General features: G+C 33.5%; 1 protein-coding gene and 1 long non-coding RNA gene across 2 annotated transcripts; one reads left to right on the top strand and one right to left on the bottom strand.

Moving 5' to 3' along the window:
- Window positions 1–22,797: 22,797 nt before the first annotated feature.
- On the top strand, window positions 22,798–33,074 carry LOC127871257 (uncharacterized). Its single transcript, XM_052414009.1, has 4 exons — window positions 22,798–22,938; window positions 28,214–28,370; window positions 32,359–32,513; window positions 32,643–33,074. The coding sequence occupies exons 1-4, from the start codon at window positions 22,887–22,889 to the stop codon at window positions 32,837–32,839; spliced, it is 561 nt and encodes a 186-aa protein (XP_052269969.1). The 5' UTR covers window positions 22,798–22,886; the 3' UTR covers window positions 32,840–33,074.
- Window positions 33,075–48,732: 15,658 nt separating this feature from the next.
- On the bottom strand, window positions 48,733–60,912 carry LOC127872042 (uncharacterized). Its single transcript, XR_008045708.1, has 3 exons — window positions 60,831–60,912; window positions 49,609–49,675; window positions 48,733–48,791 (listed from the first exon to the last, which is right to left on the bottom strand). It is a non-coding gene; the product is annotated as an uncharacterized LOC127872042 (long non-coding RNA).
- Between the last annotated feature and the right edge of the window lie 11,177 nt (window positions 60,913–72,089).

The following is a 72,089-nucleotide window of genomic DNA, read 5'->3' as shown; positions in this document are numbered from 1 at the left end:
GCCACGGTTCCTTGCCTTGAAGTCACATTGTTTGCCCAATCTTCATGAAACTTGCTCAGACTGTTTGTTTCCGTGATGTTTTCAATTGAGTTTGCAAATGGTTCTGGTCTTTTTGAAAAAATATGGCTGCCAAAGGTTGTATTTCTTTAGCTTGTTATTTTAGGTAAATTACAACCTTTTATCACCAAAGGTTAAGGTCACTCACAGGTTCTTGAATCATGCTTACCTTTCCATTCACTTTCAACACTTAAGCCTGATATCATATAAATGTGTGTGCTTTCAAATCTTTAGGAAAAGACTTGGGATGGGACATGTTGTCAGGTTAATAGACGGTAACTATTATAGGTTAAAGCTAATATTGTTATCTTATTTCTGCATGCAAGTTTAAATTCCGTCCGACCAGATTTACATATTTCGCCCAATTTTCCGCTCGTAGTACGCCCGAAATTTGCATCTCGTTTTAAATTTATTTATAACCACAGTATCATGTGAAGTTTAAATAAGACATCAATCTTTGAATGAACAGCGATTGAACAGCGATTGTTCAATAATACATTCCATGCAGTTTTATCTCTATATATTTGCATCATTTAAATATAATACTACAAAGTAGCTATTAAATTTGAATTATTAACACCTGAAAAATGTAGTCTGTTACATACGTGCATGTAAATACTTAAATAATAAACCCAAACTGATAACAAATAACATCACTGTTGATAAAAATGTTATGGAAAAGGGTTTTTATACACAAATTAGAGACATAATTTGACAAAAATAATATATGTACATAGAACAAACAGTTTTTTATATTTACATCAAATACAAAAATGAAGTCCATTTCAAAGTGTGATTTCTTATTCCAAATCCACACAATACAGCGTGTATAGTAATTATACTCCTACACATAATGATTCTTGGTTTGAGGTCACAATACAATGTCAAATATTTTGCTGCCAATGTGTGTCCATTGCTTGAAGACGTATCGAAGCCCTTTGAATAAAATGCAAAAATAATTCTCAAAAACACCATTACTGACACTAACATAAATACTGTAATTATTATCTAAATGCGTAGGCTTAACGCATAGAACAGCACAACTGACTGTGGTAGAAGAGAATTCTCCATCTTCTTAGAAAGTGGCCACTTCATTACTTGATCCCTTCCTAAAGGATTTTGTTAATAAAACTACCTACCATGCTTTTCACATTGTCCACTGAAGTATTTGACAGCATCGTCGGATACCTACGAGTAATTCATTCCGTTACTCTCCAGCATTAGATAAAAGGGGAGTATCAGAATGGGTCGAACGTATGTATCCGACGATGGTTTGACAGTAAAAATATGCATCTATATATGCAGACTTTTCCTTGCAGATTGTATAATATAAAGAAGTGAAACTCCGGCTGCTGGAGAAGTATTGCATTCTTATTATAAATAATTAGTTGGTCCTTTATTTCAGGCAAGTGACCAAATGCCAAAACAGTACGGCACAGCACAAAACGAAATAAATAAATACACAAATAGAAGAATAATGCTGGGGCTACTTGGGACGGTCAATACAAATCATTGGGGGTTAAAACCGGTTTAAGAGCGCTTAACCTCACACATGGCCGAGCAATATGCAGGATTATTATAATCATAAATTATACAAGAGTGCACGTTCAAAGGCGCTTTACATAATAACATTTGACGTATCACAGATACGAATACATTTTTGCAACACTGTGTCAAAAAAATTCGATCAACACTACTCAATTATACTATAAAACTACACTTTTATACTTATACTATAAGTACTAAGAAAAACATGCACAGTAGCCATAGATTAGAAAGATCAGCATGACAAAACAGACAGGATACCTATTTAAGTGTAAATAAAATTTAACTTTACAGCATTGCAACTCAATTGAAACAGTAATAAAAGTGAATAAAACGCATTTAATTTAATTACCATTTAATTACTCAACTGCAGAAAGCGGGCCAAAGCAACAGAAAACAACTATTTGAGTAACGATGAAATGAAATTACGAACAAGTGTCAACTAAATCCCTTCTTTATAGAAAAAGATTTTTAAAAGAATATAGCATCATATAGTTAATATGTCAGATTATCATCGTACGAATCAGGAAAAAGCAGTGATTATGGGTGTAGAGGATCCACATTTCATAGCTTGGTTGTGTATGTGACTTGTTACAAAAATAATTGAACAAGAAACGCCCGTCAGAGAGAAAGCATTAATTCAGTTTAACAATATGAACCCGATGACCTATGCATGTAGCCCAAAACAGTTAAAGTGTGTCGGATGACGTAATTAAGAAGCGATGACATGATGACGTCATTTTTATCTATGCACATCTGTGTTTACTCAATAATACTTATCCACATCACAATTTCCAGCAACGGTAGACTCAGATCTCGAACACGTCTCTATTTTGATAATACTCTTTCAACAAACAAATCTTAACAACCCAAAATCAATTGATACATTAATATCACAGTTTATTTCTTTTAAAAAGATCCCAGAAAAAAACACACTTAATCTTAGTCAAGCAATAAGGAATTTCGAACTTAACACAAACTAAGTTAACATTCAAAGGGCGTTAAGTTGTATAATAGCAGTAAACAGATTTAATATTTATAATGCAAAGGTACTGTTTGATCATATGAGTATTGATTACTTTAAACTTAGCCAAAGAATATGTGTACATTAAAACTTTAAACCAGATTGTCACACATGAAAAATGTTCTTTGCAGCTCAAATAAATGAAATGTTAAATTATTAACTTTATGTAAATATAATGCAAGCTTCTTTTTCCTCAACCAGTATTTCAAACTGATATTTTATGCGTTTTATACTTAAGTATTATTGCCATGATTGACTTTTGTGCATGTATAATGCCCCTCCACCCTTGTAGCCAAGTCGCCAATATATGACACTGATGAAGCGACTTAAACATTGCAGTCACTTAGGTCGTAATCACTAATGACCGCCCCGAATGTGAACAATTAATATCAACTGCCTTGTAATAATTTATATTCTCCATAATTTACATAACATAGGCAAAGAAAGTTTTCAAGATCAGCCTCGTCATGAAATTCGACGCGGGAATGACATAACAAGGTGGTGTATACCCTATATTGATGCTGCATATCAAGCTTTATCTAACTCGGATCTTTCGTGTCGGTGATCTCTTGCGGAAACAAAAATGTACATGTTTTAATTATCAAAAATCAATGACCCCTTATAAATCCCTTAATCGGGAAGAGTGACGAATTGAAAGACGAAAAGTTGATCACCGAGTTGAACAGAAACAATTATCTTTGCAATTCGTTTCAGACTCAAGCGGTGAATATACGTTTCACTCTTTCGAGAAAATGGTAATGTTTCAGTCAATTCTAACGTTTATTTATGGCATAAACACATTGACTACGAAACAAATGTCTTGTGACTGATGGAAATATTTAATGTTACACTTTTTGGGTTTCGGACAAAAGGTAATGATTTGAAGAATTGCATACAAAATTGGTGTCTTGAAACATTAAGATGCTACAATTGCTCATCTGAATATTGGTACGCTCCATGTAATTAGACAAAACGAGGAACAGTTATTATTTCAGAAAGCAGCTCAGTACCCCATTCGTTAACCAAGATTTGATTCATTCATCGGGTTAGAGTTATTCGGATTACAAAGTGTAACCGTCCTTTACCTTTTGTCTATGTCATACTTATCAAATTGATCCCTGATCTTTTGGCGACATCCACTTTTCTTCGCGAATTTATTAACAAGAGCAAGGGCTGATGAATAATTACAAGAAACGCCAGCTTCGTCAGTTACATATTTATTATAATGTTTAATGTGTTATTTTACGTAAACACATTTTATATTCTATATTTGAACACTAGAAAACATATGAGAAGAACAATACAAAAATATAAATGGAATTAAATGGCCAAATGGCGGAATATAATTTACACCAGACTAGCACTAGAGTAAATAAACCTCAGCTATAGACTATCACTATAACTGAGCCATGTTGAGGAGGCGACCGGAAGTACTGCCCTAAAGATAGCCACAACCCCAGTTGCACTATTGCTTTAGCTTCTCGTGTATGCAATAATCGCCAACAGACAATCCACACTATTTTATGCTATTTCGCAAATGAATGCAATTCCTATTTCAACAAACACGTTGCTGGTTTGGAAGTAGATATTGTACAAGCGCAATCGCTAAGGCCACCACAACCGCCAAATAAATTCTCGGTACGCCGTACCGTGCAACATTGTATACATGCGCAATCGCTAAGGCCACCGCAACCGGCCAAATAAATTCTCGGTACGCCGTACCGTGCAACATAACATACATGCGCAATCGCTAAGGCCACCGCAACCGGCCAAATAAATCCTCGGTACGCCGTACCGTAGGTTTTAAAGCCAAAAAGAGCTATTCCAGGTACGCCTAAGCACGCCGTGCCATCGAGCGAGTACTAGAACACCCATACTATCCCGAAAATAATTTTGAAAGCATTCCTGCCATCCTCACACATACGAGCACTACGTGATAGGTGACAACAAAATGCTATGTTTACCTCCCCCGGACGTATGTACATCATTATATAGTTACCTTTTTATAATTTGTATGGTTCCGATCACCTCCAAGACATAGAATTTCCGCCTAAATGACATATTTGAATGAAGTATCAAACAAATAAAATAAATTAATAATGGCATATAAGCTGTTGTGTCAGATTTTCCTAGATCTTAATTATTAACTGTCGTAACAAAAACAATATCTCACACAATTTTGCAGCAACAAAATTACCTAATAATACGCATTCATTTAATTTCAAGAAGACAAACGTCACAGAACTTTTACATGACACGTTTAGTAGCCGAAACACTCCAACACATTGGGTGACACTGTGTTTCACATAATGGCTTCACACAACTAAGCTCAAAACATAACTCGTTTTGCATTGGGCAAGACTTGCGATCAGTTATGTGGCAACATACATCTACGAATATTACATTTTCGTAATATATCACAATCAAGTATAAGCGTATAATAACATGACAATACAACTTTGATATATAAATTTATAACACAATACAACTATGACTTGTATACATCAATTCTATTCTTTTTCCTTAAATTTTGTATTCAGGGCCAGATTAAAAACCAGAGATAAAACTTCAACAGAAATCATCAGATGCTCAATGTAAAATAACTCTGGAAAACAGTACCCGAAAACAACCAATATTAACATGTACGTGTGTAACACACACATAACGGGTCATATTAACCAACTTATTAATGCGATTCGAGTCAAAAAAGTTAAAGTTTTCTGATCGAAGTATAGCGTAGAGCTGACCAAACAATGAAAACCCCGTGCACATTACCGCCTATATCCGCCTGAGTGACCATCACTCACGCGACAACCATACGCATGAACGAACCGCACATATACCTGCTTTGGGCTGTGCGTTATGTTTAGACCTGCGTTCTGTGCCATACTTCGTTACGCACAGAACTGAAAATTCCATTCGCTGATGTCGCGTCTCAGCGACATCCTGGATATTGACCTAGTTCTGGACGATAGCTATGTATCATCCCAATGGCCGCTATCTACGGTATGATGCCCGACGATTAAACCGACGTTTTACCGACGAGTCGTGTGCAACTGGTAAATGTAACATGAACATTTTCCGTGGTCGCCCGCAACAGATTAACAGCCCTTCTATGAATACACATTCATTTCGTTGCAAGAAGGCACACGTCACAGCACTTTTACGCGGCAGGTTAAGTAGCAGAACCACTCGAACACTTTGGTTGACACTTTGTTTCCGGTAATCTCCATTCACTGTTGTCGCGTCTCAGCAATATACTGGATATGGACCTAATTCTGGACGATAGCGATGTATCCAGGTCATGGCGCCGCCGCTATCCACGGTTTGAGGCCCGACGATTAAACCGACGAGTCGTGTACAGTTGGTGAATACCCGAACGTTTTCCGTGGTCTCCCGCAACAGATTGACAGCCATTCTGAAATAAATAGCTTGGCAGTACATTTGAACATTACAAAAAGGTTGAACATAATTATTAACAATCTCTTTGGGCGGGTGGGTGGGGTTTCTCAGTCAAAGCTATTTCGCAAAAGGCACGAGATACGTGAAACTCGAGCATTTATACCGATTTAGTAACTACTGAAATCGATTTCACGCATGGTTTATTGTCGTCTGCTTGTATCTAATGATTTATACGAGATTTAAACCTTTATGTATCGGAGGCATGTATTCGCTACTTCAAATAAAAGAAATTAATTTTTAAAGAAATTAATTTTTATTAAATAAAAAATAATAAATGATTGATATTTACAAAATCTACTAAAAGCAGACGTGTTACCAGAAAATCAACCTTTCGCTAGTGCAGCAGAGAAAAAAGAATAGAAGGTGCATTTTGGGAAAACACCCACTATCATGTGTGTTTTTTTTTCATACGACACAGAAACACAATTGTATCAATATTTATATTTAAAACACAACATAGATATAAGCGGTTATTTCAACACAGATTTATAAGGAATTATATTCTATGAAACTTGTCGTTAACTAGAATCTCGAAAGGTTCATGAATGCGAATTTTGCAAAATCGGGGTGTTTTGGTTTTTCTAAATCAAGACCTGATTTCAGCTTTTTCACTACGCTTTTGAAACCTTCGTTGCCTGATTGATATTGAACACGTTTCGGCATTCTCATTTTAGAAGTTGTACAAGTTCGACGCTTAATGTTTATTCGGGACAGTTTCGGGATGGTCGACATACTTTCGGCAGACGTTTGGATATTCTGAAAACGATCGACATTAACTCGGCATCTTCGGAAAGCAGACTTTTTATGTTTTACCCGCCTGGATGCGGAATGAAAGCAGACAACTCTATAAAGATGATTGGAATAGTTATATGTCAGGTTTAAATTAGGAAGTTATACCAATCGTGTAATAAAATATGCATAACCTTTGAAGATTGTCAACTGAAGTAACACCGAACAAGAGTTGAAATTCTTATGTTTATCAATATTGACAGCGGAATCTACTCAATCTGTCAAATCATAGTGTAATTTCGACTGATTTACGATATATTATTCATCGCCATTTTTATATTAATAACATATTGTACCATGAGAAAGGCTAGAAAGGCTAGACAAACACATTACTCAGAACATGATAAAAAAAACGTGGACAATACACGACACAAACACTCGAATTTGGATCAGTTTTAACTCTTAACAATACAAGGTAATTTTTTTTATTTGATAACAAGTTATTCAGTGGAAAAATGTTAATGTTTTTTGACAGTTAATTGACGTCTCGTCCGGACTTAATCACGTGGCTTAGCTGTTAGAACACCCAGAAAAGCTACCACTAAAGTTGCTCGCTCATAGTTATGAGTTAATTTATTATATTGATTCTCAAAATACTATTAGATTCTCATCACCATTATCAACCATATTATCATCATCCAATCAACATCATTATCATTAAAGTCCCCATCATTCTAAGCATCGATAAAGCATACTTGTTATCCTCGTAAATCTTGTCAAATGTTTTCCATACAAATATTAACCAAAAGACAAAAAAGGAGTTGTTGTTTTGTATTTGACGGAACTTTCGACATATGAATGCAAAAAATAAATTCTTCTGACGACCGTTTGTATTCTCTGTGCAACGCAGATCGACATCAATGGCACCGCTCAGTTGATGAGTTTCGAGACCCCCGTAAAAGGTGCAAACATCCTTGTTCAGACGTCTAAAGAACTGAAACAATACTAATTTAACTGTGTAGGACATATATATATATATATATATATATATATATATATATATATATATATATATATATATATATATATATATATATATATATATATATATATATATATATATATATATATATATTTAAACATTCACATGTGTGGCATGTGAATAGTGCAAATTTATTCATATTAATGAGGCGGTAAGTTCAAACCTAAAATCAAGAGTTAAGGTTTGAATAACCTTATCCCCGCCGATGCCCAAAGGACACACAGGACGTCCCAATTCCCATCCATCACGTTAAGTTGCTTAAAACTCGTATAAATCTACAAATGTGAAGCATTATGTTTGTTTAAAGAAACTGGGATTATTTGCAAGATTACTCCACTTCCACCAATCAAGAGAAGTGTACATGACTTTACGTACACCCCATACATTCAACGGTCGTAATGCACGATTCACCTCCCGAAACCTCTAAAGTTAGAGAAATCTACAAATAAGCAGCTATTACTGTCATGTTACATTAAGTGTTCTTTAGCAAAACAGGTAAACAACACATACTCAATCTCATTGCCCAAATTATCATAACAAACAAACATCAAAAACATTCCGTACGCATCCCGGACATCAAGAAGAACCCAACTAATGACTCAAACAATACCATCCATAAACTAATAGTAAAAACGTGAAAAGAGTGTCGATATATCATAGCATTCGAGTATTATATATATGCATGTGACGAAATTTTGCAACAGCTATATTAAACCAAAATCCACATCTAACCAGTCACACCAAAAGGAAAAGATAAAGTAATCGTATTTAAATAGAGAAAATACAATACCTTGTCAAATTAAACGTTCATTACGTAACAAGACAAACAAGAGCACCGCCTTGCGGGTGCAGACCGCTCATCTATTTTTCTTTTTAAAGGTGAAGGGACCTATCTCAATACTTCAATTAAAAAGATGGAAGGGTGGGGTGGAGAGGGGTGTATAGTGTGGGTGTGTGGTCATTTATTACATTATCTTCCAAACGTAAGAAATAAAAATGCCAAAAAAATAAATGGGGGGGGGATTCTTGGGTGGGATAGTTGGTAAGTCTTTAAAAAAAGAAAATGATAAAAAGTAATATTTTTGTTTTTTAACCATGTTTACAAAAAAAAATTGGGGGGGGTCGAGGGGGGGGGGTTCAGGGGGGGGGGGGGTAAAGTGTGAGGGTGTGGTCATTTAAAAGATGATCTTTAAAAAAACAAAACTTGAAAAAATATTGAGGGGGGCGGGGGGATAAAGTGGGTAAAGTGTGAGGGTGTGGTCATTTAAAAGATGATTTGAAAAACAAATTGAGGGGGGAGTTCGGGGGGTGTAAAGTGTGAGGTTGTGGTCATTTAAAAGATGATCTTTCAAATAAAATGACGGGGGGGGGGTCGGGGTGGGCGGGCATCAGGGATGGTTTGGGTGGAGTCTATTGTAGTATGTCAGGTAAAAGTTGTTTTGTCAAAGTGTCAATAAAATATGATAATAAATAACGAGGTCATAGCAATTTTAAATAAATTGAATTATTTGACCTTGAGAGTCAAGGTCATTCAAAGGTCAAGGTTAAATTCAACTTGCCAGGTACAGTACCCTCATGATAATATAAAAGTATTCGAAGTTTGAAAGCAATAGCCTTGATACTAAAGAAGTAAAGTAGATGTTAACACAAATTTAACCTTATATTTAAAGTTACTAAGTCAAAAAAAAAGGGCCATAATTCCGTCAAAATATCAACAAGCGTTATGCAACTTGTCCTGTACAGTCCCTTAATAGTTTGCGAGTGTTCCAAGTCTGAAAACAATAGCTATGATTCTTTAGGAGTAAAGTGGACTAAAAAAACAAAACTTAACGAAATTTTCAAATTTTTTAGTATAAAGGGGCCATAATTCTGTCAAAATCCCAGTCAGAGTTACATTACTTTGCCAGCACAGTCCCCTTATGATAGTTAGTAAGTGTCGCAAGGTATGAAATCAATAGCTTGATACTGTAGGAATAAAGTGGACCTTAACACAAAACTTAACCAAATTTTCAATTTTCTAAGTATAAACAGGGCACATAATTATGTCAAAATGCACGCCAGAGTTATCCAACTTTGCCTGCCCTGTCCCCTCATGACAGTTAGTGTACCAAGTTTGAATGCAATAGCTTTGATACTTAAGTAATAAAATGGACCTAAACACAAAACTTAAACAAATTTTCAATTTTTTAAGTATAAAAAGGGCACATAATTCTGTCAAAATGCATGCCAGAGTTATCTAACCTTGCCTGCCCAGTCCCCTCATGATAGTAAGTAAGTGTACCAACTTTGAATGCAATAGCTTTGATACTTAAGGAATAAAATGGACCTAAACACAAAACTTAACCAAATTTTCAATTTTTAAGTATAAAAAGGGCCCATAATTCTGTCAAAATGCACGCCAGAGTTATCAAACTTGGCCTGCCCAGTCCCCTCATGATAGTAAGTAAGTGTACCAAGTTTGAATGCAATAGCTTTGATACTCTATGAGAAAAGTGGACCTAAACATAAAACTTAACCGGACGCCGACGCCGACGCCGACGCCAAGGTGATGACAATAGCTCATAATTTTTTTTTCAAAAAATAGATGAGCTAAAAACGATAACACTGACATTTAAGGGGTGTTGTGGAATTTTATATAACCGAGTATATATTTATAGCAACACCGATGATACTATAATCACAACTCAATATTTTTGTTATTAAAATCATCAGAAATGACCGAGTTGGTTCATAATACAATTGCAAGTGGTTCGATCCCAGATGGCGTTAACTTTTCAATTATTTTTCTTTCTTTCTGTAATTTCATTCTTGTTTTATACTGGAGCTTTTAAGTCCAGTTGTTAACATTTATCAATTTAAAGCATTTAATCACAAAAATTAAAAACATGCCGAAATCTGTGAACAAGTACATGTATGTTATTAATGATTAAGGTCAAGTTTGATACTGTATGGTATTATGTTTGTGATTAAATATTGTTTTTTATTAATGTCTTTTGGTAAGCTGTTGTGATCCCAGTTAAGATTGTAAACAATTTCTGATGTTTATGCATATTTCTAACAATCTATGTACCGATACTTGGGTTTTGCCTAATTGCTGTATTTTATGAAATTTGACGTAGACGGTAGGGATAGTTAAAACAAACAATCTCTATTAAAAGTGCGGTGACCCCCTTTTTTAGTTGTGCGTTATGATGATAATATGTAGATGAACATATTTGAGCAGTTTCGCAGGATTCTATTCGACAGAAAAAAAAATTCCATTTATGTGGTTATAATCGTGAAAAATGACGTTTTTTGGGGTGATATAAAAAATATAAAAAATAAATTCTTAAAATTAAACTTGTGTACTCCATTTTATTGGTAGTGTGTGGTTTAATTGAATGTTATATGATGTATCTTCGCTTAAAACATATCTACATGTTGCACATTTCATAGGTTATTAATTATTTTTACGCAATTAGAGATTTTTCAGTTTTATCGAAAAATAACATGTTATATAATCATGGTGAATAAAATAAAAACAAGGCCGGTTACCGTTTTTATTTCATTTTTCGTATTGTATTTGTATATATATCTTAACTTTATTTTTCATATTGTATTTGTATATATATCTTAAATATAAATTTTGGACAAAATCTATTAGATGGAACAAAATCAGCAAAACTGCAGCAACACCATTTAAACATACTTAGATCTCAATAAATATGCCGGAAGAAATATCTCCAGGAAGTGAGAGTCTTAAATATGATACACATAACTTAGAATTAAAATTCACATTCAAACACAATATGAAGTAACAGATGAAACAAAATAATCAAGAAAACTTAGCTGCTTCAGACTTAAACGAATACACCCATTGACTTTCACGGTAAAGGCATCGGTTCGTGTTAAGATCCCAGCTCACATGAACTTATAAACCGAACTGAATATTAATTTAATATCTACTTTATCATTGCAACATTACAACGTAGAAGTAATGTAACCAATTATTTAAACAAAACATGTTAATTAAGGGTGGGAGGATGTATCACCCTTTCGTTCTGATTGTCCATACCTTATGCCTGTCAAATACACACCTCGAATAGCGACTCAATAGGTTTGCAGATCATATAAACCCAAAACGAGAACCCCGTGCGTTTTCGCGCTAAATCCTTCATAAAAAACGTGCATGTTTCGCGCTTAACCGTTATCATTCTAAATATCATGTATTAAACCAATACAATACCGTATTTATCAAACCGAAGATTATTTCGTTTACTCATAGTTATGAGTAAATGTATAATTCTCTATTCAAACAATACTATTAAATTCTTATCAGCATTATAGTTTCGTTTCGTTTATTGGCACAAAACGGCAAAAGCCTTGCCTTGGGCCATTTACAGAAATTATACATAATCCAGCATATTATATGACTATTTTTATAATTTATACATCACATATGTATATTTAGAGTTCACACAGCAAGCAATGCATCACGTAAAATCATAGTATGATGCCAATATTTAGCAACGCTTTTTATTTTTCGTTTAGATCTAGATGATTTGAAATTAATAAACATGTTCATAGACGGCCAGGAAGTACTTACTATGTATTTTTCCTAATGTCAGTAAAAGCAGTACAACATAAAACAAAATGGTATTCAGATTCAACAGTGTTTCGTGAACATAACTACACACTCTATTACTGCGATCTACATTTTTGTATCAACCCGTTTCAATTGCTACATTATTAGAGCTCAGACGTTGTCTGGTAAGGGATATTCTTGATTTTTCATCGTCTAAATAATCAACATATTCAAAAGTACTTTTAAATTTACAGTAGTATGATAACGTATGCATATTTGATATGGATTCTAACCATGTTTGTTGGATCTGGTCACAGATCCGTTGTTTTACTGAGGCAAAACTAATGTTGACATTTGGATTCTCAAAAAGAGCACCATTCCCCAGACAACCAAAGTAGCATTTGCATGCTTTAAACCAGCAAAAGGTATTAAGATTTCGTTGATTTACGAACCCTCTTTCCATAATGGATTCTGTATTATTCATTATTTTTATATAAAATTTAAGAGCTCTTTCTTTACTAGACACTGTTATTGGATATCTGCCGGTTTCACCTAATACAGCCTTATTTAATGTTGACAGTTTAACACCAAGAATTTTTTTCAAAAATTTACATTGTAAGGCATCAATATCCTTTAAGTTATATTTTCCCCATATTTCTGAGCCGTACAGCAGGATAGGTAAAATCTTACAATCAAATAGATACAATTTAGTCTTAACATCCATTTTAACATTATTAAATAAGCAAAGAAGACTATGGGATAGTTAAAACAAAAAATCTCTGTAAAAGTGCGGTGACCCCCTTTCAGGACTTGATCAGAGAGAGCTTTTACAGTATATTGCATATTACATGTGTAATACAATTTTACACCTAAGTAGCAAAAACTGTCAAAAATGTCAATGATTTGTTAATTTATATTCCACTGATAATTATGAAGACTCTCACGCTTTCAGAGATACGTACTTTGGTTTTGTTAACATTAATTTTTAAACCACATGATGTGGAGTATTGCGATATATTATCAAGTTGGGCTTGAAGACTTTTCGTATTAGTGGCAAACAGTGCGATGTCGTCAGCAAATAGCAGACGATACAATGAAATCTGTACAATATCTTTGTCCAATAAATTAACCATATCACTATAATTAGTGATATCATTAAAACAAAGTAAAAATAAAAAGGGTGAGAGGGGCACACCTTGTTTTAAACTGATTGATTTGTCAACAAATTCGGAAAAGCTCATGGTCGAGCTTGATCGGATACGAGTTTGGATGTTTGAATAGATTGACTTAAAACTGTTTAAAATCTTACAGCTCTGGCCTGATTGTACCAGTTTTACCCATAGAATATCGTGGTTCACAGTATCGAATTCCTTTTCATAATCTATAAAACCACAGAATAGTTTGTTACTGGATGATAAAACTTTTTTGGATAATTAAATGCAAGATGAAAATGTAGTCCGTTGAACTATGATTGTCCCTGAAGCCAAATTGTGAGTCATTAATGTTTTTTGTTATTTTGACACTTTTTATTGATTCGATTTCTAATCAACAGAGAAAACAATTTAGCCGTATTGATTCAAGTTATACCCCGATAATTCGAAGGATTTTTAGTATCGCCCTTTTCGTGAATAGGGACAATTACACCCTTGGCCCTTGCGTCAGGAAAGCGACCGTCAGTTAAATATGTAGTTAAATATGACCACAAGATAAGGTGCAATAAAATGTTTCGAATCTTTGATTAGGTCGCAAACATTTCCATCAAGATCGCAACTTTTTTTGAGTGATAATATTGTTTTTGTTTTCCAATTCATCTTCTGTAAAATCCATATCAAGTTCATCGATATTTACATCAAAATCATGCACATTTTCAGTATGCATGCAGACTCGAAATTTCAATTTAATTTGAAATATTTCTAAAATGGTTTACGAAATCTTGTAAAGACACATCCGATAAACTCTAACACGTATTAGATAATTTGTGTTTTTCTGTATTGAAGTATTTATATTAAAAATAACGGATTTGTTTAGCATATTCACTTCTATATTATAAGAAGATAATTCTATTGTTTTCTTGGGGATTGTGTTTAAAGAACCGTTTCGCATGCAACAATGAATTTTTGTATGATGTTCATGTATCATTAAACCATGGAGATTTTCATTTGTAAAAGCAATAAAAATATGTATTTTAACCAAAATCTGCACACTTTGGCCTTCAACAACGATCAACTGATCACACAATCAAACTGGCTTATCCACAACAGGCACACAATGACCAGTCAATCTATGGCCTTCAACAAACGGTCAACTGACCACACAAGCAAACTGGCTTATCCACATAAGGCACACTATGGCCTTCAACAAACGGTCATCTGACCACTTAAATAATACAAAAGAGAATAAAACAGACATATTGAAAACATTTTCATACAATTAATTATAATTATTAAAAATAAAGTTATAATCACATCAATAATAATAACATACCCCATAAACCGACCTTTATGTTCTCCAATACTTTATACATCAATCGAACACTCCAGTTACTGCAAAAAATAAACTTGCAAAGATTGTTAATTCCATGTTGACATGCGTTCTAAGAAAGTTCGGTCAACTGCCAACACGAGCCGTCTGTCTTTCACACATCAGATCGACTGGCTTTTAAACAACGGACAATTGTCCATACAAGCCGACTGGCTTTCCAAACCAGGCAAAATGGCCTTAACAATTGGTCCAATGACACAAGTGACACACACAAATAACAAACACATAACTTTTTCGAATTATTTTTATCCTAATAACTTATATTGCCTTTACATGTGCTACCAACAACAAATCATACAATTTAAATTACACATACATTAATCATGACTCTTTGCACAAATCTAAATTAAGTGACATGGATAATCTGTCTTTCAAAAAATCTTTAAAATAACCGTCTATTGTGGAAAAACTTTCCATCTACCATTCCTTTGCCACAGTATATCCACAGTCGTATTATTAGCACTTATTCATGCTCCACCAGCATGAAACGAATTAAGTCCATATTTAGGAGAAACATAACTCAATAGACTTACCTTCTTCGTAAAACTATATTGATGCTCCAACAGCATGAAAAGAATGAAGTCCATATTTAGGAGCAACATAACCCAATATACTTAACTTCTTCGTAAAACTATCATTTAAAGAAGAATAACTAATAGGCTTATCATTAAAGATCAAATTAAAACAATATTTAATCTTACAACAATAAACTGGTACAAACACATAGTCAGTAGATAAACATCCAATATCTGTATCCGTTCTAGCAATCAAAACTGTATTACCTTCTCTGAAAATGTCAATTTCTTTCATTTACTCTATTTTCACAATGAGTATCTTAAAACATATCATCTGATTGTTTAACAGACGAAATTTCACTTATCCTGCAAAAACAGCATTAGATACAACAGATCGTAACGTCTCTTAAATCACCCAAAGAACAATCGCTCTCAGAGACAAAAGTGTGATACAATTTCTTTAACATATCTGATGTAATAGGTTCTTTTTAATTTCCGGTTTTGCAATTCTTCGAATGCACCCGGAAAGACATAATGTAAGCCACTGATCCAAACAAGGGTTAGTTTCCATGGAAATGATGAAATGGCGGCAATTCTAATGATTTTATTACGATGCTGAATTTTATCTTTAAGCTCCTTCATAAATTCAGCGGCCTTGGACACATCTCTTAAAGAAAGAGTATTTTACCAATGGCTTTCAACAAACTGCCAACTGACCAATCAAATAAAACACGAAAATATAACAAATCGTATACCAATAATAGTAATAAAATTAATAATATTATAATCCTCATCACAATACTACTACTACTAATAAAAATAACAACTTGAAAATCATACCTATACAGTTCTTTAGTATACCTTTCGAACTGTTCAAATACTGAAAGATTTAACTTGTAAACATTGTTAATTCAATCTCAATGACCACATAATAAATCTAGCGTTCCTTCAACTGCACACACAAACCTACTGACTTTAACACATCAGCTCAAACTGCCTTCAAAAAACGGGTCAACTGGCCACTAAAGCCATTTTGCTTTCCACATCAGGCCAACTGGCCTTGAATAAAATAGTCAACTAACCACACACAATCAAACAATCAGCTGAAAAACAAATTTAACACAATTACTTATCATTTAATAATAATAAACAGTGCCTTTTCCACATGCTACTTGCCTCAAAAATCATATTTCATTGAAACCGTAAATAGGTGCTGGAAAACATTTTTGACGTATCCGTGGAAATACTGTCTATCTACCATGTATTTGCCACAGTCTATCTACAGTCTTGCTATTAACACTTATTGAAGCACCACCACATTAAGGAATGAAGTCCATATTTAGAAGAGACATACCCACAAGACTTTACTTGTTTTTTAAACTATCATTAATATTAGATTAACTAATATGCTTACCATTAGTAATCAATTTAAAAACATGTTTTTCATTTGAAAATAAATAAAGTGAAATTTAAACATGTAGATTAACATGCACTAACTGCAACACGCAAATACATTTTAAACGTGCAAAAGGTACAAGTCTCTCTATTTGTTTCCACAACCAATACTGTATTTTGTGCTCTTAAAAAAACAAAATAAAGTGTTATTAAAACATGTAGATGAACATGCACTACATGCAACACGCAAAAACATTTAAAACGTGCAAAAGGTACAAGTCTCTTTTTTTGTTCCCACTATCAATACTGTATTTCCTGCTCTTAAAATTAAAACTACCGACTTTACAATTTTCCGAATGCAACACCACAGACATAATTTAAGCTACTGATCGAAACATTGGTTAAATTCCCATGGAAATAGCATGAGCTTAATATAATAGAACACGTTATTAATTTCGATTAACTAATTTAAAATGCTTAATACACTAAAAAACTAAGCCATTGGCACATTTCCGCTAGAAAACACGTCATATTGTGGATTTTTAACATATTAACCTAATCTTACAGTAAACCTGTATTGACACAAAGTTTAATTTCCTGTTACTCCAAAAGGAAAACCTTTAACTACTGAGAACAATCCCTGTTGGTAAATCATAACTTGTTAACGTTAAGTTCCTGTAAACGCAAAACGAGAAACCCGTTCATTTTTAGTGCTAAACCATAACCGTTCGTTCTCTTCCAAATATTATAACACCATTTCGTATTTATCAAACCTTAAATAATTTCATTCACTCATAGTGTATTATTCTCTATTTTCAAAATACTTTTATACTCCTCATCATGAATAACATCATAATCATCGACAAAATAAAAACAATCATTATCAATGAAGTTATCATTATACATATTAACAAGTTATTTGTTAAAACAAAATAACACACACACAAAACTAATTATAGCTTTCGAGATGCCTTCTTCAATGTTCTCCAATACGTTATTACCCTTCGAACTGTCCAGCTTTTTTCGAAGTTTCAGCTCCCCATTCCGTTTCTAACAGAGAATCCGTCCTTCTCGAAAATCTTGTTCTTTCGAATACTATGTATTTCGCCATTGAACGCCTGAGCTACTTTATCACCCTTTCGTTCTCCTTTTTCATACCTTGTGCCTGTAAAATACACACCTCAAAAGGCGACTCAATAGATTCGCAGATCATATTAAGGTAGTACAACTGTAATGGGCAATATTCCAAAATCCATTAAAAGTATTATTTTCATAAACTTCATACCATATGTGGTCTTATTACAAATTTTTAGGGTGGCTTTCCATGCAAAAAAATTTGTCGTGATTTTTTCTGTATGATGACCCATAATTTGAATTTTCTTCTAAATTAAATTACCCCTAGGGATAAATAAATTCAATAAACTCATATTTTTTTGGCAATTTTTGTTAACAATGTTTGTATATTTAGAACAGGAACAGGATATGATTGTAGATGATAAAATAATATAATACAAGACAATTGAGTGATAACAATAATGAAAAAAATCTCATTTATTATTAAAGGTCCTTCAAAACTACAAGTTCGACCCGTGTATGCAAAAATCACCCATAGACAATTTTCTACATGTTTTATAAGTTGTATGTTATTTCTTTAAAATTTGAGCATTTATATTTCATCAGAGACATGTGATTAGCTTAAATCAAAATAAAAAAAGCAATTTGCCAGTGTATATTTGAATAATTCACTAAAATCTAATAGGACTATTAGAAATATGTTTCAAGAAATTCAAAACCACATAATGGCAAATGGTCAAAATATGCAAAATAAACAGAGTCATTTACCAATTCAGTTAACAACCATCAATGTTCTTACTCCCTTATACATATATTTAATACATTATGCATTTATGCTAAATCTGCCAATGTAGTGATGGCTTTTGTGAGGTGTGGGGGGGGGGGGGGGGAGTTTCAGTCATGAGTAGGTCTGAAAAGTGAAAAAAAAATACAAAGTTGTATCTCTCTTAACCAAGATCTATAACATTGTTAGATTTAAATTCTAATGATCATCTACCTAACAAGCTTGTATTTATTTAATAACAATTTACAAACAAAAATATTAATGCAAAATTCCATAACGAAACTAAATAAGCATATACATGTACTTATAAGTTCCTATGACATGGGCAGGGCTTTCAACACTATATCCTGCAGTTGGTTACAAATACTCAAGCAAATCCGGTGAAACTTGGCAATATAAAAGGCAATGTAGGGGTCAATAAGTACAACCCTTCATTTTTCACCTTATTGATTGATCAGATCATTATTACTAAAAATAGAAACAAAAAACCCTCATATTGACACTAGCTGCACAACTGATCCAATGAATGTCATTGTCCAGACACTGGCTGCACAACCTATCCAACGAATGTCATTGTCCCATCAGTCATTAAAATGCCTGTAACTTGTAAAGCCTCTTGACTTATTGGAACAGTTGGCGTGACGTATGTTGCGATTTGACTACCAGACTGGACTTCCACTGATGCATATGAGAAACCTGCGGGAGTTCCCATCCTTCAACTGGAAACATAGTTGAAATTGCAATCTAGTAAAATATTGATATGCAATATCACATTTAGAATGCAACTAAACATAATATATTGGAATTTTATTAGGTTAATAATCATACTGCTGATCTACCAGCCATAAAATTTGTTTCTAGGAGAAAACAATCATGATGTTTATAAGAAGATTATTGTTATTTTTGACATATTATTTTGGCTATTATTCTAGGATTGGAAAAATTTACAGCTAATTTAGTGAAAATACTTGTATTTTGAATTGGGAATGGACAGACATTCTGACCCTCAGTATTTGTATAAAAAGGACTGCCAAACATTGCCTAACTTACACTTGTGAGATTTGCGGTAAACATAGATACATGGTTTTACAACTCGTTTTATATTGTTTGATGTTTTGTATGTAATAATAAAAAAAATTGGATTGTAACCGCTGACAATCAAAATAATAGTCTTACGTCATTTCATTTAAGATAGCATCGCTAGCTGCAATCCTAGCTGATTCAGTAGCAACTTGCTCTATCACCTCACCAGCTGGCTGTTCAATTATTTTTAAGTTGGTGTCCGATATTGTTTTGAGGTTTAATGTGGACAGCATATTGTTTACACGTCAAACGCTTCGCCTATCGCAATATAAACGGGTACTACGCGTAATTGTGGTATTAGTTATAAATTAACAATTATACACTTGTCCATCTGTATGATATAAATTAGCGCTCTATGAGAGGATTTTGGTCAGGCTGCTCAATAGCTACCAGACGTTCTCGCAGGTACCGACTGCTCCCCTAGTTACCGCGCGTATTTGTGCTAGCGGTAATTAATAACTCTTATATGGCATTTGTCGATATTTGTTGTACAATAGGGCTGTAACGATACATTCGAATATGCGAATTACTCGAATACGGCTGTGGACGAATCGTTTTCGTTATTTGCCACCTCCCATTATAATCGTATTCGTTATTCGCCACCTCCCGAACCGAATATATGACGAATAAAACAACGTGGTTTCGAGTTTGAAAGTTTAATCATCTTATCTTACCTTACAAACGAAGGTTCATACAATAAACCCCTATATTTAAATGTTCTTCTCCTTATTCCGGCGTTTCTCATCAGGTTTACCCCACCCACTATGTTACAGTGTGATTATCAACAAAAATGGCGGGCGCCGGTTGAATATTTAAGACATTGAATTGAAAAAGCTTTCGATGGTTGTTTAATGTATATTTAGGTAAATACGAGTGATTTGATGCTCAAACATACACACAAAGGATTTAATAACAGATGGAATTTATTTTTTGTTTATCTTTACGACAATGATTGTGCAACCTGTCAACAAACATGGAGCCTAGCAAAGGGAATGCTATTGATATCGTTGACCCGCCTGCCAAATACACGTCGTTTGGCTGGCGCTACTTAGGTTTCCCCCAAAAAAGACAATGAGACGAAGACAATTTGCAAGATCTGTCAACAAGTTTAAGCAGTTCTAGTCAGTGTTTTGTTATTTCAAAGTGTTATATTTCATATTTTCAGTATGCAATGATACTCAATTAATCAAATTGACAAATACTCATAGTTTCATACTATATAATGGCATGTCAAGTTTTCAGTATTACTTTTGTTCATTGAAATTCATGTACGCGAATAAATATTCGTATTCGCCACCCTGTATTCGTGATACGTATCGTATTCGTCACCTAGTGTATTAGTTACAGCCCTATTGTACAAAATAGTAATATTAAATATTAAATTGTGGTCACTCGTTTCTAACGTTAAAAGCGATATATAACGGGAATTTCGTTAAGTTACGCAAAACGGTGCCAACATTCCCTATTATGTTACATATACACATGATATAATGCATCCTTAATATTGCTTATATAACATTTTTTATTTCTGCAATAAAGTAATGTTCTTTAAGGAGGATTTCGGTGTTTCTACACTTTGAAGCTTCCACTCGCACTCAGGACCATATTTTCGCGTTTGAAATTGTATAAATTCAGTTCCTCTTACTTATCTTACATAAAAAATATTTACACCGTTTTATTATATTTCATTTCCGTTTTGTTTGCGAAAACAATACACGTAACTACTTTACAAAAGTGACACCTAGACGTTTGGCTTATCTGGAAAATTGTGGACAGGTCGTTAGGGACCGGCGCGCCCTATTTATCGATAGCTGAGTGGTCGATCGATATTTAGATAAGAATCTGACAGTTGGCGAGATGTCAATTGTGTTTACTTATTTCTGAAGATTTATTTTATCTCTTGCACATTCCATAGTTGTTATTGATATTCTTACTTGATCTTAGTACATATCTAAAACTGCGAGTGGGTTGTGAGAATGTTTTTGTTTAACATAATTTTATACTTCTACTGTTAAGTAAATACGTATTTGTTTTATTGCAAATGTGGCAAACAGCTTGTAGCTCGCTTGTTTATAACTGTAAAGAAATAGCTTAATAAATTTCATTCAATAATCTTAATTTTATTTTATACCGCCGTTCAACTGCGTCGTTAAAAATGATCCTGTCTCTTCGAATGCCAATATATAAGTCAATATATGTTATTATGGCCTGTTTTCCGATAACTTATTAAACATGTAAACGTGACGTAGAGGCTTATTAAAATCTTCAATGAGGCAAAAAGCAATGTCAATATGAGAGTAAATTGGTTAAAAACTTCTTATACAAACAGTACAAATAGCAACAGATAACAATTATGAAATTCGACATCGCCAAAACAACCCGAATCCCAGATCGACAGCATTTTCGAATACCGCAACTTCTGAGCATGTTTTTCAATGCGACCACAACCGGTAAGCACGATTGTAAATTATTTGGGATGTTGTGTATACCGCAACCTATCTTAAGCGATTTGCGAATTCATGCTGAACACGAGTACATGTCAAATATCCGCCCTTTTTTTACCCCGAACGGTCCCCAAAAATAAGCTTTTTTATCAATTACCCGTACTGAAAACATCGATGTTGTACTGGATGCCAGCCTTGACACACAGATCTTGTTTAATTTCGATTGTAAAGTCATCGAATGCTATTGAAGTACACACGTCAACTTCCTTATGATTTACCCGAAACATTTAGCCACTTGTTTATAAAAATACTGCATGTATGAATATTCACACGTTATTTTGCATTTGTAGTATGTTAAAACGGGTATGGGATATAGGTCACGTGGAACGATTATTTACTCAGCATGCAGAGTTTTTGTGACACTTCTTTTATATTTTTTAAGTTAACCTCACTTTTAAAAACATGCTGTGCTGATTTTAAAACCCCAATAAAACATGTTTCAAGGCTTGGCAGATAAAGGCCATTTATCTATAGATTGTCAATACCGTACAACTAAAATATCTAATCATATTGATAGTCGGTTATAGTTTGTGGCCGTACAGCATATTCAAGACAGTATTATACACTATGGATGTCATGGAAAGGTTTGGTTGGATTTGTCTGGTATGCTTAATGCCTGGTAAGTCATTCATCACTATCGTCTTCATGTTTTGTTGAATAAATAATCTGTTTTGTACATTGACTTATTGAAAGGTGTATACATACAGCATTTTTGTGGAATTTTATTCAAATGTCCACTGGGCATTATTACCATTTGTCATCTTTTATCATTATATTATCTTTAAAGACCGTGTTTAAACGACGCGTTGACCTATTGTTGAACTATTTAACCTAGTCATGTAATCAATTCAATGATCATACGAATATATTGAAAATGTCTCCTTACGTATGAGCCGGTCCCATCATACAAGCATTCATACGATATTTTCGCGTTCCGTCAAGCCCGTGAGTTGCGGATACTGTTGACTAATGCACACATGCATTTGCTTTAGCCAGACTGGTAACCCGAGTTTAGTAAGCTGTGGATTCCGTTTCAATTAGCTTTTGAAAGTAAGTTTGCTCTCGTAAACCAGTTAACAATAGTATCTTTAAATTGCGAACAAATGGTGACGAGAGTTATTCGAAGGGGTCTTGATGACTACACGTCAATAAATCGCGGGTTCGATTCTTAGCCCAGTGATGTCGCCCATACCTGCGTTTCAAGGCAGTTGCCAGTTACTGGTATGCATATGTAGCATTGGAATGCAGTTTTCTGGATGTATGTTATTTTACTGAAATGTTTTTAAACGTCGGTAAGGTCTTATACTGATATATCAAAATGAAACCACCAAGGTACAATCCGATGATACAATTGTTAAATAAAATCCGAACCGCATGTTGAGATAAAGAGCGTACCCGATAAGAAATCGCGAATCAATATTTTATGTATTTCATTTCGACTGTTTTGTTATATGCGATAAACAGTTTGGAGTTGCGATTTGTTTACTTAAGAGTTATTTTCTGAACATCTATTTCGTAAACATTTCCTTGAAGAAATTTAATCTGACATGAACATGACAAACTTGCGATAATAACTGATAATATTCAAAGCGTGTATTGAAAGGGCTCCGTCACTGATAACTTATCAAACACGTGCATTACACGATAAACCAATGAAATATGGACTAGTATTGTACCCAGTTGACCTTTATCTTTTTTTTTTGCTCATCTCAATTTCAATAACCGCATACATAACAGGATCTACCAGATGTGTGTGATTTATATTGTAGTTGATTGTCCATTGTTTACTGACCTCCATTTCAATTCCAGGCCAGTTTATGATTATAGTGTATAGATCGTCAACGCAAAATTAGTACAGTTACAAACACACGAAATAGAGTATAAAGGCAAAGGCGTTCAAATATGTAATTTTAAGATGTTGTATGTTTGACCTTAAATAAAGCATTTTTATTATGGCAATATGATTTGTTACGTAAAAAGATAATATGTCATTTAAATAATCGGGTACCCTAGTTATTTCTTATCCTAAATACATTGAACAAAACACACACACAATCAGTCACCATTGATGCCTGTGCCGGAAATCTTCAAACGTTTCGCGTCCTTTGTTTTCACGAATGAAACACAAGGCATCTAATTATGTGTTAATCACGTAAATAAAATGATTACATATGTATCGGATCATTAAAAACATACATAATAATAAAAATCGTCTGAAATTCCGAAAATAATGTAGTATAAGAAACATTATATTTATCAGACACGTGAAAAAAAGTTTTGCATATATAAACTATTATAATTCTACATGATAACAGAGCAGAACAGAACATTTTATTTAAGACTTGTACAAGTACATCGTCTTCAAAACATAAACTTGTATAATACATGAAACAACATGACATAGCATTAATAATACATAATCGATAAGTTAATCGGAAACGAACTGTGCTTCAGTTATTAACAAAATTTAGTGCATTTCTGTAGTTTAGAGCGTCCTTAACAAACTTACACAGATTATTTATATCGGCCTTATTACATAAGGTCAAAAGTTTTGTAAATTTAAATACAGAAGGTCTAACATAGTTATATTGTGTAATATACTTCTTTCTTATTACAGTATAAAAATTGCATATAATGACAAAACTCGTCCTCGATATCTCTAGAATTGCAAAAGGTACAATAAATTTCTCCTCTCGGAATTCGTTTTTAACGGACTTTTTGTATATTTATTGGAAGTCCTCTCCTCTTAATCTTAGCTTGCTCATAAATGAACGATTACTTTTTGTCAAAATATATAGATAGGGTTCATAGTAATGTGATTGTTTGCAAAACTTATATAGATTGGACATATAGAGCTATTTTCTATTTAGAAATAGTTTCTTGCTTCAAAGTGTCTATAATACGGGTTTTAAATTCATTAAAAATGTATCCTGATCGATAACGTTAGGGTTGTCGAATACATATATGCAAACCCATACTCTGTTAGCAATTTTCTGATATTTGTAGCGCAATTCGAATGACCCCTATAACTTTCTGCAACAGATTGTGAATAAATAGTTTAAATAATTATATTGTTTTAGGTTACACTGTTCAACCAGTATTCTAAAATATCTATAAATAAATAAAGGATATCGTTCAAATTCACTATATGTGACTGCATTACAGGCATTTATTTCAACATTCAATAACCGCTTACAATTTGAGATGCACTCTTTCCAGTTCCCTTGAATTAGTTTATCTCCAAGCACAATTCAAATTAGGACTCACAAAGGCATCAAATAACTGACACAATGTCTTAGGTATTAAGTCAAATTCCTAACACTTACACAAAAGAACACAAAATAACATTCATAGCTTTCAACGTTTTTCCAACTAGATGCTCTTGATTGAACATAAAATTACCAGTGTAATTAAAGACTGTTCCTAAGTAGTTAAAATCACTTACAATTTCTACGTTTTCTTCAGTGTATCGCCAGCTTTCATTATGTCCTAAGCCACCCCGTTTACGAAAAACAATGATTTTTGTCTTTGAAGTATTTACCTTTCGACCCCATGTGTCATCATATGTATTTAACGTATTTAAATGTTGCTGTACTGGTGTTTTACCTATAATGGCCATATCATCTGCGAAGACTAAAAGTATTAAGACAATAGACCCTTTCAGTTATTCGCATTTACTAGTGTAAGAGTTGTGTCCCTTAGCCGGATGTGACGTAATGCGATGATACAAAATCCGCTAGATAGAAAAGTGTACAGTGTCGCTGATGATATTAACGTCTCTTGCACAATATATGCGTAAAATTGCACAAATATTTCATTTTTATTATATTGACGCGTATTAAAGCTATCGCTTTTCTCATATTTCATTTTAGTATGTTGAAGCGTGAAAATACATTAAATATTCTGATCAATTACCCTGTGTCTCGCAAGACAAATCCCGTACTGTCACTAAACTTTTAACGTAAATATTTTCTTATTTTATTGCCAAATATTTAAAAAAGCGGCGAACGTTTATATGTTAATGGTATTGATCATTAGCATATGATTTGAGTGCTGTTTTACCACTTGGGCACATGACATATACCATTGAAAATGGGAATTAGAGTGTCAATTCGGTCCACCTGCAAAGTTAAGACTCCGCCCATTGGTTGACAAAAAGAGATGGAATTCATGTAAGCGTATATAGGGAAGGTTAAGAATATATCAAATTAAAATATTGTGCAATTTAACTGCAATAGAGGTATTTAACGGGTACCGGCAAATGTAAACTCCGCTATTACGTGTGTAGATGTCAAGTACGTTATTGCAATGTAAGAAACACTTTAATGAAAACAAGCAATCACAATAGGGTAATCATAACCTTATATAATATATAATATAATATATTAAATATAAATTTAATATATAGATTTATTGGTCATAAAATGCTAGATTTGTATCACCCCTTATCATAAGTAAGGAGATTTCAATATACACGCACAGACAGTTCAATTTGCATAATATGCAGAGTTCTTTTCCGTATTTATGCTAAAATTTATTTATATTGTCATTAATGTAAACGAAACGAAAATCCATTCAATGGAAAAGAAAATGATAAAATTTAACAGTTGTTATGTATTCCGCTTTTTAGGGCTTTGTTTTTCAATTGATTAAATGCACCTCTAACACGTTCGATCGCTGATGTACAACAACGATATCCACACCACTTAATGATTGTGATAAAATAAATATATGTTTCATTAATTTTTAAACATCATTTATAAATTCTCACTAATAATAAAACGGCTTATTTAGTTGTTTTGTTTTGTGAGATTTTCAGTATTTAGTCGTCCGATCACGTTCTCTGATGAACATTACCGCTGCTTCATCAGCAGTATAAACCGAATATCAAAATTTCATTTAAAAATATACATTATTAACGATAAGGTAAGTACAAACCTTTTCATGCATATGTTTAGTCCATTAACATCGTTGAAAAACATTTTCAAACAATATCTATGTTCTCGTTCTGTTCTCGTTTACAATCGATACACTCGATAATCCTCGTATGACGTCACACAAGGGAGATAATTAAAATCTGGCAATAACTGAAAGGGTCTATATCATAAAACATGACGCGATAATTCGCATCCTTTTGCAAAAACAACTCCAAATCTTCAACAAAGATAGAAACCAAAAGAGGTTAATTACCTCACCTTGACGTAATCCAACTGCGTATTCAAAGTAATCGGAAAAAAATAGAACACAACTCGACATTTAATATGCTGATACAAATCTCTTATAATTCTTAAATGTTTTCCACGTATTCCTCTATTATACAGTTTTAACCATGAGCCATTTCTATAAATGGAATCAAAACATTTCATCATATCAACAAAAACAATATATACTCTTTTATTTTTATTTGTATATTTTTTAACAATAGACATAAGTACATATATTGCATCAACAGTTGATCGACCCTTACGAAATCCGAACTGTGCATCCGAAACAGTGTTATTGTCGCTACAAAATAGCTCCATTCGCTTGTTTAAAACGGTTGTAAAAAGTTTTGCTAGACAATTGACCAAAATTATAACTCCATAATTATTCATTCGTTTTTTCACAATTTTGTTTAGCGGAATTATTATGCTCGAAATATTTTAAATTGTCATTTGACATGGAATTGCTTAAAAGTACCACAATACATTTGGGTGAAACGTTCTCCTATATAGCAACGCAGAGTATGCACTGTGCAATTGTTCTTGTCCTCAGCAACTATTCTCAACATCCGTTATCAGTACACAGTGTTTTGTATGTGTTTAAACTTTAATCAGTGCTAATGGTGTTCTTAAAATTGCAGTACTCCTATATTTAGCGGCACTTCATGATTATACTGATACGTAAATTTGCAGGAGCACTTGCAGGGAGATTCTGCCCTGATTCGGGACACTATTACTGCGAATTCGGATGCTGTCGTGGCTTTGCACACTACGGTACAAGCTCGGTATGCTGTGAGGGCAAACTCACACCCGCACCCACTACCTACAGCCCAAGCTCTGTAGTTGAAAGGTACTTCAATTATACGTTGGATTATTTGACAAACAGTTCTGATCATGTTTCCTCACAACTTCATCATAAGCTCATTAAGAGTATTAAATATTGTTTCTTAGCACTTTGTTGATTCTGTTTATTCCCATTTGTAAACCAAAAAATGTTTAATGTGTGATTAAACATATCCGCACAGAAATAAAGAATTCCCATAATTTAAGCGTTTCGCATATTTCGACTAAAACATTTTTTACACTGTATTAATAGACCCTTTTCACAAAATTGATAAGAGGGCAAAAACACGTGACTCGTAGAACTCCAGAACGTGGCTGAACGTGTATAAATTTCTAATAGTCCAGCGCAACTCCGCATCTGATTTCAACCTTTCACTCTTTTGAATATTCGGCGATGAAAAGACTAAGAAAACACAATATGACGTTGTAAGAATAAGTTATAAATATGTACTTCCAATTATAAGTGTCGATACATTGAATAAATTGTCTTGATCAAAGTACTTGTTTTTGTTTCATTTTTTCACACAATTGACACGCTTTGTTAGAGCTTTTTTATTGCGCTGTTTGAATAAAGATCTATCTTATTTATTGATACATCTGTGGTTTAATGGCCCCTGTGTTCCGGATAAACCCATTATCTCGTTTTGTTCAGTTTTGACCGGCTTTGTTAGAGCTTTTTTATTGCGCTGTTTGAATAAAGATCTATCTTATTTATTGATACATCTATGGTTTAATGGCCCCTGTGTTCCGGATAAATCCATTATCTCGTTTTGATCAGTTACTGTGCCAACAAATTCTAAATAACAGCATGGTGTCATAAACCACCCGTGGAAGATGCCTGATCATTGAACAGGGTGTACGGTACCCCAATGTCTTATCGTTGTAGAAGTTTTACGTAGTCATTTCTAAGTATTATCATGTAAGGATACGCCAAATACTCAAACTAAATGCTGTTTAGATATTAGCCAGTTTTATCATGACAATACAGTGAATGTTGGATATTCGTCCTCACCTATTTTTCACACAGGCGGACATTTGTTCGTATTTTTTTTGACAACCTGAACATTCGTGCCTTCTTTATTTTGACAATGCGGATAATGGTTTCTTCGATATTTGGACAGCCCGGGGATTCGTTCCTAAATAATTTCTATCCCGGTCATTATTGTCATAGTAAATCAAAATAATATGACACCCTGGGCATTTTATCCGGTATTTTAATATGTCGTTATTAAAAGAGTTAAAAAAAATCTCATATTTTGTGTTATACTTAATGATTTTTTGTAAGAAAATATCGTTAACATTAGAATGATAACATTAAAAAGTATTCGAATATATCGACTTACACTGAGATTTGTAATTTGCCAAACCTTACAGAAATCTGGGCGTTTAAACTATTTAAGGGTATATATATCCGGTCTGTCAAAATAATGTTGGAACGATTGTCCGGGATGTCTAAATAGCGTGGGAAAGAATGCCCGGGTAGTTATTACAAGGATTGAACAAATCTCCGGCTTTTCAAAACAGGGACTTATACAAACATGTTTGTATAGGTCCCTGGTTAAAATTAGCGTAGGAACGATTTTCCTTGTGAAAGAATTTTCGGATACATAATTAAGTGCTTGCTACTTATAAATACATTTGAAATATTAATTAACTTTTTTGCTAAACACGAAACCTATTTACCGGACACCGCAAAAATAAAACTAAGTCATTGCACAGTCTTATAAAAAGTATTCGTTAGTGTATGGAAGAACACAATTAAAACAAGCATATTCATTGACCACAACGGGGTTAAAGAATGTTTCCAAACAATAAAGACACACACAAAAGAGATTCATGACATGTGTGAAATATATTAATCACTCATAATCACGTTTAAAGAGTTATCAAGATGCATGCGTAGACAGTTCAGTTTGCTCCACGTTCGTTTTTTTTCACCTGTATAAAAGAATTATTCAATAGTGTCTTTCACTGTAAAAAACATTAATTAAAGTTTAACGAAAAATGACATAACATTTAATTAGTTCGTATGCTTTGCATTTTCTATTGCTTTTTATTATGATAGAGTCAACAAACATTTTACACGTTTGATAATTACAGACCAACAAACAAACCTTTGAGAATTTAAGTTATATACTAACGTTTTGTATTATACGACTTTTTATATATTTGTTTTGTGCAATTATCAATTTTTATTCTTCAGATCACATCTGCTCTGATTACAATCGGTATCTTGAATCAAGATTAAATAAAATGTATATACACGTTTACACTAGTGGTATTATATACTATGGCTTTGAAATATGAATAAGGTGTGAGAATGTTTATTTCATAAACCCTCATTAATTTATTGACTAAACAACACATCCATGTATGCATATATTTTCCATAATTAGTTTCAGTGCTCATGAAAATCCCTTATGTAATTAATGAAACTCAACTGATTTAAAATCATCGATATGCTCCGCCAAAGATATATACACGTTCAGCTTGTTCTGAAATTCGACGCATCACTTGATATCTAAAAATAGCAACAGCGGTAGTATTGTGAAACTGTTCTAGTGGTATAAAGTTGAACAATTAACCAATATAGCCAATCAAACGGTATCTTCGGTAAGTAACGATGCATCATTATATAAGAAAATAGAAATTGTAGAAGCATTATCATGCAAAACTTGGTTGCTAGTACCTTTTTGTGCAAAGATACAAAGGTGCGTATTCATATTTGACTGTTTTATTATATACCTGTTTAATGCTTTTAACAAAATACAGGTTGTATCAATCGTTGAAATAAAAAATCCCGTATAACGCTACTCGCTGTTTCCAATTCCGTATTACCATACTAGCCGGACTACTTCGACCCATTTAATGACGTCACATTACACGCACCAAAAATAGAAATATTTTATATTACGAAATATATAACGTAGTACATCGTGTGACGTCATTTCTGTGACAAAACACAATAGTTTATCTAAACTCTGTAAGGACATGTAGGACATGGTGTTTTTTAGCAGTAAACTATGTGTTAAAACGTATTTTGGAGTGTGTGTTTATCATGAATAAATGTATATTTCGATACGAATACAATAAAATAGTGTGGTTTAAACTAAGTTTCGATAAAGACATGGGAGATAGATGTGGAAATGCATATCGTTTAAACGGTTTTGTTATAAACATCGGATTTAAGTTGTCAACTTAATTGTTATAAAAATTTGATTAACGATGGCATTAAGGTAAGCGTGTCGGAAACCTGTGTTTTCCCGGTTCGAATGTTTACACGTTAATTTACATAAACTGTATTCATACGCGTCTTAAATAAACTATGGCGTACCGTTTAAGTCATTGTTTTGTCAGTTTTGTTAAAGTAAAAAATATATTTGTTAACTGTTTTCGTTAGTTGTTGTATATAATAAAAGGAATATTACGCTAGTCAATTGTTCCAAGAGTTTGTATCACTCTCGTGGCTTGTGCTATTTCGCATCACACTCGAGGCTCCGCCTCTCGTGTGATACGTCATCACACAAGCCACTCGAGTGATACAAACTCTTGGAACAATTGACTAGCGTAATATTCCGTATTAATTTACGTAAGAAATTTTGAACACACGCTTGGCACTTATGCAACGAAATACACCATAACGATCAAGCTGATTTACCGCTGAATGACCATCATTAATATTCGCAATTGAACAGGATACATTTTGCCTAATCACATTAAAAAAGTAGTATATGAAATAATGTTTATTTGTTTATGCGTATTGTAATAATACTACCTAAGTCAGGCTAAGTGGACTAGTGACGTCTGTGATACACAACAACACAGCATTTTCAAAAATATCGATGCTGATATAAACAATTTCGTCCAATGTTTAATTGGCCTCGGCGATTTTATTGCAATAACATAAATACACGAGGTACCAATACAAATGTGTTATTCAAACAAGCTTGCGCAATTTGTTAAAATAATGACATGATCATGATGTCTTGTTTCAGCACTGTAAACCTCGCTGTGATTATCGGCGCTTCGGTAGGAGGATTCCTTCTCCTGGTGGTGATAGTGTCTGTTGTCCTCTGCATTGTCTGCTGCACCAAGACAAACCGGGGCCAGGCGGGCCAGGTCGTACAGGGACAGACTATGGTGGTTGCAGGTAGGTTTTGTCTTTCTGTTGTGTTGCATGGAATATTCGACGCTTTTATTTTTTCAGTAATTACATAGTTATACATTATCTGCTAGGTAAACCTAACTTTGGAATGTAAGCAATTGTCTGGAATTACAGGATCTTATCCGATGCAAACAAATAACATGCAGCCGGGGATCAACCAATTGCAACAACAGCCGTATTATAGCAACACAACCCCCAACCTACAATCTGGGGCAAGTCAGTGGCAGCAGCAACCGCAACCTTACATACCGCCAGGAGAAGAACAGGATAGTTATAAAATGCATCAGCAGCCACCAGCGAATTACCCATAAACAATATATATATATGTATAACCAGATGTTGCAGCAGCATCCACCATTGAACTACTCTTGAAAAACAACATTTTATAATTATTGAAGTTATAATTGATGTTGCGTTTTATTAATAATTAAAATGTTTAATTGGTTATGAAAATCATCTTTGTATGTATGTTTTAAAGTTGTAAGTATGTTCCAAGATTGTGTTCTGTTTTTGTACATTTGGATTTAGTATTGTTTCATTACACAGTTTCGTTTGTTATTGTATTTTGCATCCAACATAAAAGTCTCAGAAACATTTACAGAACAATACAGATTTCTCAGATATTCCTATTTGCAAACCCTAAATGGTTTTTCCTGATTTTGTTCTAAACTATGTATTTACCAAGGTCATTCTGCTGAGCATATATATTTAAAACAAGATGTATTGATAATATTATAAAACATTCATTGAATATCCATTTATGATAGGAGCTTAGGTGTTACAAGTTTAATAAAGAAAATATAAGCACATAAGGGTTATTTCTGCTCGGAAAACCAGAGCAATACCAATTGCAATTATTAACAGTTTTTATCCACAATCGAAGAAAACAAACTTTTGAAGTATAAGCTTTCTATGATTAATACATGACTGATTAAAATAAAAATATGTTACGTTAAACTTCTTCGTAGGCCACACACGAGTACTTCATTAACATGCTAAGTTGACATTAAGAAGTGAAACACCAGCTGATCAAGCAGTATTTGGCTTCGTATTACACACAAGATCTTGGTCCTTTATTTATGGCAACTGACACATGCCAAAACAGTACGGCACAATACGAAACAATATGCACAAATAGAAGAATAAAGCTGGGGTCACATTCTTGGAATGGTCAGTTCAAAGCACTGGAACATAGAACGCTCAACCTCACACTTGACAGGGCAATATTCATGTTACACATAAGTGTAAATACAATTTTACCTCATAGCGTTGCAACTCAAATTTACCCATAATAAGGGAATTAAAACGCACTCAATTCAATGACTATTTAATTACTCAATGGTAGGAAGGAGACCAGAGCAACAGAAATACAACTTTTTGAAGAACGATGAAAATTATATATGCGGTTTAAATTTATGAATAATAATTTATACACAGCAATCATGAAATGCTGACAGGTATGATTGACATGTAGTATATCATTCGTAAACAAAATCAGGCCCGATATAGTAAACATTGTTCACCTTATCAATTATATTAAGACTAACATAGTTTTCATACAGAAAATAAACAACTTGAAAAAGTTTAAATATTTTGTTAAATGTCAGACCTTACTCAATGCATATTGGAAAAAATTATGTTTCATGGTACTTGTCACAGATCAGGAACTTAACTAAACTAAATAGATAAAACTATCTTTAAAAAAAAACGACTCGAAAGGACATGCACGTGCTTCTTTGTATTATCTTAATGTTAATTATGTGTAATGTATTTATTAAAAACAATACAATATCACAATATTCTTAAATTGTAACAATAGAAGGGAAAAAAACAACTTGAGTAAATAAATAAAAAGTTTGTATTCGCACCTGGAACCTCCAGTGGTGAAAACCAATGATGTATCTCTACAACTTTGAAGTTTTGTGTTTTATCTTTCGTGGCCCCTTAGTTAAGCTCTTGCGTATTGGGTTCGCTATCTCGTTTTGATTTTGACTTATTTGTGTAGTTTTACACTAATTGTCGGAAAACGTTCGGAATGACGTTCATTTACGTTATGGGTTGAAATTACACGAAGTTAATTACAGTTCTAAAATCTTATAGTGTTATAAACGTAGGACTTCCTTCATTTAATGTGGTGTACATAAAGACAGTATTTTGCATGCAATTTAATTTACCTATTGTTTCTATGTCGCAAAATAACTGTGCATGTACTTATGCACTGTAGAACCCTATCTTTGATCTTTATTGATAAGCCAAGTTAACCGACTGTAATTTGGTGTATTGATTGAACATCTTCTAAGATCAATTGGATTGGGAAAATCAGTAATCTCAACAGTCTACTGTGCAATGAAACTGTTTCCATGGCAACCTTGACTTCAGTAAGATGCACTGGTTTACCTGTACATATTTAGTGCAGTATATCATGACCATCCATAAAGGAGACATAATGCTGATCATTTTCATGCATCTTTTTCACTATAGGGTTTCATTATTTTGCATTTACATGTGTATATACTGTGCTTGTGTACATACTGTAATTCATTTCTTTCTGAGAAGTACTTAGATTGTGTTTAATGTCTCAACTGCCAGTAACTAATTAATAACACAATTCTGTCATCTGATAACCAATATATGTCATGTTTACACGCAAAATATAGCATTTTGTTAGAGGAACGTGGATATGCTATTTGTTGGTTTATACATGCATTTTAGTTAATTGTCATGTTTCCTTTGTCCGAGGGAGGGGCTGAAATGCCTAGTCTTAGATTCTTATCTATCAATCAGAACCTCAACACTCCTCTAAGATTAGGCAACAGTCAATTAAAATTGAAATAAACCGAGAAAAGATGTATTGAAGGATATAATTGGATGTTGACTATTGGCCAATGTTTTTCTAGCCTGAGGGTGTATAAAACAAATATGCTGCAGCATTCCGAAACCTAAATTTTGACTGTTTAAAAAATCTGCATCACTGGTTATTATAATTAATTAATTAATATTTTGGGCATTGCAAATTTACCGACATCTAAGATAGTTTATTAAAGAACAGAGATAATGATTCCATTTCTTATAAGTTTGATGATTTTTAACTTGCTATTGCACTAAGTAATTTTTGGATACGTTTCAATCGGGATCGGTTTCTATGTGTACTTTAACTATTGGGAACAAAGCTATCTTACATTAACCTGCAGGGCTGTTTGCAATTTATAAACTCAAGGCTGGCAGACTTTTAGGGAACTGTTCTATGTTTAAGAATATTTAATACATGAAAATGAAAAATTAACTGTGACTTGTTGTTAGTCAAAGAAAATAAAGGTTCCTGGCTAATCGAATTTAAAAAGCCAGTGGTGTCGGCAACCTGACGATTAACTGAGAACCCAGTAAACTCGGAACAAGCACGAGGTTTACGACAAATTGGCGTCAAAAGCGGGATCACCACAGAAAGGAATAAGCACAACAAAGAAGGCTTTTTTGGAGGTGCATTTCTTATCTTTACTTCTTTCTTACTCTTGCAATTACAACACTTAATCAACACAACAGTCACTTCAACAAACATCACATACATTATCAGTTACAACCTACTTGTTCTAAATTATGGAAACGGTGTGAGTGAAAATGAGTGAAAGATAGTACGGTGCGTTACCTGCATGCTTTAAGTATAGTTTATATATTTAAGTGGGTGCTATAAGTTTTAATTTAAGTTACTTTAATCAAACGTTCTCTTTACAGCGTAGATCACCTTGCGGGACCCTGTGGTTTGTTTTAAGGCATTAAACGTTTATAGCTTAATTTAGTTGCATGCGATAACTTGTAGAATTAGCCAGTCAATTTTCCAAATCTCCTTAGGGAGACTGCCAACACAAAATACTAACCTCCTTAGAGGATGACTTTCCCACAACGTAGTGTAAGAAATTCTCTCTAGGGCATGCGATAAGTTTTATTGGCAAAGTTTAATATATTTAGCTGCATGTGTTAAGTTGTGGAATTAGTCAGTCAATTTTCCGAATCTCCATACTGAAACTACTAACAAAAAATACTAACCTCCTTCGTGGATGACTTTCCCACATCATAGTATAAGAAATTTTCTCTAGGGCATGTGATAGGTTTTATTTTAAGTTTCATATATTTGGCTTCATGAGTTAAGTAATTATGAAGTTTCATGCTGTAAATGTTATATCAGTGCGAGAGAACCAGTTAGTTTGTGAGATTGTGTGAATGTTGGGCATACATCTCAAATAAAACGTCAACACACATGCATTACACGTTTTGGACTAGCCCGGCAATTAAGGGTCCCAAAACGCACAACACATTCATTACAAGCAGACACCAAAATAGCGCGTTTTGGACTAACCCGGCAATTAAGGGTCCCATAACGCACAAAACAATCATTACAAGCAGATACCAATATCACTAAGGTTGACCACATAACCAAGTTCTGGACTAACCCGGCAATAAGGGGTACCCAGAGCTCACTGCAATTACAACTTTTTCTACCCTTTTCTTTTACCTTTGACCTGATTTCTTAAAGAAGATGGAACAACGAAGTAGGCAACTCTCAGACACACTGTCACGGCCACCATTCATGGCAGGACGAAGAGAAAAGAATGAACTGTTCGAGGCTGTGGCCTTTGAACCAACACCTAGGTGCCGATCTGCATCAAACACTCCAACAGGGCTAGATACAACAAACAAAGTAGGCTTCCCACCAGTGCCGCATTTAAATCAAGCTGATTTTGATGAGGAAGCCAGAGATTTTGCTGGAGACCGGCTCTTTGCTCCAATCCCACAAAGAGGGATTGGAGCAAAGATAATCCAAGGCAATTTTGCGCCCAACCCTACCCATCAACAAACCACAACGACCAATGTATGAAGGGGAAGGCTAACAAACTCAGTTTCACACCCAATCCAGATATATTCGGGACCATCTAATGGAAACACTGGGTACGGAGACCAACGGAATGCTCCTACACACAACCCAACAATTACAACAATTACAGATTTCAAACCAAGAGCACCCATTTTTTATGGCAAAGTTGACTCATGGGAATCATTCATCATGCAGCTGAGGTTCATGTTCAAGGCCTACTGTTGGGCAGAGTGGAAATTCCATGAACAACTTCTGTTTGCTCTGAGAGGTGATGTACTACTCCGATCACTTTTGATATCATTGTTTGAACTCAACGAGTGGGATTTAAAAGGACATTAAGCGGGTCCATACGAAGTGACTGAGGTCAGCACTTGATAAGAATTGTGTCTATCTTATACTTGTCTTATTGATAGACGATTGCCGCTTAAAACGAAAATGTTATCTGACTAGACTGGAGATTGAGTGACTTGTAATACAAAATAAGTAAAATTTGACTGAAGTTTTATTTTTCTGTCAAACTGATATGTTGAGTTGATACGGAAATTGAACAATGTGTTAAGAATAGTGAAAGATATCATGTAACTTTTTGAAAATGCTGTTATGTTATATGTTGTTTTTGCTATGATTTTTTAAGGGGCACCATCATCTTTCACCTGCATAGTACATTCAACAGTTATGTGCTCCGGGAGATTGTGCTGTCTTTTATAAGACTTAACGTGTGATGCAATTTAAAAGTATTTAGCGGGTGCTTAAAAGTGACTGAGGTCAGCACTTGATCAGAATTGTGTCTTTCATATTCAAGTCATGATGATAGACGTGAACTGCTCAAAATGAAAATACTTTTATTTGTATGGTATCCGCTAGACTATTGGTTGGCTGCGAAATTAAAGATTTTGTGTGTGTGTGAGCATTTTATTCAATTTTAGGGTCTCGACAACTGTTGTCCGCAATGTCCATAATTATCCAATTCAATAACTTCGGTTCCATCCACTGTTGTCCGCCAGATTGTTATTTCATAAATAGTAGGATGTTTTGGCACGCTCTCATGAATAATATTTGGTTTTGTGTGATGTTTTGGCTATTGCGTAAAGGTTGATTGAATATTACACATGTTGTACTTATGAGTTTTAAGTATGTTGAAAGGAACTCAAAATTATGTGATCCTTCACAGATGATGAAGGCTCAAATGTTGCATTACCTTTGTATGTTGTTTGCTCAAATACTCATTTGATCTCAAGTTCGCAGGGCTTAGGGACTTATTTTCTATGTTTACATGACCATGAGAATTGTGCTTGTTACTGTATCTGTAAAAACTGGTAATGTATTAAATTTAATTGTTGTGTTGATCATTGTTTCAATGTCAAATACATGTTAATGTGTTGAGTTTAAGGATATTTATAGTGCCTTTTTTGCATTCTATTTTAATGAAATTCCGGGGCGGATTGAATGCGGCTTGGTAATCAGCATTCTTCCTCCGTAGAGGGGGCAGTTGTTTTAAATCTGGGACTCCCTTTATAAAATGTGGTGTACACAAAGACGGTAGTTTGCATGCAATTTAATTAACCTATTGTTTCTATGGCATAAAATAAATGCACATGTACACATTCACTGTAAAGCCATATCTTTGATCTTTACTGATAAGCCAAGTTAACCTACTGTGTTTTGGTGTATTGAATGAACATCGTCTAAGATCAATTGGATTGGGAAAATCAATGATCTCAGGCAACTACTGTGCTATGAATCTGTTTCCATGGCAACCTTGACTCCAGTAAAATGCACTGGTTTTACTGTACATATTAAATGCAGTACATAATGACCATCCATAAAGGAGACATAATGCTGATCATTTTCTTGCATCTTTTTCACTATAGGGTGTCATTATTTTGCATTTACGTGTGCATATACTTTGTCTGTGTTAATACTGTAATCCATTTCTTTCTGAACAGTGTTTAAATGATGTTTATTGTCTCAACTGCCAGTAACTAATTAATGACACACGTCTGTCATCTGATAACCAATATATGTCATGTTTATACTCAAAATGAAGCATTTTGTAATAGGAACATGCATATGATATTTGTTGTTTTGTATTATTTTGACTTTTATTTTTAAACATTAATTTTAGTTACTCGTAATTGTCATGTTTTTGTCTAAGCTGAGGAGTCACAGAGGGAGGGGCTGAAATGCCTTGTCTTAGATCCTTATCTGTATAACAGTTTGGCTTACCAACAATTTTCAAAACTGGTTATCATAGATTCATAAAGCAATTTATATTCAACCGGGCAAACTTCGAATCCTGAAATAGAGTGTGTTTAAATACCGGTTCGTTTAAAAATAATATTTAATCAAACCCCGTAAAATAATAAAGTTTGTTTAACCCGTTTAATCGATTATTTTGAAAATAAGTGTATCATTAAAATGGCGTTTGAAACACGTCTTGAATTCCACAAGCCTTAGTGGTTTGTGGGAGCAAGTTTGCTCTTGCTACAAGCGGTCCGGGCTAAATCACGGGTTTGTTCCTCTTTTACCTGCTATGAGCATTAGTTTAGACACGTTAAATTATTATAATTTTGGTAGTAACACTTTAAATCAAATATATTAAAAGAATACGAAATTCTTAGTCCATTTAAAACCCTACACTGTTATTAATTCAATTTTGGAAATACTTTTTTTGGCAAATCTCTTTTATAGTATGGACGTTTATCAATAATTTTTCATCTTATTGACATTGATAGAAAGAAAGAGAACTATTGATTACATTTACTATGATAGTGTCGCAGTTGAGTCTCTTTATCCCCGTCTTATTATTAATGCTCTGCAAGGTTGCTTTCATTTTATGTGTTGGGGTTATCTTGAACGTGTTTTAATCTGTATCTCTTCTTTTTCTCAGTTAAAATTTAAAAGCAATAATAATATATAATCTGCTGAATATTTTCACTACACACGCTACACTATGAAATGCGTTTAACATTAAGTTTTTTCTTTCTCATAATGCAATTAAATCTTACACACTGTATTATACCAATACAATTCGGCAAATGCACGTCACGATTTTCCCGTCAACCAGAAACAATATAGCTGTAAAGTTTTTTTGTTTTTTTATATAGCATACTATATCTCTGCACAGTAAATGAGTATTTTAGTAAGACCATTAATGTTTAATGTAGTGGACGAACTAAAATAACGTTATTTGTCATGCATGTTTATACTTTGAAATACATTTGTATTGGTAAGCATATGCGTTAATATTGTTTGATAAGTTCTTGATTAAAAATGCATTTTTGTATATTTAAAAATTGCATGTGCACAATGTTTTTCTTGTTTAAGTGATAAAGACAGAAGTAATTTGGTTACTATGGTGTCTACACAATACATAAGTTATTACATAAAAGTCATGTAATTATCACTATTATGCTAGTGTCAAAATTGAATACGTGTAAAAATGTTTCCTCATGCATGTCGGTTGTCTTCGTTTCGGCACATTCATCGTCTTTTCATTACGCATTGCTTGTCCGTAGTGTTAGGCAAACTGAATCTTACGCATTCAGTAATAAATTCGGTACAAAATGTGGTAACGTGTGTGATCATACGGTGTACTAAAGGCCGAAACAACACGCATGTCAATTGAACGGTAAGTTAACAATACATTCTACAGAAAAACATCAGCAGGGGGGGGGGGCGTTTCATAAACGATCGTACGACAATTTTAACTTACGAGAGAATTTTGTACTTCTAATAAGTAGACGAACTAGCTCGCCATGCTCGTAAAATATATACGGCGCTAAAGATGCCGATGTAATTAATTAAGTACTGCAAATTTATAATCATATGATATAGACTTAAAGGGATCTTTTCACGCTTTGGTAAATTGACAAAATTGAAAAAAGTTGTTTCAGATTCGCAAATTTTCGTTTTAGTTATGATATTTGTGAGGAAACAGTAATACTGAACATTTACCATGGTCTAATATAGCCATTATATGCATATTTTGACGATTTTAAAACCTAAAAATTATAAAGCGTTGCAACGCGAAACGATTGAATAATTTGGAGAGTTCTGTTTTTGTCGTTAAATTTTTTGAAACTACGAAGATTGCTTATATAAGGTATAAAATACGTCATGCAAGTGTACTCGGCGGAATAGCTCAGTAGGCTAAAGCGTTTTTACTTCAGGACTCTGGCAGGACTCTAGGGGTCACTGGTTCGAAACCTGGTCCGGGCAATGTTCTTTTCCTTTTTTTATTTTATTCTTGATTTTTTACTGGAGCTTTTACGATCCAATGTTTACATTTATCGATATAAAGCATTTAATGAATAAGTTAAAAAATGCCAAAATCTGTGAAAAGGCCCCTTTAAGCAATAAGGCATTTTCGAAAAATGTATCGTACCGTAAATTTGTGCTACGATGTTTATTGAAACGGTCTCCAGGTCGTATATATAAGCAGGGACACTAGCTATTTTATGACCGATTGTTTCATCGCATTCATGAAGAGTCATATACATATTAAAAAGTTGTATGCTGTGCTGGTAGACATTATTTCAGTACACGTATTTCACTGTTTTATATTGCATATCTCCATTTTGAGATTTCGTCGCTTGATTTCCGTAGTGCTCTAACTACCAATTTCATAATTTGGAGAAAAACGCATGTAAAGGTTTAACCTTTATTTTCTCACTTATTTATGCACGTAAGTGGAAAATAAATATACCGAAGTGTTTATTAGCAAACAAAGAATATGAATATAATTAAATATTATCTTTAGTAAATTATATGCTCATGTTATTCGCAATTTTATGTATGGAGATAGAGCATTCTTGTAAAAAAAATCAAAAATCGATAATGCTGAACTGCTCTATCGGGACATATGGCATTTTATCGTTTACGGATCTGGACATTTTTTCATTGAAATTCATGGAGATGGATCATTACAGTTCTGAAATGAAATGAAACTCCGTCACGTGGTGTAAATTCTGGCAAATGATTGGCTAATATGCTACTTTGCTCTGAGTCGCGGAGATGGTGCAGTAAAGCATGCACCTGATTACGTCATATTAAAGATCTCGTTCTCACGAACACAACGATATAAAAAAAACTCATTTTTGAAAAAATTGGAGATAGAGCACTACAGCAATTAAGCGACGATTTGTTTCCCCTTACCGGACATCGTGCATACCCATTCTCCGATATTTGTTGCGCATGCTTCCTTCAGTTTTTACCATCTTTTGTATTTAAATGTCTTAAAGTAATCAACGGTAGAAATGCGTGTAAACTTACGTTTCGTTGTGTTTTGTATGTTTTAATATCGTACTTTCACGACAAATAGCATCCTTTGTATTGTTTATAAATACTTTAATATGGTTACAGATATACTGCAACTTGATCGTCCACCTTTTAATTAAAATGTAACTTTCGACATTACACCATATCAACAACAACATCAATGCGCGTCTTAATATTAGGCAAATGTAACGTTGACATCGGAGTCGTTTTTCCTGCAGTGGCCTGTGTTTGTTTTGTGTCAGGTAGGGGGTGATTATGATGAGAAAGTAACTTTGAATCATCTTAATATCTTGGAAAGCAATCAGAAAGTAAAATTGAATCATGTTAATATCTTGGAGAGATGAACAACGAATGGATGTATTTGTTAATGTGGTTAATGAATTTCAGAGGTAAAAAATACGCATGCCGGAATGGTTTTATTCGAGTGGTTTTCGTTTTTTAAAGATATAGCAAAAGGTCAGTGTCGGTATATAACAAAACTGCGTGCAAGAGACGCGTATTAATTTCAAGTCAGTCAAGTCATAAGTACATGAAACTGTTCGAAATGTGGCAGTTTAAGTGTACTTTTCTATATGTCAACCGCCTAAGTAATAACATTATTCAAGAATTGGCAAACTTCGAACCAAAACATTAAATTATATAAATAATAGACGTGTTGCTGTTCAACTATTGTACATATACGTGAAATACCGTAATTACTCTAAGTTTGCGGACACCCCCTTTTGGCCAAAATAATCATTTTTCGTGACTCATAATTTTCGGAGATGCGCATTGTCATCTATCATTAATGATTAAATTTTCGGACAGTATATTTTACAGCGCTATGTTACCAGATTTCGGCACTGTAATCGCTTATCTTGTGACACTATAGTCATAGGGTTTTACAAGCGGATTAAGATCATAAAATCAGGGAGACGCATGCCTGAGGGCAATGGACCGTAACATTTGCGTAAATGGGTACATAACGATGTATAACGGTAGAAAACAATCGCTTGACCCAACAGCATTTTGAATGATTTATTCCCATAAAGGAAGTAGTTTTTGTTTAATGTTTTAAATGTTTTGTATTGTATCAATTCAGGCAAGAGTAAGCAAAGCTGTGAATTTGTTTTTATTTTAAAGTAGACACACTGTTGTACATTCATTTACTACTTTTATTTTAATATAGTTATATTTTTGTCTCTTAATTTTCGGACATCTGACATTTTTTCCGTATGTAAATTTTGGGATACGAAAAAAAATTAGTTGTAAGTGTCGGAAAAATCACACTAAAGGTTGAAATCAAACACATTTATTCAACTTATTAATTCGTTGATATTAATACGGCCGCAATTCTCTAATGTTTTTGACACACATATTGATTGTATAAGTATTTAAATTCAAGTGATTTACATGTCTGTAATAACATAAATAAATAGTTAAAAGCATAAGAATTTGAAAATGCAACTTGTAGAATAATTAAAAAATCATAGCATCAACAAACAAACAAATAAAACAAAGGATAATGTTCCCGTGAAGAAAATTTCTCAGCCTTAATTAAATCAATGTATCGATCAATAAATTTTAACCATAATTGAATGCTTAACATTTTCTGAAAACAGGCTCATGTGGTACAACATTCAGTTTTTTAAGAACTTCGCAATGAAGAAATTGGTCAACAGCAGGAGCATCGATATCGCGTTCACCGCTGAAATTGAAAAAAAGTGTTATCACACAAACTCGTTTCACAACCTCCAGTACAGCATGGTATGCGCTCGCGAGCCAAATTTCAAGTTTTTATTTTTCAGAAAAACGAAATATAATAAAGTTGATAAAAGACAAAGATAAAAAGCATACAACATTTCATGTCATATAATTTATTGATGTATTTCGATGCCCAACTGTTTTCAGTCCTGGGCAAATAGCAATTAGTATATTTTCCGTCTTTTGCAAATGTATTTGTGATAATAAATATGTATTTCTAACTACACTGACATAATAAGTTTCCTATACACATTTCGGCTTAAAAAAAGCGATCGATATAATGTTAAAACAACGCTGTATTACAAAATCTTTAAAAGACGAGTATTTTGTTGTTTTTAATGATCGGAGGATTTGTTTATAAATTAAAGTATCGCTTGCCTCAATTATATATATTATAGTGTTAATATCATACAGATATGTTAAAAGTGCGCTTTGCCTTGACTGAATATCAATCTTTTCATTTGTTATGACTTCATTTATTACTTTAGCTTATTGTTTTGACTAAAATCACTACTTTTTGCGTACAGCAAATTTCAGATTGCAACACAAAGTACAATAATAGGCCAAATAGTGTGTTTCGATCTGTTTCTGTTTAATGTTTTTGTATTTTTTTATATATTACAATAAGGCGCACACAAAAATTGGAAAGCTTTTTATTTCGTTTTCATGAGTCGTATAGTTTTGTTATTTTATTCAATTTTGCTCCGAGATAAATATATATATATATATCGTCGCTGTCGTTCTCAAACCTCGTAGCAACAAAATGCCAACTTTTCAGGAGAGAGAAAAAACCGTCTCATTTTTGTATAACGATGTTTCAGAAATTGAAATTCTGTAAAAATACCAAACAAATGAAGCTGCAAAATACGGTATAACCCGTAGACGCGTAAGTCATACTGATAAGTCATACAGACAGTCAGACATGGTAGCTAAGATATTTTGTCACCACAGTTTTGTCATTTTTATGAGGTACGACAATTCGTCCTGATAGGAAACCTCGTAGTTGCAAATAAAAAAAATTATAAAAACGTTTTTGTCAAATTTGTCCAAACGAAACGACGTACCTATAGGTGAAATGGCGTCGCTACGACTTTTCGCCGGGAAAAAAGCCAACAATCATTCTACAACATTTCGTCACGTGGCTTTTTCAAGGGGTCTGATTGGCGTAGAGCTACGAGATATAGCACAAAACAGGCGCCAGACTTTATATATTCGGAAAAGACGAAAAACGTATTTTGAAAATTTTGGAGCTACGAGGTTTGAGAACGACAGCGACGATATATATATATATATATATATATATATATATATATATATATATATATATATATATATATATATATATATATATATATATATATATATATATATATATCTCGTTTATATATGATTAATTATCATTTGGCTTTCTTTATTATCAATATTCATGCTGCCCTTATGACAACAGTATGACAGTGTTAAATTTTAGTATTTCTGTGTTGCATGATAAGCAAATGTTGGTATATTGTATACTATTTATTCTTATAAGAATCGAATACATGTTTAAACCTTTTTCGTTTATATAGATTATACGTTAGCACTATTGTGTTTCCTTCTATAGAAATTGTAACTAATAAACTGATGCATATACACAGTTTTAACTTGTATACTTGTTATAAAACCAGTTTAAAGGCATGCAACATGTCCCCGTTAGCCAAGAATTGTACATAAAACACGCCCTACAAAATCAAGTAATGCTGCAATTAAGTGAGCTTACCACTCGACTTGCTGCAAAGATTGGAGCGGGTCGCTAAGAAGCCCGTGCTGCATGAGCACGTGTCGCTCACGCAGCAAGCAGCTGTGACACACGTCCCACCCCCACTACAATCCCCGTTAGCACTTGAATTTCACAATGTATGCAATGAATACCCATGGAATGTATCCATTTTCAATTAGTTTTCAGTAGAACAATTCAAATATTGTAGAACGATTCCAGTATTGTTTACAAAATACATGAATATCAGTTGTACAAACATGTCTTACCGATAGCGCATATCTCGGATCGAGCATTTAGGTCGCATACAGCGTCAGGTGTAGTTACCGTGTCGCAATCATAGGTTGCCACACAAGTTGTGCCTAGGTCTGAAATAGTTATTCCAAATTATCAATCGGAATTTGGCCACATATTCCATATTCGTTGTGATCAGAATAAATTGTCATGCATTCGTCACCGCAAGGTTGGTTCTTGTTCATCTATTTAGTCCAATAAAAGTACATTTATTAACAACACTTATGGTTATCATTAATAAAATAAATATGTATATTTAACAATATTTCCAAATCATTATGAAGACTTTTTTATTTTGAAACAGGTCTATAATTGTCAAACCGTCAAAGAAAAAATTGACTTGCTTGCTTTGCACATTGTTCCTTGCTGTGTGTAGCCTCTGGCGCATCTGCAGATTTTGGTTCCTGTTGCAGGGCAGAAGGAGTGCAGATTTGTCGTCGTGTCGCAATCATAGGTTGCCGCACAGACTGTGCCTAGATCTGAAATAGTTATTTCAAATTATCAATTGGCATTTGGCCACATATTCAATATTTGTTGTGATCAGAATAAATTGTAATTAATTCGTCACCGCAAGATTGGTTCTTGTTCATCTATTCAGACCAATAATAGAACATTTATTAACAACAATAATGGTTATCATTAATAATATATATATATATATATATATATATATATATATATATATATATATATATATATATCCGAATCAGTATGAATACTTTTTTACGTAAATCTATTTTGAAACAGATCTATAATTGTCAAACCGTCAAAGATAAAATTTACTTGCTTGCTTTGCACACCTTTCTTTGCTGTGTGTAGCCTCTGTCGCATCTGCAGATTTTGGTTCCTGTTGCAGGGCAGCCGGAGTGCGGATTTGTTGTCGTGTCGCAATCAGAGGTCACTGAACAGGCTGTGCCTAGGTCTGATATAGTTATTCCAAATTAGTTATTGTTCTTAAGATATAATATAATACTATTTAATGCATAAAGTAATCGCCACCATTAATGTTCAGCCATTTTGTCTAGTTAAATGAGATCAACCAGTAATTATAATCTATTGAATTATAATTAATAATGGAATCACAATATAATAATATCCAAATCAGTATTAATATCTCAAAACATCGACTTATATCGCAACAAGTCTAAATTTGTTAACATTATATTTATGTAATGGGCTTTCTTGCTTCGCAAGCATTTCCTTGCATTGTGTAGCCGATCGCGCATGTACATGTTTTTACTGAATACAGTTAGGGCCATCGTGGTTACACGTTGAAGTCAAGAGGGCGACAATGCGATAGTGCGATAGTACGATGGCAAAAATGCGATAGTACGATGGCGACAACGTGATAGTACGATGGCGACAACGCGATAGTACGATGGTGATAATTCGATAGTACGATGGCGACAATTCGACAACGCTATAGTACGATAGCGACAATGCGATAGTACGATGGCGACAGTGCGACAATTCGATGGCGACAGTGCGAAAGTACGATGGCGACAATGCGATAGTGCGATAATACGATGACGACAGTGCGACAATACGATGGTGACAGTGCAATAGTACGACGGCGACAATGCTACAATGCGCAAGTGCGATAATACGATGACGACAGTGCGACAATGCGATAGTAAGATGACGACAGTATGACAACGCGTACTATCGCGTTGTCGCATTGTCGCCATCGTACTTTCGCATTGTCGCCATCGTACCATCGCATTGTCGCCATCGTACTATCTCACTAACGCATTGTTGAACTCTGGATTTTAATGTGTGACCACGCTGGCAAAACGGTATTCCGTAGGTTTTGGATTCAACAGTTCCAGTACATGCTGTTGTCTTCTCGCAATCAGTGATCGCTGAACAAGTTGTACAAAGGCCTGTGATATATGTGGCAATTAAGTTATTGCTATTGATATAAGAGAACGTATGAAACGTTCGTTATATAAATTGAAATGTTTTAATTAATAAAGTTAACATTGTTCACATCCATTTATCACCACGAGATTGGTTTTTGTTTAGCCATTGTGTCTTGTAATAGGAGATCAACTAATAACATCAATCATATAATGATCAGTAATAATAAAACATACATATTCTAATAATATCAAAAGTATTATGCTTTCCTTTTAATATCGGTCAATATCGCAACAAGTCTATTATTTCCTCCACTTCAAAGAATGTACTTGCTTGCTTTGCACTGTTCCGTGTTTGGTGTACCCTGTGGCGCATTGACATGTTTCGGACCCATTAAATCCTGTGCAGTCCGAGTTTAGAGTGGTGGCGGTACAATCTGTAGCAACGGTACATGCGTCGTCAAGTGCTACAACGTCAATATAAACTTAATACACGAAAACAATATAACGTTCTATTTAAGTTTATACAAACGGAACTGGAATCAAAGCTCTTGAATATATAGAAATACTTAAATGCAAATCGTTGCGATGACATACACTGTAATATGGACGATATAATCAATTTTATAAAATAATGAATTGCTTGTCAATTCAACCGTAGACTACACCACAACGAATTGAAAATTTATCAGTACGACTAAGATGTTTATTGATTTCCGAACAAGAAAATTTATTATATAATGAGTAATCATTGATAATTTACATGTGTTTTCACGAGATGAGCACTTGTTATGGCCAAAACTTGATTTAAATACATTTATTGTTTATTCAATAACACTAGTAATCTGTACACTGGCGCAAACGGTGTAATGTTTTGTTTTAACGATATTCTGATGCGTTATATTTGGTAATTGTGCATTATTAAAAATGCTTAAAGGTGCATTTCGACGGTTTATACGGCATTAGTTACGACAATGACATGTATTCGTCAAAAGCGAGATTATCTTATTGTGTGAGGTACACGTTTAAGATATACCAATCCAAGAAAATGACATTAAACGGGAATCGTACGAAAGCGGCTCAAAGTCCGTCTTGACTCGTTACTTTGAATGGGATATGTGTTCTGATTTCAACTCTCGTATTTAGCAACAATAACACTAAAGCTTGCAAAATCAAATGCTAATTGCTCCTCTTCATAAATCAAACAATATATGTTTTACTATGTAAACTTTTTTGAAATAAAGCAACATGCATAAATGATTCAAAAATGAGAAAAAGTCTTACCGACTCCATTTGTCCAGCCCAATGCATTCATCGAAAGGATTAAGGCAACAAGCAGCGTGTAGCGAAACTGAAATATGTCAAAACCAAATGTGTTTACAATTTCAACCAATCTTATGTAATAATTTGTATCTTAATGTGGACAATTTGACATCAATATTTTTAATTTATGTTTATTACTGTAAAGATGGCACTTTCAAAGAATGCCGGATTACAAATTGATATTTGCATCAATATGTTAACGCCTTAATCAATAATTTATTGACATCAGTGTGTATTTGATTATTGTTTGTAAACGAAACGTGTTAGGGATGTAATAAGTTTGTAATAAGTGTATATTCTTCAAAACAAAAATGCTTTACAGTATGTTATAGCAGTATAAGCCCTTTTTTCTTCACACTTCTTATAAAATAAATGTTAATGGGCTTCCATTGAGTACAAATGTAGTTTTATAAAGCAGAACAGTTTCGTAAAGACAGCGGTATTTCCCTTTGTTAATCGACTCATATTTAGGTAAGATCCTCTTTCGCACACATAGTACATTAAACAGCTTGAAATGGCGAAAATGTCTGTGGTATATTTATAATTTTGCAAGGTGTTTTACGTTACTTATAAACACACATTTTAATGTAGTGGTTTCTATCTATCTAATGCGAAGCGCGCATAATGCTTACACGATGGTCTGTCATTGTCTGACGGTTCAGCCGATATTATAATAACGCAAAATCAATGAATGCTACAATGCTAAAGATGTTTACGTGACACATAGTTCAGTTATTGCGAAGAGAAACTCTAAACGTAAGCGACGTGTATAAAGGGCTTAGGTGTAGAATTATCAACAAATCGTTAGGCGCTTTGTGAAATTTAAGGCAAACTTCATTATATGTTTATTCACAGTTCCATGTATATGATGAATGTATTAATACAAAAAAGTTCGAAACAATTAGTAACATTTTCAAACAGTTCATTATAAATTGACACAGTTGACATAGAACAAGCTTTTTCAAATAACAATATCAATTTTGAGTAACGATTGCATAAGAATCAATAACGACTAATGCTTACGAGACAAGGGAATACCAGATACATTTACATAGTGAAAGCCTTGTTAACACCAAGTCGGTTATTATCACATGAAAGTATGTTATTCAAAGATAAATTGTTATCCACTTCTTTAAAGGGACATTTTCATGTTTTCATAAATTGACGAACTTGAAAGAAAATCATATTTGTGTTTGGTAAGTGTAAAACTGACATTGAACGGTTATTGAAAGAGGATTTGCATCTGGTTAGTCAGTGGTTGGTTGACAAGATGTTGTCTCTGCATTTAAGTAAGACGCAGTCTATTCAATTTGGTTCTAGGCATATAATCAGATCAAACCCTTCTCTTGCTTGTAATGGTACCATTATTGAATCTACATCTTCAGTCAAATACCCAGGGGCTAAATTCGATAAAAATGTGTCCTTTGATACCATGGCTCGTTCAGTCATTCAGAAGGCCAACTCCAGGTAAAAATATCTTTATAGAAAAAAATAATATCTCACTCAGCAAACCAAGAAACTTCTTGTCATGTCTTTGATCCAATGTCATTTTGATTATGCTTGCTCTATATGGTACCATAGTATCACCAAAGTGTTACAGAATAAGCTCCAAACCACCCAGAATAAATTATTGCGGTTTGTCCTAGGTCTCGATGCAAGGGCACACATTGGGCCAGAACATTTTCGATTTCTCAACTGGCTACCAGTCAATAAACGTGTAGACCAGATTGTTCTTGGCAATGTGTTTAAGATTAAAAATGGATTGGCCCCTGATAATATGTGAGAACATTTTATTCCACAGGCATCTATTCATTCATACAGGACCAGGTCAACTCACAAATGTGCATTTGCTGTTCCCAAGGTCAAAGGTGTCGGGTCAAAATCCTTTTGTTACACGGGATTCTCATTATGAAACAATAAATCCTCCAGTATAACACTTATTGATAGATTGTCTGTTTTAAGTCATCTTTAAAAAAATCCTTTATTAGAAAACCTGTAACTTTCTATGTGTATTGTTTGTTTTTCGGCTTAAGGAATCATTTTTAGTCAGCAATGTTTATCAAAATTGATTATATCTTCCATAAATGTTATGCATTCTCCATTTGTTATTCTAAGTTTTTTAGGATGTTGTATTAAATAATGCTATCTGGGATATTTAAATTATTTCTGACACATGTTAATAGTGTATTTTAGGATCTCATAATTAATAATGATATATGTGATATTTAAAGTATCAAAATGGTCTGAGATATATTTGCATAGTATTTAATATATTTATTTATTTAAGTAAGGTCCACTCTATGTCATGCCACCAGCACAAAGGACCACAATAGAAATATGGGTTTGCTCATTTTTGTGTTATCCATGGTGTTGGTGTGTATGTCATGGTATATTTATTTTCATGTATGTTATATGTTTATATATTGTACATGTTGTAAATGCCCATGTATGCGTTCCTTGCCGAAATAAATCTATCTATCTATCTAAATATTCGTTAGATTATGGTATTTTGCGATAAAACAGTAATTCTGAACATAAACAATGCTCGAAAATATCTATCATATGCATCTTTTGATGATTTAAAAACCTGAAAATTATTAAGCGCAACAAAGTGAAACGATTTAATAATTTCGAGTAATTTGATTGCTTAGATCCGGTATAATATAAATCATTCATTATATGAGCACGGGTGGCTTAGTGCTTTAAGAGCAGGTCTTTTACTCCAAGGGTTAGTGGTTCGAGCCCAGTTGAGGATCTCTCTTTCTTAAATTGTGCTCCTGTTTATTTCAATATTTACATTTATCAATTAAAAATGTTTAATGACACTCTTCAATACATGCACAATCTGTGAAAAGGTCCCTGTATACCCATTTCCTGTTAAGACAATTTTTTAATATGTGAATATTGAGAATTTAAATTAGACTCTGCTTGCAAATAATTGTGATATTCATTTTGATTGACGTCTTAAATTCCATATATTTAAATTGTTATATACGTTATTTATTGTCACGTTGATAGGTATGTAAGATCTTTTTTCATTTATATTTTTTAAATATTGGTGCTGTTTAACCTATTTATCGCGCATCAATTCGACGAAAAAATAAACAACAATTGCGGACATTGGTGTTGATTTTGTTGCTACCGCAGCTCAAATTGAAGGATTTTTGTTTCATGTAGTATCATTTATTCAACGACATACGATGACGTAGTACACAATGTTTTGGTTACACTAAACCAATATATATCGTAACATCTTCCCTTCTTTTGCAAAGCAAAGAAATAATAAACCTTAGAACATCAACCAGGTAATCGATAACATTAAAAAAATATGAACATAAAAAATACACGTCAATAGACATATGAGATTTTACCTTTACCACTCATCGACAAAGTAATTTTGATTGTATTGAAAAAAACACATTGACACAAACACTCTCTGTGTATGATAAGACAATTTAAAAGAAACAAACAACAACTGGAATTATTTATAACAATCTTTTGATTTAACTAACTTAACTAGTCTATGTTTTTATTTTTTTTAGTACACATGTACTTAAACGACATCTTCATATTTCTTTGGAGGTTTAATGTTTCTTGTCCTTGTTGATTTGGATGAACTTTCGAAATTAACCATCGGATGTGTGCTGACTGTTTCTGTTTTGGGCGATGATTCCACATGAATTGAATTTTCTTTACACTGAAAACGTTTGCCACCCATGTTTACACTTTCACTAGTGGCTGTAATTTCCCTAGAATTGACACTTGCACTTTGCTCTATATGAGCTTCTTTTTCTACACCCTTTTGATCATTGAAAACACTTGTATCACTGATAATTGACTCCGGAAAGGTATTGGCTTCTGATGTAGACCTGATGTACTTTCGGTTGCGTCTGTATAGCTGCCCATCTACATCGACAACATAGGATCGCGGTGAATGTTGTTCCACACAGGTTCCGAGTCGCCATTTTTTTATCTCGATCATTTGGTAGGGGCGCCATACAGACAGATTGTCCCATTACCATCTCTGGCAAGTCCTTGGCTCCTTTGTCGTACTGGAACTTGGAATGCTGGTGTTTCAGCATTTTCTTTTGTCGAACATTTTCTACTACTTTTGGCTTTTGAAGCTCATCTGCAATTGGCAATGTGTTCCTAGTTCGCCTTGACATTATACGTTGCACTGGACTGCTGTCCGTTCCTTCTGTTGGTGTGTTTCTCCAGTCGATGATAGCTTTCCAAATATCCATGTTGCTTTTAGTGGCCTTTCTTTATCAGCCCCTTCGCAATTTTGACCGCTGACTCTGCTTTTCCGTTTGACTGACTATGGTATGGTGAGGATGTGACGTCGAATTCCCATTGCTGTGAGAACTTACTAAATTTCACACTACACAGCTGAGGACCGTTGTCCGATATGAATATGAGAGTATCTGGAATGCCGTTTCTACTTAAATGACCCTTCAGACAATTTATTATCGCAGCTGAGGTTGTGTCTGGCAGTAAGTCCAATTCCAAGAAATCTGAATAGTAGTCAACTGTTACTAAGTAGTTGGTATGTTTATAGGTGAAAATATCAATGCCAACCTTGCCCCAGGGCCTGTCTGGAACCTCATGCGTCATGAGAGTCTCGTTATGTTGGTTTGCGCTGTATTCATAATATACGCTACATTTTTCAACATGATCACCAATTTCACTGTTCATATTTGGCCAGAAGAGCGTGTCGCGCGATTTTTTTAGGCATGACTCGATCCCCATGTGACTTGCATGTATTCGCGTAAGCATTTCGAAGTGTCTTTCGCACTATTAACCTACAACCCTTGTAGACTATCCCGTCTTGGATTGCTAATTCGTCCCGAATCGTCCAGTATTCACGAATTATGACAGGTACCTCCGCTTTCGAATCTGGCCGTCCTGCCAGAATAACAGACTTGAGTGTTTGTAGTACTTCATCTTGGTAAGAATGTACCTGAATTTGTTTAAAGCGCTGTTCAGTCACATTAACTGTTTCTGCAAAGTTAATTGCTGATAAATCTGGTTCCAGTTTCTTTTGTTGTATGCTGAAAACTTCAATAGTGTCATCATTGTCTTTCAAAATTGTTTGACCAAAAGCTCTGGATAACGTATCTGCTGTGTACATCTCGGTACCTTTTGTGTATTTCTGCAGTCTTAAGAGCATCCGTTGTAAATTCTTTGGCGCATTTAACAGTGGTTTTCCATAGATTGTTTCTAGAGGTTTGTGATCTGTATGAACAGTGACTTTAGAATGACCATATATATAAAGTTCAAACCGTTCGCAAGCGAATACTATTGCTAAGCACTCTTTCTGGATCTGTGCGTAATATTTCTCTGCAGTGCTTAATGCTCTCGAGGCAACTGCAACTGGTTGCCCATTCTGGAGCAATGTTGCTCCAAGCCCGTTTTCACTCGCATCACATTGTAGAGTTACCTCCTCTTTCAAATCATAGTATTTCAGCACTGGTTGCTCAGTAACTAGTCGCTTTATAGTGGCGAAGGCTTCTTCTTGTTGTGATTGCCAATACCAAATTTGGTCTTTTTTTGTCAGTCTACGCAACGGTTCACATGCTTCTGATAAATGTGGTAAGAATTTCGAAAGATAAGTCACTAATTCAATAAAGCGCTAAACCACTTTTACATCAGTTGGCTTTGGCATGTCTAATATTGCTTGTATCTTTTTTTTGGATCTGGACGTACACCGCTGGAGGTGAGTATCTGACCCATGTAACTAACTTCAGTTTGTCGAAGCTTCAGTTTGTCCTTGTTTAGTTTTAAGCCCACCGCTCTGGCTCGCTCTAGAACACTTATAAGTTTCTCATCATTATCTTTTATTGCTTCTTCCATGGTTTCACCTTGACCATATACCATAATATCGTCCACGATAACTTCTGTGCCTTGGGGCCCTTCTAAAGCATCATGTTGTCTGCGCTGAAATTCTTCTGGTGCAGATGAAATTCCAAACGGGAGGCGTAACCACCTATATCGACCAAATGGAGTCCAGAATGTTGTAAGGTAGCTACTTTTTTCGTCAAGTTTTACTTGCCAAAATCCGTCGTTAGCATTGAGAACTGTAAATACTTTTGCTTTTGACACTTTTGGAAGAAAGTCATCAATTGTCAATCAATCATGTACTTGGATCGCTTTATGGCTTTGTTTAGATCTTTAGGATCCGAACACACTCTGAGCTTTTTTGGTTTCCTTACAACCACCATACTACTAATCCAGTCGGTTGGTTCCACAATTTTTGTGATGACTCCTTTTTTCACTAGTCGTTTGATTTCTGCTTTAACTTCAGCTTTCTGGGCAACTGGTACCCGTCTGGGCTGATGCTGAACTGGTTTTATAGTTGCATCTATTTCAATGTGGTATGTCCCTGGGAGGCATCCCAGGCCATCAAACACATCACTGTATTCTTGAATAATGAATTCCTTGGTAAAAAATTGTCGCAGGTGTTTGTATAACATTGTTTACCACATTTACAGTGATGATACCCAACCAACGCTTGCTGCCGCTGACAATAATGTTGAAGTATCTTTGTCATAGATCTCCACAACATGAAATTCCAGTGTTTCTGTTGCTTGGCCTACATATCAGTTAATTGCGCATTTTCCGACTGGTAATATTGTACCACCGTCATACAATTTCAGTTTTGTTTTTGTTGGCACAATTTTTGGTTCGTTCGGTTTTGCTATTCGTGATAGCACACTGGTTGAAATAACGTTGCATGATGCACCAGTGTCTATTTGACATTTGATTGTCCTGTTACTTTTGGGAGTATTCAGCATTGACATGGTTACATTAACAATCCACTGTTCATCTGTTAGGGCATTCAGTGTATAGATTGACTCATCACTACTGTCAGTTTCTTCCACCATGTTAACCTTTGGCCTCGAGCTTTGAAGACATACTTTTGCAAAATGGTTCTTTTTCTTGCATTTTGAGCATACCTTTCCATACGCTGGACATTCGCGCTTCGCGTGTGTTCCACCACAGTACCGATATTTACTTGATTCTTCAATTTCTGGAGTACGCTTCTTTTTTTCATGTTTGAAATTGTGTTTTGCCTCATAGTTAACTTCCTCTGAAGCAGCAAGTTTCTTCATTTGACAATCTGCTATTTCACTCGCTCGACGCATATCAACTGCTTTTTCCAGTGTCACGGAGCATAGGTGATCTTGCTCCACTGTCCTTTGTGCCTAAAACTAGTCTATCACGAATCAATTGGCCTTGTAATGTTCCAAATTCACACGAGTTAGAGAGACCCCTCAGTGTTGTAATGTAATCGTCTACGCTTTCGTTTAGCAACTGATCAGTTGTATTGAACACGTATCGTTCATAAATTACGTTTGTTTTGAAAATAAAATGTTCCTTTAGTGCTTTGAGTATTGCACTCTCCTTCTTTCGATCGCCGTCAGGAATATCTAAGTGTTGAAAAAATCGATAGCAGTCTCTGGCCATAACACTCAACAGGGTAGCAGCGCGAATATTGTCCTATTTTTTTATCCAGACCTGTTGCTATTTCATAATTGTCCCATTGAGATTGGAAGAAATGCCAGTTCTCCCTTAAATTTTCCTTCACTTCCATTGAAAAAGGCACTGGAAGTTTACCTTACGCCATCGTAGTCAGCTGTTAATTTCCGCGGGTAAACAAGTGGTTGACGAACACAAATCACAAAAACGCTCGTTTTAGGTATTAAAACGCGATAGACCCAGGATTTGTTTAGCGTTCATGTAATCCACATATTCATTTGCCTATCCGATGTATTCCTGAAATTGACAACGCTTAATTCATTCTGCATTTAGTGAAAATGTTGCCTGGTTTGACTTCTGACACCATGTTTCATGTAGTATCATTTATTCAACAACATACGATGACGAAGCACATAATGTTTAGGTTACACTATACCAATATATATCGTAGCAATTTTCGTCATATAAAAGGCAATTATCCTATAAATTTAGGCAAACATGTTTGTCTTCAAAATCATTTATCTGATATAGAAAAAGACGAATAACGTTTTATTCAAATCTGATATAACACATATATACAATGCTTTAGGTCAAAAAGACCCATGAGCATTATTATAAACGTATTCGTATAAACATAGTCAATGTCTTCAAACCGTTAATTACGCAATGCATATTATTTAATACAACGACGGTCTTAATTACTATGTAAACAATAAAATAAATTTAAATAATTTAACGCATATGGATTAGTGACTACTTTTGAACTCGATAATATCTAAGTCGGTCGAATCGACTATAAGATGCTCTTGTCTTATGCAATCTTTAAAAACACAAGCAACTTATTAATTAATCACACACATATAAAACATAGTCAATGTCGTCAAAATGTAACATACACGTTGCATATTAAATCAATATTTTTAAACACTTAGCAATAATAGTATAATGTGCAATATAATCACCTAAAACAGCCGCCTTTGATCATGTTTAATCATTAAAATTCCTACTCATTTTGAAAGCTCTATAAAACAAAAACAGCCAGATTTGTTATTACTTTAACATTTTTGGATGCCATTAAATCAATAGTTTTAAATATGCTTGGGTGGCGATTATTGTATAATGAAATATATCTACGCCTAAGTTCACAGTAAATTCTACATTCAAACAGTAATTGATATTTGTCTTCTAAGACGTTACATTTGGGACAAGTTCTACTAGCTCGCTCCGTATTGTTCCATCTACCAGTTTCTATATTAAGTCTATGGGAGGACAACCTCTGCTTACTCAGGGCAATTTTTCGATATTAACACACGAAAGATATAACTGATACTCAAATTGAAAGATACTATTATAAAATAATGCTCTACTATAATCACCAATTCTGCTTACCAACACATGTTCCTGCATTTTCTAAATTGACAGCAATTTCGTTTAAAAGCAATGTATTTTCGGAGCTGTTCAATACCTGAGCAAATAACTTTTTCTTTTCCCCGTCTCATTTGAAAGTATACGTTTTATTTCTATATTCGTTTTCCTCGCTTACTGCAACAATCAATTTAAAATAACAATTACTATCCCGTACATTTCGTATAATAGCGAATTATATTAAACAATGGTTAGACAAAATATTTGGACCATCAACTTTGAAATAAGTACAATCGGACAAAAGTTGTTCTTCAACGATGCAATAATCCACTACGCTAAGCCGTTAATGCCGATAAAAGTAAACGCGCCTTATTTTTTATCTTCGCCTACTCGACCATTTGCAATTCTTAAACCAGTTTGAATAAAACAATCTATTAACAGACGTCCATTTTGATTAACGGATGCATCTTGGGAATGTCTATGTATAACTTTATCAACAATATAATCTTCTGGTAAAATGTTATGATTTTGTAGATTCAAAGTATCGTTTTCGACATAATCCTTCATGTTACCAACTCTTGAGTTTAAATCTCCTAATAGCATAAAAGAACAATATCCTCGCCATACTTATCTTTAATTTTAAGTATATTGTCTTGTATCACCCAAATTATTTCTGCTAGAGTCGGACGGTACTATGTAACACAGACATACAAATAAAGCATTGGTTCGATTTGTTAGACTCTTATGATTCTAATCCGTAAGTGCGAGCCTATGTGCGATATCGTCAGTAACTAACGCGTTTCTTAGAGAAATCCATAAACCCCCTGAACTACGCTTTGCACTATCAGACAGCTTTCTATTTAAGTTTAAACACATAAAATGTTCAAAGTCATAGCAGAAATCTTCACGACTCCATGTTTCTGTAAAACAGATAATATCATTTAATTTAAAAACCGATGCTATTTCAGGTGAATCAAGTTTATTATTATTTGATATTATCAAACCTTGAATATTTAATAAAGCAAATTTTAGGTCAGTGTCATTTGCACTTTCACTGCTATACATTTCCTATGTTTTGTCCTTCTGAGGAGGAACCGCTATAAACGGCGTTGTGTGCGCTGGGCAAATTCATTTTTCTTAGGTAACGCAAGTCTACCGTGTTTCAGGATATTATTGGTATTAACATTATTGTAACTGTTATGATTATTATCATCATCATCATCATCATATTATTATAATAATTATTATTATTATTATCATTATTAGTATTACTATAATTATGATTATTAATTATAATTATTATAATTATAATTATTATTAGTAGTAGTATTTTAATTAAAATTATTATGAGTATTATTATTATAATTATTATTAGTAGTATTTTTATTATTATTAGTAGTAGTAGTATTTTATTATAATTATTATTTGTATTATTCTTATTATTGTTGTTGTTGTTGTTATTATTATTATTATTATTTATTTATTATTTATTATTATTATTTATATTATTATTATTATATTTTATTTTGATTATTATTATTATTATTATCATTGTTATTATTATAATTATCACATTATTATTATTATTCTTATACAACCGCAATTCTCTTCATTAAAAAAAATGGTGTTGGCGATAAATGCTTTTAAAATAATTAGGGTTCAAATCTCATCATGATTAAGTTAATATATTTGTTAACATTTGAATTTGTAGTATCAATTTTTTTCAAATTGAAATGAGAAAAAAACGCGAATTCAAACAGTTTAAAAGCCTGCAAAAACGAAAAAGATGCATTAATAAATTCGAAATGTTTGGATCAGTTTGTACTTATTTAAAGTTTTAACTGCGGTACATAGATGGCTAAAAAAACAAATATCGATAAGTTATCATAAACAACACATGCGCATATGATTATTTGTGTCTCTAAACTAAATGGACTTATTTGCGTTAAACATCTAGTCCTTTCAACTAAAATTACTTTTTAATACTATGACTTCGACCTCCATGCCAGGAAAATCATAGCATTATTCAGTCAGTTTTTCGTTGTGAGTTTTGAATATTTAGCGTAAAACATGAATACAATAATATAACATCAATAACTGTAGGATTGTTATTGTTTTCTTTTTTGCTCCACATAATTACTGTGCTGAGATTTAACAAATACGGAATAAGTAAAATAATCATTTGATCACACGTTGAACTTTAAAATGTTAACATACAGCCTTCTTTATACGAGAAACACAAATTTTTATTTAGCAAATATAATAGAATATCTTACTATACACATGTATACAAAAATGCTAAGATAATATAATAAACTAACAATATATAATGAACATACCATGTTCAGGTAGTTCGAAATCAGAGTCCTTTTTAACGCGTCGTCGATCTTGAAGATGCACAGACTGTTGGTAGCACTGTCTCGTAAGCTGTTATAAAGGATCTCTCTTAGCTGTCAAGTGCGTTACCAAAACAAAAGCATGTTTTATAATAAACTATTTCTAAATTGCGGTTTTATCTTCAACGGAGTATTGATAAAAAAGTTATAGGCAGACCGATTTGAAATATTTGAACTGCGATAAAATATCGACCTAAATCTCGAAATTAATCACGGGCTCTTATCTTTAAATATTATGAGCTGTAGTTTAAAACGACCACGACGGTAACAAATTTAATAGTTCACCATGTTAGAAAAACAGGTGTTAACTAAAACAATGTACTAATCACGTAAATGCTATCAGTATCTAATATTGTCATCTCTGCGCTAGCGGATAAAAACGAAATTCAACTTCTGAAAGAGCTTTGCTTTAAAAGTCTGTAGATTAGCCTTCTATCGAGTGTATGAACGACGTTTACGACTATGTATCACTTTTCATAAACCTAAGAAAGGTTGGATTTTATTTTAAACGTTCGTCTTTTTTCCATTGTTGACCTGGAAAAAAATAGGAATGTTTAAATTGGTTTGCGAAAAATATATGAGTGCTATAAATTATAAGAATTGTAATGACGTCGTGGGGTTAGAAATATGTTATGTCATTTATGTATATATGCAACATGGACTTCACGAATTTTATCTTTGTTTTGGTTGGGAAGATCATTTAATGTGAAATTACACCTTTAAATCAATGAAACAACTATCACATTATTATTAGAATAACATTATTGTACAAGGTGGTTATGAACTATATAATGTTAAAATACGACAACGATAATTAAAATGAGCAATTCAAGTATAAAGTAAATTGTTATGAAAACATAACAAATCGCAATGCAAGTCGCAAGAACGCCATTTCTAACAGTAATACCATAATGTTCTCAACGATTTAAATCTAAACATGTATTTATGATACGGCGTAACATTTCCTTTAAATTATAAAAGCATAAAAAATCTTTAAACGCACAAAAATGCAAAATGTCATACTTAGATGATTAGAAACTTAACTTTTCATAAACACTGTTATTTGTGGTATTCAGTTTGTGTTAAAATGAACGAATTTTTAAACACTCAGAGAGTAAAAGAAATAACGAAAAAACACCAGTAAAACATCACTGAAGTAAGAGTTCTACCCAAGATTCGCATTGATAAAAAAACATATATATATAAACACATTTAACATTCAATAGAAGACTGTTGTATGAGATTGTTTATCGGAGGAAATTTATTACATTCAAATTGTTAAGAGAAAGTGCCCTTATACTATTCAGCAATGAAAAGAGGAACACTTTTATTTAAAAAAAAAAAATAATAAAAATGCTTAATTGTGTCAAACTACAAAACAGAGTTTAATGTATTATGAAATGATGCTTAATAATAATCAACAGTTTAGAGTAAAGAATATGTATATAACATTATTTACATATCCATTCAATATTCTACCAGAGAAAATCAAGCGAAGCATATTATATTAACATTATGTAACAACATGCCTTTTGAACATATTATTATAACTAAAACAACAGCAGCACACGTGAAATAGCATGACTGTCTCAAACTACAAAACGTGTCAAAGGGAACATGCACCTAATGCTAAGTGATAGTCAACATGATCAGGGACAATATGATTATTAACTATTGAGTTATCATAACACACATTAAAAATAGGCGTCATTCAAGAAAACAACATTTGTATATATCCGTGTGAAAAATAGCCCGTCGTATTAAGGGAACACCCGAGTAGGCGAGCAGTCGGGTTACCTTACGGAGGGTAATGATTATCTGAAACATAACGTTGTTCAGAATGAAAGGATTTTTAAATACCTTGTCAAACGTGATGAGCCAGAGAGTCTGATCCATTTATCAAAGATCATGGTCATTTTAAAGTCAAAGGTTAAATTTTGTGAAACGGTATATAACTTTTTGTTCAATACATACATGCAGTATGCACCCAATTTTGAAGAAGATAAAAATAACGTTTGCAGCAATATATGTAAACCAAAAATAAGTTTATTAGCTTCCTGATATTGTAAATAAATTATGTTGCATTTTAAAGAGATTGGTTCGTTCGTATATATAGCCACAAACATTTACATGTTCACATTTTCTTAGTGAGGAGACCCAGTTTTTATACGCCGCTTTGCGCCGTGTTATATTAAATTGTTGCACGTGCTATGATATATATCATTTAGGCATTTTTAATATGTTCAATCAATGCCTTTGCACCGTTTTAGTATTTTAAGTTTGTACTGAATATCAATTATATCTATTACCATTCTTAAAACAAACTGCGACACCGGTGTTTAACCATATTACATATAAGGTTGACATACAATATATTGTGGTGTAATCCAACCAGAGTATCTAACAATGTTATGTCATCTGTAAAGAAATGAGGCTTTATTCGAATTGTGCCGTAGCGCAGTTGCAAACAGGTGAAAATAATGTAGCTCAAATACGGAAGATCGTCATCTATAAAGAACGAAACACAAATGTAATAGTGTTTTCAAACACTTAATGTTGTAACATATTTTTTAGACACACGTGACCCAGATTTAAACTTGCCTTAGATATTTTTTAGGATAAGCATGTTGATTAAGTTTCATAAAGCTTGACTCTAAAGTATTAACAAAATGTGTCTAAGATATGACCTGATGACCCAGTTTTTGGACAGACATGACCCAGAATCAAACTCGGCCAACAAATTGTCAAGGTTAACATTCTGGAAATGTTGTATCCATACTAAATCATCATGTTGCCTCTAGAGTGGGAACAACGTGTAACTAAGAATTGACCTGGTATTCTTGTGTGTATATGTACACATTCTAGATTCAAAGTAGGCTTGGCTATTGTGAAGATAAACCGTTTTGACCAAGTTTCATCGAGATTGATTCGTTTAGCGTCATTTAGAGTGGTAGCAATTTAAGAGTTTACCAAGTTAACTAGTTTATGGACGCATATGTACCAGATTCGAACTCGGCCTAAATGTTTTTATTAAACGCATTTTGAAAAAGTTGCATCAATATTGGATAACAAATGGGGCCTCTGTAGTGGAAACACGCTACACGTTGACGACGCTCGGCGCATGATGGATCACGAAGGACGTCGGATATAGCGTGACCACAACAGCTCACACGTAGCACGTTTTGCGTAGGTGGGCTACAATCATATGCATCAACCTAAATAATTGGTGTTTCGCCACCAAACAATAAATCGTTATCATCAATCACACCTTTTGATGGGTCTAATAATTTAGTTAAAAGTCGAGAATTCCATTCTGACTCTGTAATATTGTTTATGATTGTATTTGTATAATTTGACTAGTTATTAGTTTGGAATAAATTGGTTTTGGTTAATTTGCACTTTGCAGTTATTGGGTCACATACAATTGTGAAATGTTTTTTATTTAATCTGCATGTGTATGTAAAGACTCGTGGTGCACTTCAAACGTGCTACTGAGCGCTGCCGTGTTTTCTGTTGTCTATACGTTCGTTAGCATTTGCATATTTCTTGCCTAGATCGAGTAAAACATGTTTCGAGCTATTCGGTTGTATTTGTTTTAAATGTTTTTTTTGTTTGCTGTTTAAACGTCACCCATCACCTAATATGCTAGTATTGAACAAATTAACACATGACAAAGTCATTTTTATATTGGCTCTTTTAAAAGTTTCTCTTGCCTTGAAAAAAATAGTGTTTTCGCTAAATTGTTTACTTTCGTAATAACCATTACAGAAATCAATCACTTTCCTTCGTTTCTTTAGGCATTGCAATATTCAATAAAATATGGTGAACAGTTTTGGAATTTGAAATTGACATACTTATTTACAAGCATTTAAATAACAAAAAGGTTAATACGTTATACAAAAAAACTGTACAGAAACTGTGTACTCATGCATGTAGTATGTAATGAATATAATATAGTATTCAATGTCGATCAGAAAGTATGCGCAATTTATGGGAAAATCATATTCATTTGCATACTGTACACGCCCGTATTCATGTTAATTGCAGTTTCATTTTATTGCGAATTGTTTATATGCGCTCTTTTTATAAACTGATACGGTAGATGTTGCCTAATAAAAGATGTTCAATAAACTCAAATATACTAGGTACAAAAAACGTAATACGTCGAAATTGTATCCACATGGCTCTGACGATCATCTGGGTAGGTTATTCATCATGCACTATTTGCAGTTCTAACTGACATGTTAAGTATATTATATAGCGTCCGAGTTATCTTTTCGAGCGACCTTACCGACCGATCATGTACTATTGAAAAGGCAAAAACACCACATTGAACACGATAGCCCTTAGAATACCTTTCTTGTTTTTCTAGTATATTGTATTGTCTTTGCTTTGGTGTCGTATATTATATAATGATAAACATGTTTATGTTATTTAAATGGAGATCACCAAAAAATACCAGTACAATATAAAAAAGTGCAATAATGATCTTACTATATCGTGAGCTTCTGTAATGAACGCCTTTAATTATTTATAACCTATACCAGATGTGTATTCGCGCACGAAGACATATTCCTCATAATGTGATACAAATATTATCAGTATTTTTTTCAAGTGTGTACAGCGTGAGGTAGCATTAAATAAACATTCCTGCCGTGTTATCGATACGAAAAGGAAATTGAGAAAATAACTGTTAAGTCAACAAACCGCAACCATCTAAATTGATGATTGCATACTGTGATGTGTCGAAAGGTCATGCTTCTATTTTATAATATGATAGTAAAATCTCCTTCTTAGATTTATAAGATGTAGTATGGTTCATCTCGCAATGTTCGCACATACATATTTTTATTGTATAATTTATATATGCCGTCCCATAGTCCATTTATCAAATAAACAAAATATTTGTCACGCACTCGTGAGATTGGGAATGAACGTAACACATGTCCGGTTAGATAATTGAACGATTTTTCCCTTATCATGACACTTTTATTATTTTGGTAGATTTTTATCACGATGCAAATAAGTGGCAATCGATAGGTTTTCATTCCTTTCTTTCTCTATAATTCGTGTTAGTTTATATCTTGAAAGCAATATTGTGCTATCATCATAAGGCGCTTAACGAAAGTTTCATTCCTTCTTTTTCTAAAGTTCGTGTTATTTTATACCTTTAAAAAATATGGTGTTATAATCATAAGGCGCGTAACGAGGGTTTCATAAATTTCTTAATCTATATATCGTATTATTTATATCTTGAAAGCAATACTGTGATATAATCATAAGGCGTATAACGATAGTTCATTCTGTATTCATCATGATGATTTACTGACAGCGTACTGACCCTGACATTCTTCGAGATGTAATTCAATGCGTCATTGTAACTGGGAAAAAATCTGTGTGTCAAATAAACATTCAGAGAAAAGTCCTGATACACTGAACAGTGTAACATACTATATAATAAACAAAAGGACGTAATGATGTGGCCGATGTTCTGGGAGATGTCTCTCAACTCATCCAGCGAAATATTCCGATTTATTCATTCGGGTCTATTCGGGTCTATTGGCGGGTAATTGTCCAAGTATTTCATTATCTGTTGAAAAAGGTCAACTGAGTTGAAAAGTTTGATAGACAGCTATGCCGAAAAGGATTTGTTTAAATTGTCGGATGCTGTACTTCATTATTTTGTCCCCAGGTCTCAATAAAAAACCTGAATAAAAAACAAATTGTATTCAAATAAAGCCAATGCATTATCTTTCACTTTTTTATTTTATATAAAACAATGATTCCCGAAATGTTGGCATTTTTGTTGAAAGTGGTATTTTCTGAAGCATAAGGAATTTAAAGCTAGCTGAACGGTTAAGTATTTTTTATGGCATAAACTGCTTTAACTTTAACAAAAACATACACACAGCATGATGTGTCAAGATATGATTTATTCTTGAATTAAAAAGTATATGTAAATAGTACAACTGGCATTTTTTTATTTAAATATTCACAAGTATACCACTGCATTAAACAAATGTATCATTTGACTCAAAAACATATTCAATTACACAATAGAAAAAAAAATCTATAGTAAAAAAGCTAGTATATATCGTTTCAAGTTCAATGTCGCACTCGAAATCTTCACAATACAATTGTTAAAAAAACTCAGTGTGCTTTCTTGCTTGTGTCATGCTATCTATAAACTACTACACTTTAAAAAAAATATAAATGCATTTTTACTATCAGTATTAACACATATTAAACATGTTTGCTATCTTCTAGTTGTTAATTTTACTACTCTTTCACTGTGTACGCACATGTGATATTTGCATTTTGATGACATACAGAAACAGACTCTTCATAACTGCATTTCCTTAACAGTCTACTAATGTTCCATCACAATAATTCAAAAGAAAAATTGAACTGTACAATGGCATTATTGTTTAATTTCAGTTCCTTGCAAATTTGATAGATCCAGGATGGCGTCGTTGTTGAGTATCTAAAATGCAGTCAGAATAATGGATGGAGTGTGTGGTGCCCAGTGCTTGACAGAAAAACTTCTAGATATTAAACAAGAAACAAACAATAAACTATTCATATTTATTAGTGAATATCCACTGTTTATTGGAGCACAGTTTGATTTTGATCAGTTTGGTAAAAATGATCAAGTAATAGCTGAAATATATTTAACAATCCCAGTTTGGTAAGAAAATGATCGAGTACGAGTTGAAATATTGTTTATAATCATAACCTATCTTATTGTACCAAAAGAGAGAGGATTTGTTAATAATCATGAAGAATATGATAAAGAAATAAATCCAAAACTGTTCATGAAAGGATAATATTTTTCTTTAATTATCTTAAATGAATAACACTAAACTTTAAATTTAAACCGGCGAAAAAAGCTTTGTTACGAGCACAGTTTCTGTTTTATAAAATTTAAATAAGTTTCTAAAGAAATTATATATTGATATTTCTTGCATTCAAATGCAATAATTGAGTCATATATTTACTTACCAATCGAGTTTATTCCATATTTATGTGTCATTTCAACAACAAAAACAAAAGACAGAAAGTCAGTTTTACTTGTCACTTCTTTTTGATTTATTTAACTGATTCGTCATTATATGAAGAAAGCAGTGAACGTCACACAGCCATGCTTAGTTTTTGACGAAAGAAACACGGCCGTGCATGTTTTGAACAAATACAACTGTTTAAACAATTGAAACTTGATTTTAAAGGTTACCACTAACAATAAGATATTGAATTGATTGGAGCGGATACATTCGATACTACTTGTCATATTCGATTAGCTGCATCCGGATGTTGCAATCCAAGTTAGACTTGTTATTTTTTCGTTGATTGTGTTTGGAAATGTTATAACAACATGTCGTGGATCTGTTTGCTTCCTGTTTCTGTGTGTCGGCCTTCAATGTGCATACGATATATATGCTAACTGAAGGCCGGGAAAGAGAAACAGGCAGCATAACAACATGAAGCAAAAACTTTCAGCGTAGAAACACATATATTAAGAGAATATTTAGTGCGCATGCCACACAATAGTTATGCAACTTGTATATTATTTCTTGGGGTATGTAGTTACATGTAACACAGCATATGGCAAATTGTTTATGATTCTTTAAAGTTCTTTGATAGCATCGCGAAAATAGGTGACGCGTGATGAAATTTTTTTAGTTGCATATGCTTTAGTTATTTTAAAATTCTATATTTATGAGCTGTCGTGGCGGGATTATGCCCGTAATATTAATTAATTAACATACACGGTGATTAAAGGTTTATCACCATTGAGAGAAACAATTTTGTTTATTAGTATAAACAACGATTCACATTGTTTGTACTTTGGGACAATATGTTGCTATTATAATTCGGTAATATTTTTTCAAATGTCAATATTTACTTTAATTTATGACAATCAATTAGATTTGAGTTGCATTTTAAGGTTCAATTACATATAAATAGTACAACTTCCGTGTTAAATTCAAAAAGAGTAAGGGCATTTCATACTTACAAATGTGAACCATGTTCAACTTAATTTTGCAGTTGATATATTATTTACAATATGGCACGTATATGTTGAGAAGTGAATTGAAAAAATAAAGCACGTTTTCTTTATATCTGCACTAATACAGTCCACACAATATTTTATAACAATTTAAGCAATGTTTACTCGTGATAATCTCTGATATTGCTCCTTAATAATCGTATAGTCACAAACATCTGTGTAAAATTTAAACAAATACATGTTTAAATTCTGTCGTTATGGAAACCATATTGAAAATGTAATAAGATGACAAAATTACATGTGTTTATCTCTGTAAAAGTATGGATAAAATGCACATATGTGCCTGTTTTCACCAGCCGATTCTTAGACTTGAGAATAAAGAATGGACTTTTGTGACGATTTTTGCCGGTACTTTTACCTTTAGGTTCATTATTCTTTGAGTTCTATCCTATTATTTACACCAAAAACGAAAGTACATTTCCCGCGGGCAAGCATTCGACTATTCGGTAAGTTCCACGCAAATAGCGTGTGTATTTTGGATTGATCATTGTATTTTTATGTACATAATTTGATGATTTAATAATACAAGTCGGTTATTAAGATGCAAAATATGTATTTCATAATATAGCAACAGTATTATACAATTACTGTTTGAAACGGTAGGGTTATGTTTACATGAAATAGCAGGGTGATGTCTTAAGCAAGCGGGTCACGTGGTATATATATATATCAGTATATAAAGCGCTGCTCTTATGGGGAGCGAGCAGTCTGTGTTCGATCGTCGAACAGTTCACAACGTTAAATACGTGGCATTAATTAGAGACCTTATACCATTGAAATTATCTGGGACTTTGGATGCCTTTTGAGTAGAAGTGACCAAAGCAACTTTGCGCACTACACCATAGCTTGCCGGGTAGCTTCAATAGAGACTCATACCTTTGTCCGGGTCACAGGTTTTCATTGGTGATATAAGACGATGCACGAGTCTGGTCTCGTAGGTCAGCCTGAGTCTGTCAAGCTACTGATTGTCGCTTGTACAGCACTGATCGATTGTCTTCCTTGCATAACGCAGAGGGGAGACATTGATTGTCTTCCTTGCGTAACGCAGAGGGGAGACACTGCAGACTCTTTGGTATAAGTGCAAGTCGACCCAAGTCGACCCAAGTCAACCCAAGTCGACTCAAGTCAACCCAAGACATCCCAAGTCAACCCAAGTCGACTCAAGTCAACCCAATACACCCCGAGTCGACCCAAGTCAACCCGAGTCAACCCAAGTTAACCCGAGTCGACCCAAGTCGACGCAAGTCAACCCAAGACACCCTAGGTGACCCAAGTGATCAAAGCAATCCAAGTCGCACAGCGCATACGGAACCGGCTTGTATAGAGGCAAATTATATTATTTGTTTATCAAATCACACGGCTAAGGAAAGCCCGAGGAAAAGCCATTATATATATATATCCCGAAGGAACGGTAGACACGTTACACTTGATACAACATAGCATTACTTGAGAGTTTGATTAAAACATGATTAAAGTGGAGCTTACGTCATAAACAAACTGTTCTTAATAAAAAAGTGTTATTTTATATGTTAACAGCAAAACGAGACATAACTTTACAATACTTATAGAACATTACAGTAAAAAAATTCCTTTATTCGTGGACACTTGTCTTACAATCGGTTGGTGAAAATGGGTCTTCGAAAATTATATAACACTATGACTTTAATTGTGTGTGTTTTCGTTTACCAGTGAGTGTTTGTGTACATATATTTTTAAAATATCATTTTGTACTGTGCAGTGATATTGCGGTTTTGTCAATATTTCGGAAAACAAAAATGATAAACGCCTTATGTTTTTAAGCATTACATGTTTTAAAGAAAGCGAAAAGGAAATGTATTGAAATCTGAAAATGTGATATTTGGGCAAAAACCCATTTGCCTACCATCTGCAACAGTTATGGAAGAGAATAGTCAGAAATTAATAACGCTTTAATACATATAAGGTTCACAATAAATGCGCGTATACATAATAAGGTTTTGTAAAAGCAATTTAACCTATCATTCACCTTTAATGCATAAACAGCATACATATACGCATTATTGGAGTGTCGAGTTTTCCATCCTTTACATTCTTTTATTTTTAATATTGTGTTTTATATATAACATTGAAGGTCGTATGAGCGATAGGATAAAATTTAAGTATGGTCGTTTATATATTTCAATCTTTCGCAATCTGAATTTGTAAACCGATTTAATTTAATGTGGTTGTTTGCATCGTCGATTGAACAGTATGAGTGAAGTACACTCTTAGCATTTTGACACTGCGTACCATCGTTTTATATACACTGAATATACAACTTTTCATTTGTGTGGCTGACCAGTAATCATGAGCGAGGAATCATGTGCTGTGATCCGTAAACTGTATGTAGCTATTATCTGTACACATTTGACATTACACTTAAAATATAAAAAACGACGGCATGTCTTTCAAATAAGTACCTTTATTTACAATCGCTCGAAATATAGTTTATTTGTTGGAATACTCAAGAAGTGTTTCAATGATAAACAGTTATAAAGGAAAACATTACGGTATTACGGTAATATGTAATATTAATAAGATATTTCTTAGTAAAATATTATGTTTTTTACACATTATTCGCTAACAATACCTTTATGAAACATGCATTGGTGTTCAAACTCCAATTGTTCCAGAAGACCAATAAAAATCGTAACTTAGGGTTACAGCATATGTAAACAATGTTGGTTTCATAAATGACTTGATGTTTACATTTTTCTGCACGGATGTTCTTTCTTTGTGGTTATGTACGATTTTTTGCAAGTGGTTTCTATCCTCTCATCATGACATAATTCAAGAGATTAATGACACGTCTATGTATACAATATTATGTTCTCTTACAATTGTTCATCAGTTTTGAGTCCGTCTTACATTTAAGCCACTTGATGAGCCTCTGCAAAAACAATTGTATATTCGTATGCGTAACAGTATAAGATGTCTGCTGCAACTAAGATAAGAATAATGTCGGAGTACAACGCTTGATTTTCATTAACAAGATATTGAAAAAAAAAACACGTATGCCCCCGACCAGCAGCAAAGACGAAACATACATAATTATAAGAAGATATTTGCCCTGTTCAACTCAAGCATTGACAAATGCTTTCATTTCTTATCGAATA

Source organism: Dreissena polymorpha, chromosome 3, assembly GCF_020536995.1.
Source record: "Dreissena polymorpha isolate Duluth1 chromosome 3, UMN_Dpol_1.0, whole genome shotgun sequence".
NCBI lineage: Eukaryota > Metazoa > Mollusca > Bivalvia > Myida > Dreissenidae > Dreissena > Dreissena polymorpha.
The sequence above is the reverse complement of the archived record's forward strand: the minus strand, read 5'-3'. Positions and strand labels throughout refer to the sequence as shown.

Bases quoted from the DNA above. Each gene is read 5' to 3' on its own strand.
- LOC127871257 (XM_052414009.1), top strand. From the start codon at position 22,887: ATGGATGTCATGGAAAGGTTTGGTTGGATTTGTCTGGTATGCTTAATG. The intron at 28,371-32,358 runs GTACTTCAATTA...GTCTTGTTTCAG, and splicing joins CCAAGCTCTGTAGTTGAAAG to CACTGTAAACCTCGCTGTGA. The intron at 32,514-32,642 runs GTAGGTTTTGTC...CTGGAATTACAG, and splicing joins ACAGACTATGGTGGTTGCAG to GATCTTATCCGATGCAAACA.